At 43.9% G+C, this 72,089-nt stretch overlaps 2 protein-coding genes across 2 annotated transcripts; both read right to left on the reverse strand.

Moving 5' to 3' along the window:
• Positions 1-23,192: 23,192 nt before the first annotated feature.
• LOC131249452 (mechanosensitive ion channel protein 10-like) lies at positions 23,193-39,554 on the reverse strand. The gene is made up of 4 exons (XM_058250263.1): positions 39,481-39,554; positions 39,232-39,355; positions 36,084-36,377; positions 23,193-23,399 (listed from the first exon to the last, which is right to left on the reverse strand). The coding sequence occupies exons 1-4, from the start codon at positions 39,552-39,554 to the stop codon at positions 23,193-23,195; spliced, it is 699 nt and encodes a 232-aa protein (XP_058106246.1).
• Positions 39,555-54,971: 15,417 nt separating this feature from the next.
• On the reverse strand, positions 54,972-55,949 carry LOC131249453 (mechanosensitive ion channel protein 5-like). Its single transcript, XM_058250264.1, has one exon. It carries the CDS (start codon positions 55,947-55,949, stop codon positions 54,972-54,974), a length of 978 nt encoding a protein of 325 aa, XP_058106247.1.
• Between the last annotated feature and the right edge of the window lie 16,140 nt (positions 55,950-72,089).

The following is a 72,089-nucleotide window of genomic DNA, read 5'->3' on the forward strand; positions in this document are numbered from 1 at the left end:
CCATTGGATGGGTTGTACTTGAGAGGGATGGATGGGCCATTGGATGGTGTAGATGATGGAATGATGGTGATAAGTGGGCCAAATTTTGATGACATGTGTTTGGATGGTGGAGATGGTGAGTTGAACATTTTGGATGGTTTGGATGGGATAGATGGGACTAGGATGGATGGTGGCCCCCATCTTGATGGACTGGGCTTGATTTGTGGTTTGGATTCGATGGGTGATGGGCCCTTTATTGACGGTTTAGGTTGAAAATTTAGCACGAATTTTGAGGCGGTGATGGGACGCACAACTAATGTTGGGGATCGAGGTGCCAGTCTTGTCAGCTATTGGAGTGGCCTGAGTGTTGCGGCTCATGGGGCATGCACTTTCCAAACAGCCCCTGACATGGTGGTCATTGGCGGTTCTGGTCCACCTGTTGCCGCTTTCCAAGACATGCTTTGTGAGGCGATGGGTGAGTCAGGCTTCTTTTGACACCATGAGATTGATTCGCTGGATGAGGGTATGTCAATTTTTGATGAGTTGCCGGCTGATTCTATCCTCCAGATCATCGAGGGCGTGCCCGTTCGCACTTGTCGCCTATAGCTGCATAGTACGTGCTCTGAGAGATTGCGCGCTTGGATCGAGAGCTTGACGGCTTCCGAGGTCTTTAAGCTGGACTCCTTAGGCTTCAGAGACGTCCTCTATTTCCACTGAGTTCACCTGGATTGGTGACTGTTGAATGCGACATCCTATGACTAGGTTCCAGCGTTAAACTTATTTTCCTTCAATGATCTTGAGCTGGGTCCATCATTGGAGGAGCTTGCCAGCTTGTCTGGACTCTCTCATACTTAGGAGCTGTACATCCCTTCATTTCAGCCGGTTCGCTTTTCTAACTTAGGGCCATGGTTAGGGTTTTCGGCCGCTTTCCCCACTACGGACGACGGAGCTGATGAGTTTTCCCTTGAGCTATTATATGGCCGATGTTCTATTGCTCGAGGTGGCCAAGGATCCGATCATCAGCTTCAGTGCTCGAATGCACTGATCTTTTGTATTTTGGCAAAGCTTTTATTTTCTTGATAGCAATAGTCGTCTTTAATAGTTCTGTTTGACGCCGTTCGCTGCGTCCTGGCTCATCGGAGCATTGTCTCTGTAGTGCTGGCGGAGCTGTTCTTGGGTTTGTCCGAGCGTTCGCTTGGGCAAACTCGCATCCTCAGAAGCTGTTGCTCGTTCCTTTAGGTACCTTTTACTCTATCCCCCTTTTATCTTTTTCGCTCTTTTGTCTACTCGTGTCTCATATTTGGGTCATGCACCTCCTTAGGTATGGCGGTGGGAGCACTTGTACATGACCCTTCTCCTTTCGTGGCTGGATTCCTGTCACGGTGACGTGCTGTCCTTGCTGCTTGATGGCCTCCCTCTTAGCGCTGAGGCTATGGAGGCACTCTATCATCATATGTTTTCTCAGCTTCATGGATGGGAAGTCAGCTGGAAAGCTCATTGGCTTTGCCATATGCCGTTAATCTGCAATGCGGTTTGTACTCCTCTGTTGCTGTTGGGCTTTCGAGGGTACTGCTCTTATCATCCTGTGCGGTTTCTTCGACAGTTCGGCTTTTGGCAGGACATTCTCGACTTTGCCTTCTCAAGGTTTGGGTACGCTCCTCTTCCTTCATGCATGATGACTCTTCATTAGCGAGTTTGGGCTTCCTGGCAGAGCTGCTTAGATGCAGTAGCTTTGGAGTTCGAGTCCTGGGCTCCTCCTCTAGCGACGGTGCCATACCAGGGATGGGTGGTGGAGTAATTACTTTACCAATAGGTTCTCGGTTGGCATTTGGCTGATGACACGGATGATCGGGATGTTGTCAGAGATTTTGCTTCATCCTTGTCAGGGGTCAATGACTCTTTCGAGGCATTTGAGGAGAGACCCTTCATCGACCCGTCGTTTTTACTTGCTACTCATGGAAATCTCATCTTCGAGCTTGTCATACTCTGTCATGCTTGTAGGGATATGACCTTTTGTCTAGCGGTGGGGCTGCGGTATGATGAGAGCATGATTGCATTGTGCCGTCTGGAGAGGGATAAGGTCTTTTACCTACGGATGGAGGTGGATAGACTTAAGCAGAGGCTGTCGGAGTATGAGGGATAAGACGGAGGCTTACCTAGCGATCCCTGACTTGCTAGCTGCTTATCCTGTGCATGTATATTTTTTTGTTTTTGTTTTTGTAAAAAAAAAAAAGGAAAACAACGCACTTGTATAAAAATGTGTTTGAAAGGAATGAAAATTTTTATTTGTGCCAATCTTGTTAGTTTTTGCTCATGTTTGGATTTGTGCTTTAGATGATTGGGATCAGAATATTGGGCTCAGCCCATGTTGAGTTCAGTAGTCTGAGTTGTGTACTAGGGATCTTGGTTCCCTGAGAGTGCGCATTTGGGATCGTGCCCCTTGGACTTGGGCAGAGTTTTGATAGAATACTGATATGGAGTTTGTCTTTTCCTTGCATCTCTTCGTTTCGCTCATTGCCTCGGCTTCCTCTATCCCTACACTTTTATTTTTTTGTTTTATTTCTCCACGGTTTTGCCTGTAGTGCCTTTTCAGGTTTTCACTATGACTAACTTTCCCGTCATTTTTGCCAGTAGCATCCTTTTACATTTTCACTACGTCTCGGGTTTTTGTTCTTACCTATCCCTTGACGGCTTGTGCCTTTTTTTACCCTTAGCGCCTTTTCAGGTTTTCACCAAGTCTGCTACATGCCCGCTGTTTTTACTCGAGCCACCCTTTCGGCTTTTCAACTCGTCCTTCTTACTTAGGCATGTTTTTCTCCTTTTTTTTGAAGCGCTGGGAGAGACGGAGAGATTTTCTTCATAGTCGGCTGACTGTTTACCTTCCCATCCTTGTCTTTGTTCACAATCGTGAGCTGTTTTATTGTGGTCGGTTTATTTGGAAGAGTGGGATAACCTTATTTTTTTGTCTTCTTTTGGAGTTTCTGTCTTTTCTTCTCTTTTTTTTCTTTTTCTGGGATAAATGATGGATGTTCTTTTTTTTTTAATCTCAACTTTGCGATTGTAATTATTGACAAGGTTAGATGTGGTTACCAGTGATAGATTTTCACATTGTCGGCGTTGATAGGCTCGGGAAGATCCTCTCCTCTTAGATTGGTGAGCCGAAGGGTGCCTCCTGGGAGTACCTTTCGAATGATTAGCGGTTTGTCCCACGAGGGTTTGAACTTTACGCTGGGATCTGGTAAGTCCGACTGTAAGATACGCTTCCTGACCATGTCGCTGACTTTGAAGCTCCTCTTCCGAACCCTCTTATTGTAGGCCTGTGTGATCCTTCTTTAATAACATTGCGAGTGACTTACCGCACACATGCTTTTTTCATCTGTCAAATGCAGTTGATCATATCTTGCTTGTTATCACTCGCCTTCCTCAACTTCGCTTTCCAGTAATATTCGAAGTGATGTGATTTCGATCTGACTGGTAATACCACTTCCATTCCATACGCGAGTTCGTATGGAGTTGCGCTTGTAGCAGACCATATAGACATCCAATAAGCTCAAAGTGCGTATGGAAGCATTTCTGACCAGTCGCGATATGTCTTGACCATTTTCTCCAGTATGCGAATGATAGTCTTGTTTGTGGCTTCAACCCCACCATTCATTTGATGACGGTAGGGGCTTGACCGATGACGCTGGATCTTGAACTTGTCGAGGAAATCGCCCATCCTTTTATTGACGAACAAAGTCCCGTTGTCTATAATGATGGCTTGAGGAATCCCTTACCGGATGATGATATTGTTCTTCATGAACTTTATCACATGAGATGCTGCGATGGTAGTGTAAGATGCTGCCTCTATCCATTTAGTGAAGTAATCTACTGCCAATAGGATGTATTTATGCCCGTTTGAAGCTTTGGAGTTGACTTTTTCGATGATGTCAAGTCCCCATATAAAGAAGGGCCATAGTGTTGTCAAGTTGTATAGTTTGGAAGCAGGCACATGGATTTGGTTCGCATGCTCCTGACATTTGAAGCACTTCCTGACATGTTTACAACAATCTGTTTCCATCGTTAGTCAAATATAACCGAATCGTAGGATCTTCTTTGCCATCATATGTCTGTTCATGCATGGGCCGCATAATCCTTTATAGATTTTTGACATGATTTGATCTGCTTTTGTTTCATCCATGCAACGGAGTAGGATTTGATTGAAGGATCGTTTGTAAAGGATGCCCTCGGTGACTGTAAATTGGGCCGCTAGCCATTGGATAATGCGATGATTGGTTGATGCTGCTCCTTCCGGGTACTTTTAATGCTCAAGATATTCTTTGATGTCTGCATACCATGGCTAATTGTTCAGAGAGGTTTCGGTTTTGTTGATCTGGAGGTAGAATGCGAGTTCTTCCTGAAGCTCCACAGTGAGTTTCCATTCTGTGATTCCCCTAGGGATCTCCAGTATCGAGGCAAGGGTAGCCAGGGCGTCCGCAAATTGATTCTTGGCTCGGGGCATGTAAGAGAAAGTGATCTCTTCAAATTCCTTGGTCAGATTCTCCAGATAAACATGGTAAGGGATCAACTTTTCATCTTTAGTCTCCCAGTTGCTATTCATCTGATTGATGATGAGTTGTGAGTCTCCGAAGACTCGCAACTGTTTTACGTTAAACATGATGGCTTCTCTTAGACTAGCGATACAGGCTTCTTATTCAGCCACGTTATTGGCACAGTGGAATGCTAATCGCTGTTCACAACCCCAAGTGTAGGGTCGCGATGTAGTAATAATCTCAGTAAGACCAATGTCGAATCCACATGGACTAATCTCGTGTGCCTTCTGAAGATAACTAGGACTAAAACTAGAAAAAGATATAATCTAAATCTGGAATAATTGAGGAATTAATTGTGATTAAAGTGATTAAAACTAATGAAATTAAAGGTAGGAACTAGGGTGCTAAGGATTCACTTATAGCAATTGGGAAGCTACCTTGCATAATTCAAGGACACAAATGGTATCAGAGTCCTATCTTATCCAGTTGGTAAGAAGAGATTTGTCAGATCTTTGAACTTCTCATGGGTTTAATCATCAATAGATAAGAGTGGTGAAGATTTGGAAGTGATTCCGTCACCTAACCATGCCCAGGAGACGATGGCAAACAATAACAATTTACTAATCACAGCCAATCAGAAGAGAATTGTAAAAGTTAGGAAGGATTCCATCACCCTACCATGCCTATGGGACGATGGTGAATAAAGCGACTTACTAATTTCACAATCCCAATTCAGGAAAAAGAAGATATTCAAAGAAATCGCAGATCCATTGTAATTTGAGTCATAACAAACCATTAAATACTAAAAATATTCCTTAATAATCAAACTAAAATCCAAGAGAGTTCAATGAGACATGAATCAAAACAAAGCCAATATCCCAATCACGCTATAAGCTTCACCTCTTAGCCCTAGCTAAGAGGTTTAGCCGATCATAGGCATGATCAAACAAAAAAAAACTCTTAAAAATAATAAAGGAAAAGAAGGAAAGAGAAGGAAGAACTCTAGGGCCGGCCAACGCTCTCTCTCTCTCTCTCTCCTCTTTTTTTGCTCCAGACGTCCAAGGATGATTTCCATGTCCTTATCTCCCTCTCTTTTATAGAAACAAGGTAGGGTGGTGACTGTGGCGGTGGAGTTTACGTAGTAACTCCTTTCATAGTAGCGTGCGAAGGAAATGCGGAAGCAGCCGTGTTTGATGGCTGTGGGAGAACCTTGTGACTAAAAGAACTCGGATCTGCCTCCTAGGTGGTGGTCGCAACCACCCTCTGGAGCTTGTGGAAGGTTCAGATCAATAGTCCGACCATCTCCACGATCACACAGTGGTCCACAAAGGGCCAGACGTCCGAAAGCGCATTCTTGGGAAAGTTCTTGCACTAAGATGCTTAGTGGGCCCCACAGTGATGTTTTTGGAGAAATTCACCCCGTCCATTGGATTCTTGGCGAGATTTCGGTTGGAAAGGAGTGGTTTTGGTCGAGTTTAGTGTGACCCATTGTCTCAAATCACGCTGCCATTCATCTTGTGTTTGACAGTGATCTGTGTGTGTACATGTGTATGGGAGTAAAAGGTTACAATTTTTAGGGTCGTGGCCCCCCTAGATCGAATGAATGGTTTAGATCGTCCTAAGACGATGGTGGCAGCCCACTACACGTCATAGAGTTCGGACGTGCAGACGCTATTTGTGTAAGGGAAGATGGGGCTGGGTTAATTAACCTTTGACCGAGATTCCCGGTCCAGTGCACAGCTGGTGTGCATGTAGCGCACGCACTCAAGATGGGGTCCACTGTGATGATAATAAGAAATCTGCTCCGTTCATCCGTTTTGCCATCTAATTTAAGGGGTTGAGACCAAAATTGAAGCATATCCAGATATCAGGTGGGCCCCAAATCAGTGATTTAGTGGCTGATCTGTCTGTTGGGCCACTTCCATAAAGATCTAAAGGCTATATTTCGATGTGTACGGTTAATTTAAGGTCCTCAAGCCAGATATAAAGTTTCAAGCTAAATGGATGATGGAGACCCTATGATCTTGCATTCAGGACGATTTTTAGGCCTCTTTATCGTTAATCATTTGATTTTCTAAGATCTTTGGCGTGTGAATTCTTCCATCTCGGTCCCCTAAGATCCGTCCCTTGCCTTGGTATTTTTTAACGTAAATTCATGCCTTTAGTACTTTTTTCAATCCAAGCTCCTAAATTCACCATGCAACACAAACACGATTAAAATAGAGTGTTAAACATTATCGTATTCATAAAATCAGGTAATAACTGGGGTCTAATATGTAATATTTGACCCTCAACATAATCCCCAACCAACATTTTGCTAGTCCCGAGCAAAGTATGCAAAAAATATTTTGAGAATTGTAGGACAATTTCTATAAACTCGAGTAATTTTTGAAAACAATCCAGATACTAAAATTTTAAGATGCATTAATGTTGAGTATTACTTTCTCTTAAACTCCAGCACTTGGTAATTTTCATAATTAAGTTCAAGGTATTAATCCCCAATTAGAGAAATTCTAACATTGAGTTCCATGGGTGCATAAAGAAACCTAAACTTACCACAATCAAAGGTTCAATTCTTTACTTTTATGATAACATTGATAATCAAAAGAGCATTCAGGATAACCATAACCTAAACTAAAACTTGCCTTATAGTTCAACTTTTTCATTCTTCTAGCTTTTGATTTTTCCATCGATGGCTTTCACGCTATGTCAATTTTTTTAAAGATCTTTAATAGGTAGCCCTTTTCGACGACAACTGTTTTTTAGCTGGATATTCTTTTCTTCTTCTTCTTCTTCTTCTTCTTTTTTTAAAATTCTTCTTATTGAACATGATGGACAAATTCCCCAGGTTGTTTCATTCCATGCTTAATGATCACCAAGTTAACAATTCAATATCGAACCGATACTTTAATGTGTAAGCTGGATGTAATATGTGAAAACATGACTTAATTAATGTTTAAAACTTATAATCATGGATTAATAATTCGAACTTAACTGTGAAATCTAACAGGTAGCTGAATCCAAGAGTCGTAAATCACCAACATTAAGTATCTTATACTTCTTAAATCAAGACTATCCTTCAAAATCACTCGAATGCACAAGAATTTCCAAAAAAAATTTAAAAATTTTCACAATTTTTGCTCAAGACTTAGAAAACACTGATTAGGTCACCTAATCTCCCATCCCCAACCTAAAATCTACATTGTCCTCAATGTAAAAGATATAAGCATGCAATGCACATGAGACAACGAAAGGTAAAGGAGAAGTGACGGAAAGATAGTACCTGACGTGGAGACTGTACATTTTTTTCCAAGGAGATTGCAGCGTAAAAGTGGGTCAGCACAAGAGTTAAACCAACAAAAGTAAACTATCCTAGAACAAGTTGAAAGCAAACTATCCTAACACTCATGACACTCATGGCTTGTGGTGCGAGGAGTTGGCCGATCATGTTTTCCACCATCTCGGGAGGTACGTCGGGAGAGATATGTGCATCATTCAAGGTCTTCGCAAAGATTTCTCAGTAAGACCTCGATGTGTATAGGAGTTCTCAGATGAAAATTTATGCGGGAATAGTCTTGAGCTGAGCTGCTACATCATAGGTAGCATCGGCCTTGTGGGCTATTCCTGACAAAGTTCTCTGGGTTTCTTTTTAGTTTTGGTTCTATCCTGCAGCACCGGCCATTGTTGCCCACCTTGGCACATTCCAGGTAGTGCCACCTTTGTGTTGTAGGAGGGAACTGCCCTTCCTCCCAGGCATACTGGTTTTGGAGACTTTGTGGTTAGTACGGTTTGCGGTAGACATGGGGATCTTCCTTGAAGCACGTTCGAATCCTCGCAGAGCTTCGGTTGTCTTTCGATGGGACTCTCCTCCCTTTTTTGATATGCATTCTGTGAGGGAGGGATCCTTTGGGTGTGTGCCAATTGATGGGGTAAGAGGAGGAAGCTTGGATATTGTTTTTGGACTGGAGGTGCCCCTTGCAAGACTAACGGGGCCAGATCGGGGAGGCCCACTTGTAGGATGAGAGGTTCAACCTGTTTGGATATGCGGGAGATGATGCTGGAGATGCCCCTTGGAGAATAAGAGGCTGAGAATTTGATCCGATTGGTGCCGGTGATGCCCCTTACAGAATGAGAGGCTGAGAGTTTAACCTGTTTGATGCCAAATATGCTCCTTAGAGGATGAGAGGTTGTATTGTTGGTGCTGCTTCAAGGAATACCTGTTATTCAGGCGAAGGCGCCTGTCAGTATCCCCATATCCAATTTACTGTATCGGTTATGATTGCTTGTATGGAGTGATGTGAGAAGGAGTACGTGGGACGTCCTTCTTCAATGTTATTGACGGTAGACGTGCCGGATGTGTTGGGCCCTGCTTGGTGTGATGGGAGGGGATTATGGAGGATGTTGGCCTGAGTCGTAGTGTTAGCCTGTGGGGTGATCGTGATCTTCTGGCTTTCAATCAAGTCCTGAACCGCGTATTTAAAGGCAAAACAACGGTCGGTTGGATGGCCTCGAGATTAATGGTATACGCAATACTCATTTTTGTTGTAGCTCGTGGGCAAGGGATTTAGTGAAGGCCAGGGTTGGAGTGCTGTCAGAAGTTGTTTTTGCACTAACATTGTCATGATTTGATTGTATGTTTGTGTCAATGGGGTGAACTTCCTTCCCAACATCACTTGCTTGTATAGGTATTGTGCATTTCCCCTAGGCTGTTGCTATTGCTGTTGAGTCAGCTGTGCCTGGTATCCCTGTTGGGTTTGCTGAGGTTGGTACTATCTGTTTTGATGTGGCTCTTGTTGTGGAGCTTACTGGTTACCTTGAGCGGCGACGATGATGTTGTTTACTTTCGTGGCGTGTTGCACGAGAGCAGTGCCGTTTGCATTCCCATATCCGATGGGCTTCCCCTCGACTTTATTTCTTTTAATTGAGGAGCCTGATGTGACCATGGGGAGATGGTTCCGGCTCTTATCCCGGCTTCTACCTGTTCTTCAGCTCGGATGAGCTGGGAAAAGTTTACATATGGTACGAGATCAGGTATCTGGAAATATTTGAATTTGTCGAATGGATGATCATGGATATCTGTTCCTCATCATCAATGGGTTTTCTCATCCGGGCGGCCATGGCTTGCCATCATCCCACATATGCAAACAATGATTCATTAATTTTCTACCTCAAGGCAGCCAGATCTGCTCTTCTTGGAGCCATGTTCAGATTGTAGGAGAATCTGTCAATGAATGCCTATGAAAGTCTTTCCCAGGTCCTAATCTGATGGCTATCAAGTGATGTTTACCAGTCCAAAGTGTAAGACCTGTATCCTAGTCCGTACCGTTTCGTAGGCTTTCGTAGTCCTCCCGGTCGTATTCCGACAACCTTCGACCCGTATCCGACGTTTGCGTGCGATCTTAAATCGAGTCCTGCATATCAGAGTCGACATGACTCGAAACTTGTACCTTAGCGACCATGCCGTCGCCGCGGTTTCAACGCCGTGACTCGCGCACCAAACCAATACCCAGGTAAGGAGATGTGGGAGCGTGTTCATTTTGAAGAAACACTGCGCGTTGCAAATTTTGAGGGAATCTCTATAACATGTCCCATTAATCAATCAATCACTCAAGTCAAGTACACCCCATACCTCAAGTACAAGCTCCATCCCTCCTTTTTCATAAGTCAACTCTCTCTCTCTCTCCCTTAACCATTCATCTTTTACAAAAAAATCAAACTCACCCATACCTCCCATCCCCTTCCTTACAACACCCATCCTTATCACCCCATCACTTCCCTCTCTCTCTCTCTCATTCCCTCTCTTCAATCCCAAGTAACCAAAAAAAAATTCCAAACGTCCAAGCCTTTTCAAGCCCTCCCAAAACAACAAGTGTGGCCCACCCTCCATCTCTCATCCCCACCATCAAAACTCCATCATCCACCATTAAAAGTTGAGGCAAGGAGCATAGGAGTCCAAGGGATCAAGGGGAAGGCCTAGAGGTCGGTGATCCACCGTTGATTCTTATTTTAGGGCCTACTTGTTAGTGGGACCCATTTTGATGTATGTGATGTAACCATGAGGGGCCTATAGTGGTGGGGTCCCTCTCTCTCCCTCCCTCTCTCTCTCTCTCTCTCTCTCTCTCTTTCTTTGTATGATGATGATGAAGGGGTGTGTGACCCATCTGGTGTGTGTGTGTCCCACCATGAAGCATATATTTTATCCATGCCATTCACTTTCATGTGGGACCCGCCTGATGGATCTACACCATTCAACCCATTATTGGGCCTGGATGGAAGGAAAAACACAAATATCAGGTGATCCAAATAGGTGGCCCACGTCCATGTGGGACCCACTATGATGCTTATGTTGTACCCATGCCGTCCAGCGTCCCTGGACGCTGGATAAGTGCGGCAACATGGAGTGCGTGTACTGACATGGGTGTGTATTAACAAGCTAACAAAAATATTATATATATATATATATATATATATATATATATATATATATATATATATATATATATATATATATATGGGCTCTTGGGATGGGCTGCTCATGCAGGTCCCACCTTAATGCAAGGATCAAATCCACGCCGTCCATTCCTTTCCCCAGCTCATTTTAGGCGTTAAGCTAAAAAATGAAGTCAATCTGATCATCTGGCGGGCCATAACATAGAAGACAGTGGCTTTACTGTTGAAATCCATTCTGATATTTCTACACACTAAAACACATCGAATATTGGGCTTGATGGGTCTGCCTTGAGATGTAGAGTGTAATGGCTAGGTTGGATTTCCCTGATGAGGGCCCCACCTAGGAAATTCTTCTGAAAAATATAATTTAAAAAAAAAACAACACCAGCAGCAGCAGACGCTGCTGCCGCTGACAACCAAGGACGTCAGCAGCGTCCTGCTGCGTAGGCGCTGGAGGCAGGGGTCCCAACCATGGGCCCCACCGTGATATGTGTTGACATCAACACCTTGCATTTAGTGGGTCCTCCTTAGGGTAGCGGGCCACTAAAAAATCAGCCGTGTAAGTGACTCAGGTGGCCCACGCCACAGGGAAAGTGTGGATTGAACATCTGCCATTGAAACCCTTTTTAGGTTGAAGAAGTTTTGGATCAGATATGAAATTTGTTTTTACTCTTCACCCAGGTCCGTGTGACCTTATCCATAGGTTGGGTGGAAAATAAACATTACGGTGGGCCCCAGGTCTGTGTGACCTTATCTACAGGTTGGGTGGAAAATAAACATTATGGTGGGCCCCACATGGGACCCACTAATGTATGTTTTGTATCCATACCTCTCATCAATGTGGATCTCCACCATGAGCTATGTTATTCATTTATGCCGTCCATCCTTATGGGACCCACCATAATGCATGTGTTGCATCCAAACCGTCCAACCATTTTTGAAAGATGATTTTAAGGCTTGAGACAAAAATAAGACAGATCTATTTATCAAGTGGACCACACTGCACAGTGAGGATTAAACATCTACCATTGGAATCCCTTGGGAATGTAGAAGTTTTGGATTAGTAGGAAATTTATTTTTCCTCTTAATTTAGGACTGTGTGACCCTATGATCGGATTGGATGTGAAATAAATGTTATGGCGGGTCTTGGGAATTTTAATGGAGGAAATCATTATCACCACTTATATTTGGGTGTGACCCATTTGATATACATAGGGCCTATTGGCGTAGCCCATTTGATGTACATATGGCCCATGTGATGTGGCCCACATGCCATATGAGGGCCCATTTGATATATGCAAGGCCCATGGGTTATAGCCCATTGTAATGTACATAAGGGCCATTAGTGCGGCCCATTGATGCGACCCACTTGATGAATATAAGGCCCATGTGATGCGGGTCATTTGATGTATTTGAAGCCCTTGGGTCGAGGCCCAACGGGATGTACCTAAGGCTCATTATAATATGTGATTCCTCCATGGTCTATGTAATGATGTTCATGGCAGGTCATGCCTTGGGAGCAATGATGGTCTGACGTCCACATTGTAGGATGATGTTGGTTAAATGTCCACATTATCACTCTCCCTAGGGCCCATTGTTAGGCCTATACTTGTAGTATGTAGGTCGTCTAGGCCTATCTTCGTTATGAACAGAGCCCATCACCACATAACTTATTTAGTTTAGATCCATGATTCATGATCATACGCATCATATGTATGCCTAATATGAGGAGTGACTGATCATAGCATATGCCTTTGGGCAGATTGTTTATAGGCTCCCTGATAGGTGGAGTTGCCCCACTTAAGCACGCGGTATGCGCAGGATTGTTGCATGTCTGGTAGGGTGATTCATGCACTTACATTTGTGTGATTGTGATTATTGGATGCCCTAGCGACATTAGGGTCATAGTCTCCACAGACATATCGTGGGTGGCTGGATCGGATACTGAAAATACTGTTTCTAGTATCGGGGCGCCATAGATGTCCTGGTTGAAAATTTCTAAACCCGATGGTACCAGAGGATGACTCCAACGTCGAGACCGAGTGGATATATGAGCGCACGATGGCTGAATAACAAAAGGTCGCGTCTTCCACTGTGTCATGATCGGTTGAAAAGGGGTTGACCTTACTCGCTCAATGGTAGGGGGCAATACTAGGCTGAGTTTGACCAGCTTGTGAATGAGTCCGCTATCGACATGCCGAATAGGTATTGACAGACTATTGGCCAGGCGGATAGTGAGGTTTCTTACGCTCATTTGGACTATACGGCTGGGAGAGCGGCAGTGCCATTTGGAGTGTACTAAACCCCGGTGATTATCCAGAATGAGAACTGTACTGATATTTGATGAGCTGTATGTGGATTTGGATGAGGATTAGCATGCTTGAGTTGCATCTCGCATGCATGGTCTTGATATGGCCGATTGCATTCATATCTTTCACCGCATAGCCTTAGTACAGCTACTTGCATTCATGTACTCATTAGTATAATTCCGCATTACTCTGACCTTGTATTCTGAGCACGCTCATATTATGCACACACTTACATCACCCTCTAAGCTTTCTATAATCTTATGCACGATTGATTTGTGCAGGTGACGTTAGGACGCAGCCATAGCCTCGCCGCAGTTGGAGTGTGCAGCAGAGCTTCTGGAGTTTTTTTTTACTTTCATTATATTGTATTTTCCTTTCATAGGCATTGTACTCAAAGTTTTTGATCATAGTGAATTTTGTGATGGTGTTCTTGTGGTTATTGTTTGTGGGTTATGCTTGTTTAGAATCAAAATCATGTTTGAAATCCTCCTCGTATGATCCCAGGATCAGAACCTGGTGTATGGGTGCCGGGAGCCAAGAATGGGGTACTATAGAGGCTGTCAGCACCGGATTCGGTGATCGGGAATTTTGTGAGCCCGGTTTTCGAGTTTGGGGCGTGACACAAAGTGTCACCCTTGAGGGATTTCTAGAAAAGCTATCTCAAGGCTCCATCATTCCCAGCTATTGCATTGAGTTCCCCACAAAAAGCTTTCAGATGTGCTGTAGGGCAGCCTCTACCATCGTACCTTTTGAATTTTGGTACCTCGAAGTTTTAAGGTACCCTAGCATCCGAAAAGGGACATAAGTCCTTGAATTTAGTGGATGGATAATCCACTCCCTGCTGCCTTTGCAGTTGATTTTGCACCATTTGTAGTTGTTCCCGTAGCACTTCATTTTCTGACTTCTTGGGTTGCGGGTATCTTGCCCCTTGCTGCAAATCTTGGGCTACTTCCTCATCATAAGGGTCTATCTCATCGACCCTCTGATTTTCGATAATGGTGGGTTGTTGAAAAGAAGATGGACTCCCAGTGGCGGGAGGTAGCTGAAACTGAACTCCACTCTCTTTTGGGGGAGGGTATGATGTACAGAAATGGCTCCCGCCCGAGGTGTCTGCTAGATCCGGAATATGACTCCCGTTAGGGGGAGCCTGTGTTGTGATCTAATTGTTGTTCCCATTTCCAGGGAGATGTGTTGAGTAATGTATAGGAAGATGTGCGGGAGGGTTGGTCCAGTTTGTATGTTGATTTTGGTGATCTTGTGCTGATTCTGTAGGGAAAAGAGGAATGAGATTTGATGGGGAGAGAGAGAAATCAAAGAGAGGCTATGGGATTGAACTGTTTTGAACACTAGGCTGTGTTGCCTGCATGCTCGGTATGACGCCTGGTACTAGGCGAAGTAGTAGCTCCTGCATTGCCTTGAGATTTTGAGTCATCTCATTCATGACTACAGTAGCTGGTGAGTCTATGGGAGTTGCCAGAGGTGCCGGTGCCGGTGCTTCGAGAGCTGGCAGAGCTGCCGACTCTTCTTCATGGATAGCCATAGTTGCACGAGATTAAGTAGTTCTGGCTAGGATTGATGGTCAAACAAGTGTAAGCCAAAGATTTTTATTTATTTATTTATTTTTTGTATGCAATATATGAAGAATGTCCCTTGAGATTAGAGTACCACACACTTTCGAGTCGGGTCTCAGCTAGTGTGCTCTAACAAATCCCTAGTGGAGTCGCCATTCTATGAATGCTGGGGGACCGGCGTCCATGCTTTAGGCAATCAGTTTTGGTTTTGGGTGTGGGGAGGGTATGACTTTGATTGTAAGTTTGGAGTCGCCACTAGCCACTTAATCTCAAAATTTCACAGTCGGCTAGAACCTGTAGAATATGTAAGGCTAGATAAATCCGAAGATTCTCTTGCATTAAGTTGACTCCTGGTCTGCGATTTGGGATTCCGAGTAAGGGACCTCGGTTACAAAGAGGGAAGATGTTAGGCACCCCTTTTGCCCATACAAATGTACGGTTTCTGCTTTGTGTTGTAAGAAATCTCAAGGGATAAGTGGTGTGGTTAAACTAGGACTAGGGACACATAGATTTCTAATGTAGCAAGATCCGGGATTCCGACAAGCCACGGAGCATACGTCCGAAAATGTGTTTAGAAAGGTGGATGTGATGATGCTAATGTAATAATAAAGAAAAGTGGACTAGATCACTAGGAATTTCTGATGCGATAGGATCCGATACACGGCAAGTCACAGATCATATGTTCGCTAGTGATCTAGAGTAGCAAGGGGGTTGAGAAGGGAGAAGATGTTATGATGAATGCTTAAGTAAAAATAGATGATCTTTGGCTTGCTCTTGAGATGGCTAGAACATGGAATACACTATGACCAATTCGGGTTAGATTGTAGGGTTGAGATAGCTGGGAGGAGGATAAGGGGTAGCTGAAAAAATCAGATCTTGGAAGCTTGGAGCTCCTTCTCACCTTCACTTTGTTCCTCTCTCTCCCTTACTCTCACTTGAAAATTTTGAAATGGGATGTTGTTGTTTTCAAATGTGAAGAGGGGAAAGCTATTTATAACCTTTTGTGATGGCATTTTGGTAATTGTTGGGTTTGTGAATGGTAAAAGCTAACATGACAGCTTGGGATTAGTTTAGGAGAGAGGAATGCCCATTGACATGCTCTTATAGGCTCTTAAGGTTTAGTAAAAGGGTAAATAGGGTGAACTACAGGGGTAATTCTATATGAAAGTTGACTTTAGGACGGGGGACATCTGTGTGCTTGGAGGGGACACCTGTCGGATAATGAGCGGTAGTCGGATTACCGCCCGGGCTGGGTTTCCTCTGGGCTTTGGTTGGTGGGCTTGCTTTGGTACTCTAGCTTGGCCCAAAGTCTACTTTTGGGATTTTTGGGCTCAAATGGTTGAGTGTATCTTTAGGGTTTATACTGATTTGTACATACACTCTGGCTTGGGTGATAGTCAGGGTTTGGATTAGGGTTTAGTTTAGGATTAGGCTAGGGTTATGGTTCAAGCAGGGTTTTGGGCTAGGGTTAGGCTAGGTTTAGGCTAAGGTTATGGTTCGGGCTAAGATTAGGGTTTGGTTTAGGATATAATCAGGGTTTTAGGCTGGGATTAGGGTTTGGTTTAGGATATGATTAGGGTTTCTGGATTGTTCTAGTTCTCTCAAGATGCTAGCCTAGGTGGGGTGTTTACAATAAGATACTTACTATTTTTGGCCAAAAACCTTGCGCACTAGTGGAAATCACGACCATCTATAAATAGTAAGTTTACTATTTGTAGTAAGTTACGAATTCTAGGAGTTTTCGTTGTAGTTTGATTATGAAATCTCTCACATTGCTTACTATCCCTATTTTAAAGGGTTGTGAACTCGTTTATTTCATTCATCAATCAAATTACGAATTTTATAGAATTTATTTCTATTTTTCTTGTTTTTTCCTTGTTGATTTGAGAAGTTTCTGTGAGGAATCCAGAGAAGCTCCATGTATTCGGAGTAGTTATCCTTGAGGAAGACGGTGATCGACCTCATTACGTTCATCCCTACATCAAAACACCACTTACAAATTAGATCATCAATAGATCAGGATCGTCTAGATGTCTTCCACGGTGGGCATAGATGATACAAGGTCAGCTCACCTTTAGCATCATCCCTCCATCGAAGGGGCCATGGTGAATCTAGGGAGATGGATCTCTTGAGGGGGGAATTTGTAATTGATATTGAGGTTCTTGTAGATCTTCAGCTCGCAGATGAGATCCGACGGTCAACTGATTCAACTCTTGAAGTTCTAAAAGTTGATGATGTGAGTTGACTAGAAGCATAAAAAAATTAAAACTTTTTAGTTAGAAATGCAGCAAAATTTAAGGTTTTAAAAAATTCAGATTTTAATGTCATTAATCCAAAGAACCTTTTCATTGCACTAATATCATAATTCTACTTGTCTAAATCCATATCTAGAAACTAGAAAGTACTACTACACAATGTGATTTTTTTACTTCAAGTTGATGTTGATGCTGATTCTTTAAACTAAGAGGCATCTCCTTAATTTATCTCAAATATACAGTGCGAAAAAGTGGAGCATTATCGGTACATTGTTGCCGATGGCCAAAATGTACCGCTGGCATATATAAGAATTGTCAGAGGTTCGTTTGGCTACTGGCAACTGCATGAAACGGGTGTTGCGACATCATTTTCTGCTATTTGGGGTAACCTTTGTCGACGATAATTAAAAAGGGCCACTAGTAAAGAAGAAAAAACCTTAATGATCATTCTCATTCTCCACCCCTCCCCCTCAGATTCCCTCTGTGTGTGTGTGTGTGCGCGTGTGCGCAACAAATCTTGAAAGGTAAATTCTGCTCTCTTTTGTTATTTTATCTTGTATTTTATGTTTTCTAGCCTTAATTTCTTCGATCTCTGTTAGCGATTATTTGAGAAGAGGATGTTGTTCTGTTTTGAGAAATTTCACATGTGTTTTGTTTATTTTCTAATGATTTTGCTTATTGCTTGGGATCTTTGAGGGTTTTTAGAGATTGTTATTGCAGAGGATTAGGGTTTTCATGTTGGGACCTCGAGCACGACATTTAGGTCAATGAGTTTACCTCAGATCTGAGATCTTTTTCCTTTGATCTCTGCGTTTTGTGCTCTTCTATGTTTATTTTTCCTTGATTTCTCACCAAATCTAACATTCGTATGTGATATATGGTGTAAATCAATATCTTTCTATATATTGTTGATAAAATGCTCTATATCCTACAATCTTACTAATTGGCTTCTCATTTCAATATTTCATTGTCTTCTTACACGGATGTTAACACTATTAATGATGTTATGGAGTTTGTACTCTAAAATTTCACTAAGATGAATAAACTTTGGGTCCAAATGTAGCATCAGGTTAGTTGAAATTTTAGAGAACTATCAACTACTGTTGTATTTGGCCACAAACACTAAGTGTGTGTTATAAATGAATAGTTCTAATATTTGAAATTCTGTATCATTCAAGCATTTCATTGAGCATGTTATTAATCAACAACAAATAACACAAGTGTTATGATAATAAAGTAAATCTAGCATTTGTAACATATGAAACCTTAATAAAAATATTGATTCACTAACTGAGTCTATCAAGGGTCGATAAAATGAAACTTAGAAGAAATGTTACTTAACTTATATGAAGTTCACTCGATCAAATCACACCTAGGGTTATAGATTTTGGGGAAAAATTCATATTCCTAAACCAAATTGAACAGATAAGAGCTAGAGAATCGAATACTTGATTGATCAACTTAAAGTGTGGGGTGTATAACTTACCTCTAATTCCAAGTAGGGACGGATTCAATGGAGGAAATAGGTAACTTTTAGGGTTTAATTGAGAAATCTCCCTTACAAGAACAATGTAAACCAAAACCAATTCTCTCTCTCTCTCTCTCTCTCTCTCTCTCTCTCTCTCCAAACTTGGGACAAATTCGTATGGGGAGAGGCGATGCCCAAGACATGGGTATTTATAGTCTAAAAAAGGTGCCAAATGGCCATAGAGATGGGTATTTATAGTCTCAAAAAGGTGCCAAATGGCCATAGAGATGGTTTTATATGTTTACGAATCCTATGGGAGGTTTATTTCATCTTTTTGGCCACTATGGAGTGTATTGCTTAATCTATGCTATGCAATGGCTTCCCCATGTGGCGATCTATGCATGGCTAGGATTGCCATGCAATTTGGATGCACCGATCGATGGGTATGGTAAGAGATCACTTCAATGATTGTTGATCATCTATCAGGGTTACGTTTATACATGTTTGTATAAATGTTTGTATAATTGTGATCAAAGTTAGTACCCTTAATTTGATTACAAACCAATAGTCTGAACGCTTTAACTTCAGATAAGTTCGAATGATACAATTAACTTATTTCTTTACAATTTCTATGGAACTTAACACATCATATGTACTCACCTTTCGGGTACAAGTTGAATGATCTGGCGTGCGATTTTAATTATTAATTTTGCAATAGATGTCAAGCTCGCTAAGACAGACATCTTTCTATAATTTCAAGTTTAGTGGTCTACTAACGAGCAGTTTAGAGTTTGGTTGTTTAATTCAATCATTTCTTTAATGAATATTTGAATAACATGATTTCTTGTGTGCAATAAGTAGGGTTTAGATTAACTAAGTTTATTGTGTGGCCTCTACATGATTAGGGGAAATAGTGATTTGACTTTAATTTCCCTAAAACCATTGATTTCTATGCTAACAAGGTAACTAATTGAGTTCGTACAAATCTCTGACAATAATACCCGCATATATACTAAAATTGAGTATTGTAAATTTGATGGAGTGTTATAGAAATCCACTCCATTCATGGTGATATTTATGGTGTCCACCATGGTCTGTATAATTCATCCTACCCATTCAACAGGCTTGCCTCATGAGGAAGAACATACTCCTAACTTAGGCAGGCCTCTGGGTAAATTTAGAGGTTCCATGAATTATTTTACATCATTCCATGTGGTATGGCCCACCTGAGTTTTGGAACATGTTGGTTTTTTAGATGTATTGTGAATAGAAGAAGGCGCGCCTGAGGGACGAAGTGGATGCCATATGCACGACATAGTAGTCACCACACAGCTCGGGCGTTTTACCCACTATGTTCAACTGGTGCTGCAGAGGAATTGGGTCCAGGAGGGAAGAGGGAGCATGGCACTAATATGAGTGGTGTAAAACTCATCCGAGTCTTAAAACCATGAGAGAGAGAGATGAACCCTGTTAAGGTTTTATTATTGCCAGTGTTCTTAAGAAACACTCATCAACAAACTTTCCTTGCTTCATGTGAAGAATCTTGAATTCTTTGGCAAGGGTTTGAAGCTACTGCCATTTTACTTTTGTTGTGCCTTGATACTTTTTCTTCAGGGAATTCCAGATCTGTTTGCAAGTATCCTTTTGAAGAATCATCTTTAAAATGGCACGATCAATTGTTTGAAACAGATAATTCTTTGCCTTGAGATCCTTCGGCCTCTGTTCGTCCAGTTTCTTCTTTTGAGCTTTAGTCAACACTACTCCATGGTCTGGTTCAATCACTCCCGTTTCCATGATAGTCCAATATTCTTTGGATCACAGAAAATTCTCCATCAACATGCTCCAATGATAATAGTGACCATCAAAGCTAGGGATTGTTGGTTGCACATGATCGTTGTCTAATGCCATTAATGCCTACTAACTGCTACAAAACAAAAAATTGCTTTTTTTCTTTTTTTTATTTATTTATAATTTTAATAACCCCTCCGTGGCTCTAATACCAGATGAAAGAATTTGAGTTGAATAGAAGAATATAAGAAGAGAGGAAATTATTTGAATTCAAGTTTTTAATAACCCCTTTGTGGCTCTAATACCAGATGAAAGAAACTGAGTTAAATAGAAGAATATAAGAAGAGAGGAAATTATCTGAATTCAAGTCAAGTATTATTGATGAAATCAATTAACTTAAATAGAAAATAATTGAAACAGACTTTGCAGAAAATAAGCAACAGCTAACCGACAACTTCTAAACTTATGGTTCTTCCTAAAAAATTGGTAAAACACATCCAACTTCCTATAGAACAGGACTCCAATGGTTATTCTACTAATAAAAAATAACAAAATAAAACCTTAACACACCCAACATACAATTTATGAAAAGAGATCACCAATAGATGGAAGAATAAACACCACCCACACATTACATCATCAACAGATCAAGACTGTCCAAGCGTCTTCCATGGTGGGGAAAGAAGGTTTAATGGCCCGGATCGGCATCAGCATCATCCCCGCGTCATGGAATCACCATTGGGGGCTGTTGTGGATTGAGGGAGAATGGTCCTTTGACAAGAAAGGTTGTACTTGATGATGCCAAGTTCATCGAAGATCTTCTTCAGCCCGATGAAAAGATCTAACCGTCGGTTGTTTCTGATCTCCGAGTAGTTTAGAAAGTTCCTTGTGTGGAAAACGTGGAAAACGTAGAGAGCTATCTTCATCTTGGTTGAATCTTCGACCGATTTCACCACCACCGAGTGCCTTGGTTGCCAATGCATTGGGTTGCTATGTATATAACTGTACCATCACCACATTTCTACCCATGTAATTCACGGTCCAGATCAATATATATAAATACTAAAAGTAATATGATTGACAGATGGTTAGTGGGACCAGTACTAGTTCCCGGACCCTCCACCGTGATTGAGTCCATGCTACATGATCAGAAACGTTTGCCTCGTTGGTGCCAACGGGGCCAGTGCAAGGTTGTGAATGTCCTTTCATCTCGATTAGCAAGACTGTCTAAGTTGATTTTAGGGGCGCACGGCTTGGAAACAGATTGGCTACTCCCCCTGCCACCAGCCAATGGCCGATGGTCGGTCCTCTGTGGGCCCCACCATGATGTATGTGTTTCATCCATGCTGTCCATCTATTTTTATAGATCATTTTAGCATATGGGACAAAAAATTAGGTATATCTCAATCTCAAGTGGACCACATTACAGGAAACAGTGTTGAATGAACGTTGACCACTAAAAACTTTTTGGGGGGCCATAAAAGTTTTGGATCAATTTGATCTTTGTTTTTCCCTTCTCCCTTCATCTAGGTCTGTATGACCTAATCAACAGATTGGATGTCAAATAAACAGTACAATAGGCCTTAGGAGGATTTTAATGGTGGATATCCAATCATTATTGTTTTCCTGTGGTGTGGTTTATATCCCTTTCATTCTTTGGAATCAAGCACTAAAATGATCTGTAAAAATGGATGAAATACATACATCATGGTGGGGCCCACAGAGCACTGACCACCGGCCACCGGGCTGATGGCAGGGGGGGTAGGCAATAAGTTTCCGTGAGGCTTCGATGGATCTCCGGATCCACCGAGGTGGGTGGGATCCTTGGCCGTGGGGTCCACTGTGATGTATTTGTCTTATATCCACCCCGTTCATCTGTTCTGAAAACTCATTTTAGGGCATGATCCAAAAAATGAAACATATCCAAATCTCAAGAGGACCATAATATAGGAAACAGTGGTAATAAAACATTAAAAACTTCTCTCGAGCCACAAAAGTTTTGGATCAAGATGATATTTGTGTAGTCTCTTCGTTCAGGTCTTTTTGACCTTATCAACAAGTTGGATGGAAAATAAACATTCCAGTGAGCCCCACGATGTTTTCAATGGTGGGGATTTAAACACTACTGTTTCACAAAGTTTTTAATGATGGGGATTCAATCACTACGATTTCCTGTGGTATGGTCCACCTAAAATTTGGATCTGCCTCATTTTTTGAATCATGCACTAAAATTAGCTTTCAAAATAGATGGACAATGTGGATGTAAGGCACATACATTACAACTGGCAGACTGAGTGGAGATACCTCGTTTCAACACTTGAGGTCTTGGTATGGATACCTAATGGGGGTGGCTAACATGGAGTCTATGTACTGACATGGGTGTGTACTAACGAGCTAACCCACAAACGGTTGGTGGGACATCAGTACACGCACTGTTGAAACCTTTCTAAACCCGGCCATAATATTTATTTGAACCTTTTGACAAGGTCACTCAGACCTGGATGGAGGGAAAACGCAAATATAAGCCTAATCCAAAACTTTTGTGGCCCCAAAGAAGTTTTTAATGGTGGGCGTTCAATCACTATGGTGTGGTCCACTTGAGCTTTGGATCTGTTTTGTTTTATTTTGTTTTTTTCTTTTTCTTTTTTTTTTTTTGGGGGGGGGGGGGGGCGGGGAAATGGATGGACAGTGTGGAGATAAAACACGTACATCACATTGGGCCCCACAGCGCCCAACACAACAATATATACACTACCGCTGGGAGAGATGTTGGCAGCACCAGCTGATCCGCATCCTTATTAAACCGCTCCCCAGACTCCCCACCAAGAGGATAGTTGTTCTTACTGTTTAATCTTTTCCTTCATTTCAGAGATGATCTCCAATGAAGTAGAAACATCGACTGAAAATTCAATGATGTCACCCATGTCGGAACTTCTGCTGAAATTGCTGATGGGCTTTGTGAGTAACACCACATTGGGGTAGTAAATCCTCTCGTTGTCAAAACGGATGAATGTTGTCGTCAAAACTTCCATCTCTTCCACCACCATCTGCGCACAAAATCAGTTCAATGCTGCAAGAAAGAATCGAAGCACATAGATTGTGTTTTCATACAACAAAACTCTAAATTTGATGCTTTCATACATTGATCAATGAACACTGTGAAGCTGGTAAAGCCAGCAGATCCGGAAGATGGTAAGGCCATCTCTCTACAGTGGAAATGGCACGGTGACTTATCATTTGGAACCGGCCATCTTTCTGCCCCTATTGGGGATTGCACGTGGACTAGATGATGTTCACCTTTGATTAGTGGCCATTACAGTGAGGAAGAAGAAATAGTTCACTGTCAAAACATTTTGTATGGGAAAGTGAAGAAAGGTGATGTAATGGATTGTCTAATAAGTGTTATTTATTAAACACATGGCAGTCATTATCATCGTGAGTGGATGGAAAGCCCCGAATGCCCTTGATTCTTCATCCTTCCGCGTCTAATGTGGAGATGGCTCTACCAAAATTGAGTTCTTCTGGATAATGATAACACAGAAAACCATTTGCAACTAGTGCAGTACAGCTAGGTTTCAATTCAAAAATATTTTGGTAGTGGGAAATGCTAGAAGTAACCAAATATGGAATTCTGTTGATAATACATGTAAACAGCCGTAAGACTAGCTTTGGCCCAAAAGGGACTAGGTATGGAGGTTGGATAACAACAATGAGTGAGCAAGCTATTTCAATAGTATGCATATGTTTTCTTTTGATAACACCATGTTGTTCAGTTATTTCTATACAAGACACTTAAAGAATAGTTCCATGAGAAGTAAGCATGCCAACAAAAGGGAAAAAAAAAACAACAACAACAAGGCAGATGGTATTTTCCAGCAAAATTCATTTGAAATTTTTAGATTTCAGTATTGTGTCTCAACTATAACAACAAACTTGGCAAAAAGTACAGAAAGCATGTATTTTTATAAACTCCCGTTGGATCTGTGAAAATTACAAGTAATTACCTGTAAATAAATAATCATTATTTGCTTAGAAAATTTGTACTCGTAATGAAGTTGACAGGTAGTGTCTCAACATGGCGCAACTCTATAAGCCCCACAATGATGCAGGCATTATTTCCGTGTCGTCCATTCATTTTGCCGAATCATTTTAGGGCACGAGTCTAAAAATAAGACATATCCAAAGCTCAAGTGAACCACACCACAGGAAGGTTGGAATAATGACATGGCTTGTTGACCCCACTATTTTTTGTGGTGTGGTCAACTTAAGCTTTGGATCTACCCTGGTTTTTGGGCTCAATATTCCCTAAAATGATCTGAAAAATAAAATAAAATGAATGGATGTCATGAATATTGTTGAGGTCAAAATCTGGACCACCCTTTGCTCAATGCTGCAAACTCAAAACGAACCCTGGTCCTACACAGAAAGGTGAGCAAAGGAGTCCCTAGCTTAAATAGGGGACCCTCTGATGCCTAAGTTAAGCTAGGGAACTGGGTCTAGTTTGCGTAATGTAAAGAGAGGGTACGAGATATTGCGTACCTACTGCAATGGGGTCCCTTTGTATTTATACCTGTGGGTCGGGCAGATCGTGTCCGTCAATCTCGGCATGATTTACTCAATCAAGCGGATATTGTAATCGTGGAGATATCCTCCATAATCTTTGGATCGTGTATCGCATCGTGTCTTAATGGGGCGTATCACTGGGCATAATCTTCGGCCTACATCCATACTTGGGCTGATTTCCCAGCTCGGTACTCTGAGCTCATGGTCAAACGGTCCTCATTTGGACTCGGACTCATCCTGTCCAAGTTTGCGGCTGAGTACTAGTAGTCAGGGTTCATAGTCGAGGTATTGGGGTCGGAGTCTGTCGAATGTGCCCGTCCCGGGCCTTAGTCCTCGGCCTCTGAGTCGGAGGTAAGTTCTGTTCAGTTGATTCACAGCCGTGGGCCTTCAAATGAGGATTCCCACCCAGAGTCATGACTCATCAAGGGAGAGTTCGGTCCAGCCAAACCACTGTAACTTAAGGGTCTACCCTGACCCAGAGTGATGTTTTCCTTCCGAGGCCTTCCTTCCAACTTTCGAGCCTTCACTAATCGGCCTGACTTGTCTAGGTCAGATTTTCCCATAATAGAAGTCCCCTACTTTCTTGGTCTGACTTTGGACCTGGAGAGTAAATGCTTAGGGAAATGAGGAGACGCCTCTACGCCTCCACTCATGATGATGGTCTGGATAATTAAAGTGCAATCACTATGACGATTACGCTTCAGAGGATGTGTGTAGTACGGTAGCTGCAACCCTTCGACTCTTGACCTCTGGACGAGAGACGCGTGGCGGCGGTTACGATTCATAATCAACGAGGCAAAGGAAATGATGTCACGTGTTCATAAAAGGATGAGAAGCTGCCTGCACCATAAGTGGCATTTAATGCTGATGGGGATCGGACATGGGACCGCGGACTCGAGCATATCGCCTCCTTCCACGTGTCCCCTGGGTTCAGTGCCGAGCTGCCTTCGCTTCGGAGACAGCTATCCGCAATGATGACATTGAGCGATGGGGGGGGGGTTATAAAAACCCTTCATCGCTCTCATTCACATTCTCCTTCTTTTTTGTTCTTGCTTCTTTTCTTTTCATTCCCTTTGCTCCATTTCGAATTGCTTTCTACTGGAAAGGGGTTTTTCTCGTTGAATAAAGGGTTTCCGTTAGTCGGAAAAGGGATTTTGCTTGGAAGAAGCCACCGGAGTAGAGAAAGTTCCTACAGGAGTTTATTGTCTTCAGCGTAGTGAGTCTTCCACCGTTTTAACTTAATTTTTTCTATGTCAAGCAATTCTAACAAAGTTGAAGAGATTCAAGGAGCGGGGGTCGACTCCGAGCCAGATACCACCGACTCAGGGCCCGGGACTATGAAGGCCCCTTCGAGGCTATACCATTAAACTCCTCAGTCGGGAGGACTGTGGGTCCGAGGACCGAGAGCCGAGGCAAGAGACCGAAGAGGGCACTTAGAGGCCCCGTGAGATGGTCTAAGGCCGACCCATCAGGGGGTAGATCAAAGGCAGTGGTTCCTGTGGGCTCGGTTCTAGTCGAGTCCCAGATGGCCCAGATTCGCACCGACTACCAAATCCCGAACTCAGTGCACATCCGAGCTCCTTCTCCTATGGATTAAGTGGGAGCTCCCGCTAAGGGGTAATCAACGTATTCACTAGTGCCCTTCAGTGCGGGCTTCAACTCCCCATCCATCCATTTGTGCATGAAATTACCGCACACCTGAGAGTGGCCCCGAGCCTGTTGGTCCCGAATGCCTGGCGCATCCTAGTCTCCACTTTCATCATCTGATCCTGGGTGAAGAATCAAAGGCTGACACCAGACGAGTTCTTACATCTGTACATGGCTAAGTAAGACAAGTCCGATGCATCCTGGTATTACTTCTCAGTCAGACCCCATGTATCCCGAGCTCGATAACCCAGCTTCCCACTTCCATCAAAGATTGGAAAGTGAAATGGTTTTGGGCCTTGGGGGAATGGGAGGCACCTGCATCTGAGATCAGCAAATTGCAGGTTCGGGTCCCCACCAAGTTCACCAACCCAGGTTGAGCACTTTTCATATAGTGTTGCATTCTGTATGTCTGACTCACCTTTTTGTGTTCTAACTTGTACTCTGCCTCTGCTTATAGTCCAACTGAAGGGGTCCCCTAATATCTCTCCTCTCTAGAAGGCCCAAGTAGCTAGAGCCAGAGTGCTTGCCGAAAACCAGTGCATTTGGTTTGAACTTATCAGCAGGGAGAATCTTTTTTTTTTTTCAGCAGGGAGAACCTAGTGTCGTCTGGTTTCTGTAGACTTCCGCCTACTCCGTTTGCTTTGGGTAAGCAGGGTAAGGGTCATAATTGTCTGATTATTCTTCTACAGGTTTTGCTTAAGACTGATTTTTTTTTTTGGGCAGGAATTGAGGCAGGTGGCTCAAAGAAGAGGCGGCTGGTTATACTGCGCCCTCCAATGAGCGTGGTCCTCGCTGTCGAGTCGAAGACTAAGGTAATGACAAAGAAGAGGAAGACCTCTGCTGCCGAGCCTACCCTGGATGAAGCCGTGCTTGTCCCAGCTCTAACCTCTATTACCGAAGTGCCAGCCCCCGAGGCCCCCGTTAGAGCCGAGCCCATCACCATCTCGACTCCGACTCTTGAGGGGCATCCCTCCGGGTCTCCACCCCAAATCCCTTCTTGCCCCCATGGGATAGGGGAGAAGTCATTGGGGAGACTCCTGATGCCGATTACCCCCGTCATGGGGAGACTTTTGAGGCTCATGCTCACTTTGCTGCCCACCTCACTGCTGTCGAGGTTGACTTCCTGGCCGACAGAACTAACGCCTTAGTTAGGTATACTGCCACGCCTAAGGCTACAGGTCAAGCCTCCGAGGCCAGTGGGGTTAGGTGAGTAGCTGACCCCACCCCTCCAAAAAAATTTCCCCTGGCTACTAGATGGTGTTGTTGACTGAGTGGGCAACCAAGCATGTGCCGAAGTCGATCATCTCTAACACTCTTTCCCACAACTAACCTCATTTGTGAATGATTACGCCGCGGTCTACTACAGTCGATGCCTATGCTCGTCACGGTTAAGGAAAGGCTGAAGGAAATGGATCAGCTCGAGGCAGAGAAGGTCAAGCTCGAAGCAGAGAAAGCCGAGCTTGAGAAGCTTTTGGAAGCTTCAACTACCAAGCAGGAGGAATTAAAGAGGATAGCGGACGAGGGTCGGGCGAGGGAGTTGACACTGCAGGGCGAAGTCAACCAACTCCAAGCTCGCTTGAATGTAGCTGATCTTGAAATCATGCGTCTGCAGGGTGTCATTCAGTGCATGGAGGCCTCGATCGATCGCCTAGAGGTGGACAATGCGGAACTCGTGTAGGACCCGGGAGGGCGAAGCGAGAAGTTGTTTAGGGGTTGACTCAGCAGAGGGCTGTTCTCGAGGCCTGGGCTACTGTTGAGCTGGAAAAGCAGCGAGGGGAGCTCGAGGCTTCGGTGTCTTCGCGGGTTGTTGCAGCTGTGGTGGAGTACAAGGAATCTACAGAGAGGTCCGAAGAGTTGGATAAGCTATATCTTTATGGCTACAACACTTGGTTCTACGCCTGCCTTGCCGAGGTCCGAGAGCTCCACCCCGTCATCAACCTTGATGCTATTGGTGTGGATGAGGCCGAGGAGGCTGGCCTAGCTTTGACTAATGTGCAGGAGCCCAAGAACACCCGAGCTATTGCCAAGAAGGCCCTCAACACTCAGCCCCTTAGCTCGGTAGCTGGTCCCTCTTCTCGGAGGGAATGAGATACTTATCTTTTTTTATAGGATATTTATGGATGATAATTTTTAGATGGATTATTATTTTTTAACTATTTGACCCTTGGTCGAGGGCATGATTTTATATGTTGATTGCTGATTGATGATTTGTAGATGCTAAGCTTTTAAGTGAACCGACCCCTTGAGAGGTCAGCCCTTATTCTCTGTGAATGGCAGGCCACCCTTAGTCGTTTTGTGGACTTTTATTATAAGATGAGCTGACTCCTTCTTTAAGGGACTGGTTCACCTAAGGGCTTCATCTCCGCACATGGGAGATAACCCATAACTGTTTTATAGATTTTCACAGGTTAATGAGCCAACCCCTTCTTTAAGGGATTAATTCGTAGAATTCACCTCTGCTTATGAGAGGTGACTCTTTGTAGTAGATAAGCTAAATAGGCATACCATGTAGAAAAAGTGATTTATTAAGAGCCTTAAAAGGCTAGTAGATCTGAACTGTATATTTATTGAGGGCCTTAAATGGCCAGTAGCTTTTCTTTATGGATAGTAGATTTTCAAGTGCTCAGCATTCAAGGGGTGAGGGAGTGTGTGCCCTTCGAGATCTTCCAGGTGATAAGAGCCCGACCTTGTTGATCTGACTACCCAATAAGGCCCTTCCCAGTTTGGTCCAAGCATCCCCGCTCCAAGCTTCGTGGTGCTTTGGAAGATGCGGCGAAGGACCAACTCACCTGGCCGAAACCGCCTCGTCTTGACCCTGGAATTGTAGAATCGTGTTACTTTGCTGATGTCTAGGTGTGATTCAGAGTTTGGCGACTGCTCTGGTTTCTTCGAGCAGGTCAAGGCTTGCCGTAATCTGCTCAGCATTCTAATTCTCCTGGTATATTCTGACCTAAGTTGTGGGGAGGCCGATCTCGACTAGGACGATTACTTTCAAACCGTAAGATAGTGAAAATGGGGTTTCCCTAGTAGATGACTGGGCTTTAATCCTATAGGCCCATAGGACAAACGGGAGCTCCTCTGCCCAGTTCCCTTTGGCTCCTTCTAACTTTGTTTTAAGGTGGTGCTTGATGACCTTATTTACAGCTTTCACCTGCCCATTAGACTATGGATGACAAGGTGAAGAATATGCATTCGAAATGCCGAGCCCCCTACACATGCCTCTCAATTTGTCGTTGTCAAATTGCTTCCCATTGTAAAAAATAATGGTATGTGGGATTTCGAACCGATAGATAATATTTTTCTAAACGAAGTCGGTCACCTTTTGCTCTGTAATCTTTGCCACTGGTTCTGCTTCAGCCCACTTAGTGAAGTAGTCAACTGCTACGATAGTGAATTTAACCTATCCCTTCCCTGGAGGTAAAGGTCCAATGATGTTGATCCCCCACTGAGCGAACGACCGCGATCCACTCATAGGGGTTATTTCTTTCGCAAATTGCTTAGGCACGACAATGAACCTCTGTCATTTGTCGCACCTCTGGACATAACTCTTGCAATCTTCTTGAATGGTCGGCCAAAAGAACCCCTAATGGAGTATCTTTAAAGCTAAGGCTCGACCACCGGAGTGATTTCTGCAGATTTTCTCGTGGACCTCTCGGATTACGTAATCTGCTTCATCGAGTCGGAGACATCTAAGATAGGGTTGTGAGTGCCCTTTTTTATATAAAGTTCCGTCCATGACTATGTATCATGCAACCTTGATTTTCAGGCGTCAGGCCTCCAACCTGTCTTAGGGGATTTCGCCAGATGTGAGGTACTGGTAAATCGCGTCCATCCAACTCAGAGTGGTCTTTACTGGATTGACCATTTCCTGATCGGCTCGATCGATACTTGCGCTATCCAGAAATTCCACAGGGACGATCCTTGGAATCTTCCCCTCCGTGGCCGAGGCTGGCTTTGCGAGGGCGTCGGCCTAAGAGTTCTCGATCCCTGGAATTTGATTGATGATACAGCTTCCAAACTTCTCTATCAGCTTCCTGGCCTCACCCAGATAAGCTACCATCCTTGTTTCCTTGGTCTCATATTCGGTGGAGATGTGGTTCACAACGAGCTAAGAATCGCATCGCACCTCAAGAAGCTAAACTCCCAGACTCGCCGCCAGTCTGAGTCCCACTAGCAGGGCCTCATACTCCACCTCATTGTTGGAGACCTTGAAGCTGAGTCTAATAGTGTATTGGATGGTGGTTGAGTCAGGCGCAACCAGGACAATCCCTGCCTTCGCCCACTTAGAATTGGACGACCCGTCCACATAAAGAGTTCATCTATTGTCTTTATCCGACTCTGCGTCTTGGAGAAGTGGAAGAGCCGGTGGGGCAGCGGGGATTGCCTCCATGCCCGTGTCTACCACTTCTGCATTCGGACAAGTGAACTCTGCTATGAAATCGGCCACTGCCTAGCCTTTAATTGCAGCTCTGGGGCGATATTGGATGTCGAACTCCCTAAGCTCTAATGCCCACTTAGTTAATTGACCCGACACCTCGTGGGGTTCTGAAGAACTTGCTTGAGGGGGGAGTCAGTTAGGACAAGAATAGAATGTGCCTGAAACTGGCGCAACCTCCATGCTGAGAAGACTAGGCTGAGTGCTAAATTTTCTATACTTGGGTACCTAGTCTCTGCGGGTACCATTGCTTTGCTCACATAGTAGACGGGATGTTGCCTTCCCCCCACCTCTCTGATAAGCAAAGAGTTGATGGTCGAGGCTGAGACCGCCAGATATAGGAACAGGGGCTCAACCTCTTCAGGTTTGGATAGCAGGGGTGGCGAACCTAGATACTGTTTTATCTGCTGGAACGCTTGTTCACACTCTGGGGTCCACTCAACCTTCTTATGACCCTTCAACTATTGGAAGAAAGGGAGGCATTTGTTAGTGGCTCGGGATATGAATCGTCCGAGCGCAGCTACTCGCCCTGTGAGGCATTGAATTTCTTTCGTCATCCAAGGTAAGCTCATGTCGAGCAGTACCTTGATCTTGTCTGGATTCGCTTCGATGCCTCTCTGGTTGACTTAAAACCCAAGGAATTTGCTCGAGTCGACTCCAAAGACACACTTAGCAGAATTCAACTTCATGTGGTATTTCCAGAGAACCGACAAGGTCTCTCCGAGGTTCGCAATGTGGTCAGTTGCTTTGACGCTCTTCACGAGCATGTAATCAATATAGACCTCCATGGTCTGACTGATCTGCTTGGCGAACATCTGGTTCACTAATCTCTGATATATCATCCCGACATTCTTCAGGCCAAAAGGCATGACCCGGTAACAGTAGAGACCTTTGTCCGCGACGAAGATTGTCTTCTGCCTGTCTAGGGGTGCATAGCAATCTGATTATATCCGAAGTAGGCATCCAGGAAAGAGAGCCGCTCATGTTCGACCGTGCTGTCCACCAGCAGGTCGATCCAAGGCAAGAGGAAGCTGTCCTTGGGGTAGGCCTTGTTTAGGTCTAATAGTCTACACAGACCCGCTACTTCCTGTTTGCTTTCTTTACGAGGACCACGTTTGCGTTCCATTCTGGGTAATGCACCTCTTTAATAAACCTGACACTAAGGAGCTTTGTCACCTCATCTGGTATGGTTGAATACCTCTCAGGGTCGGATGCTCTCCTCTTCTGCTTTATCGGCTTATGATCTGGGTCCACATTCAGCCCTTGAACTGTAACATCGGGACAGATGACGTCATGTCTTCGTGCAACCATGCGAAGATGTCCTTGTGCTGTTGCAAGAAGGTGAGAATCTGAGACCGTTGCTTGGAATTCAGTGATGATCCGAGCTGAACAGGTCTACTCGGGTCAACTTCCTCGAGTGGGACGGTCATTAAGTCCTCAGTGGAGGAGTCTTCTACCGCAGCTCTGGGATCGAGGACATTCACGGTGAGGGCTTGCTTCACTAAACCCTTTCTGACTGCCATAGAATAACACCTTTGGGCTTCCTGCTGGTCTCCTCGGAGATATCCGACTCTTCCTCTGCAGGAAACTTCATCATGAGATGATAAGTGGACACGACCACCCTCATTGTGTTGAGGGATGGTCGGCCCAGTATGACATTATGCACTGATGGTACGTTCACGACGAGGAAGTCTACCAAAAGTGTAACCTGATGCTACCCCTCCCCTGCTGTTACAGGGAGGGAGATGACTCCTTTAGAGATCACTTTATTTCCGGCAAAGCCGTATAAGAGGGTCTTCACAGGTCGGAGACGAGACCTGTCGATCCCCATTCTTTTGAATGCCTCAGAGTAGATGATATCGGCCAAACTTCCATTGTCGACCAAGATGCGGTAAACTTTGTGGTTAGCTATAGTCATAGTTACCACCAGGGCATTGTCATGCGGATGTTGGATTCCACGCGCATCGTCTTCTGTAAAGGTCAAGCTGCAGGGACTCACTCGGAGTTCTTTCCTTGTCCTTTCAGCTAGGTGGACGTAATGCTCGAGTCCGATCTCCGAGAATAGGCTTTGCGAGCCCTATTCGAGTCGCTGCCTTTAGAGGAACCGTCATAGATCGTGTGGAACTCTGCAGGTTCTTCTGTGGTCTAGTTCGGTTGGTCTTTCCTCCGAGCTGACTTCTCTTCTCAGTGTATCACCATAAATGACCCTTGCAGATGAGGGTCTCGATTTCATCTTTGAGATCCACATAGTCACTGGTATTGTGTCTATGGGCCCAATGGAAGCAGCAGTATTTGCGCTTATCTCGATAATCTGTGTCGGCCTTCATGCAAACCGGCTAGTGTAGGAGTTTCTGGTCCCCGATATCTACAAAGATTTGTTCTAGAGAAATGGTGAGGGGAGTATACGAGCTGAACTTGCTCTCAGGTCTCCTACTTAGTCGGCGATCACGGGAATACCTATCATCTGGCCTCTTACTCAACGACTGCGGTTCTTCTTTCCTCAACTTCTTCCCCTTGGAAGACTACTTCGTGGCTTGGACATTTTTGCTAGAGTTGAAGAACTCCTCGTCATTGGTGTATTTCTGAGCTCGGCTAAAGTAGTCGATGGATTCTTCCTAATTGAGAAGACGAACTTCCCTTCCCCAAGTCCGTGAAACATGGCTGAGAGTGCCATCTTGTCATCGTAGTCATCCACCAGTAGCGCCTCTTCATTGAAGCGGGTGATGAAGTCCTTAAGTGGCTCCTTATTTCCCTGCTTAAGGGTGAATAGATGGGTCGTCGGCTTCCGATTCTTCTTACTACAGATGAATTGGGTCAGGAATGATCTACTAAGCTTTGCGAACGAGCCGATCGACTTTGGCTTGAGTTTCCGATACCAATTCCAAGTAGACCCTGAGAGAGTTATCGACAAAGCCCTGCACATCATCGCATCCGTGGCTGACTAGATTTACATCCAAGAATGGTAGGATTCCACCTGTTCTGATGGGTTCCCGGACCCTGAGTACTGGATAACTAGAGGCATCCTGAACCTTAGTAGCATCACTTCATTCATGATTTTAAGGTGAAGGGAGGCTCGATCTCTTCCATCATTGCCTGTACCGCAGTTGGGATGGACACAGGTTGCTAATTTTGTTGTAACGTCTTGATCTGGTCGTGGAGTTCCTTAAGTTGAACTTCCCGAGGGTTTTGATTCTTTGCCACTGCTTCCTGGGGAGCCTCTGCCGCCTCAAGCGTTCTGCCCCATCTTCTTCTCTCCAGTTGATGGTGGAGGTTAGTTGGGGTTAGAGCCGAGGTTATAGAGACGTAAGATGGTCCTGCGCCCCGAGTGGTATCAAGGACTCGAACAGAGCGATTTTGGGATGCAGCATTCTGTGTAGGATTGGGAGCTCATGTTGACTAATCTTGGGACACCCTGACCCAAGAACTAACTTGCTGTGGTGGTTCCTTGGGTGCCGGGGTCACCTCCACCACATTGAGAGGTGGTGGCTGCAGACTTTGTTGCACCTTTATCCGAGTAATCTCGTCCTTCAGCATTTGGATTTCATTCTTTAATGCTTTGTATTTCCCTCCTCGGCCCCGTGTCTGCTGAGACGGCCCTGTGGAGCTGATTCAGTATGCAATAGTGAAGATGATTGATGTTGTCTGCTTGGTTCGGGCTCCACTGATGTCACCTTCTTCTTTCTTCTCTCCATTTCTGGTAAATTTTTCTAGCTTTTTATTTAAATTTCCCACAGACGACGCCAAAAAATGTTAACGTTAAAATATGGACCACCCTCCGCTCAATGTTGCGAACTCGAAACGGACCCTGGTCCTACACAGAAAGTTGAGCAAATGAGACCCTAGCTTAAATAGGGGACCCTTCGATGCCTTAGTCAGGCTAGGGAATCTGGGTCTAGGTTGCGTAATGTAGAGAGAGAGTGCGAGATATTGCGTACCTGCTGCAATGGAGTCCCTTAGTATTTATACCTGTGGGTCGGGCGGATCGTGTCCGTTAATCTCGGCATGATTTACTTAATCAAGTGGATATTGCAATCGTGGAGATATCCTCCACAATCTTTGGATCGCGTATCACATCGTGTCTTAATGGGGCGTATCACTGGGCGTGATCTTTGGCCCACGTCCATACTTGGGCTGATTTCCCAGCTTGGTACTCTGAGCTCATGGTCAAACGGTCCTCATCCGGACTCAGACTCATCCTATCCAACCTTGCGGCTGAGTACTAGTAGTTGGGGTTCATAGTCGAGGTATTGGGATCGGAGTCTGTCGAATGTGCCCGTTCCGGGCCTTAGTCCTCGGCCTCTGAGTCGGAGGTAAGTTCTGTTTAGTTGATTCACAGGCGTGGGTCTTCAGATGAGGATTCCCGTCCGGAGTCATGATTCATCAAAGGAGAGCTCGGTTAAGCCAAACCACTGTAACTTAAGGGTCTACCCCGACCCAGAGTGATGTTTTCCTTCCGAGGCCTCCCTTCCAACCTCCGAGCCTTCACTAATCGACCTGACTTGTCCAGGTCGGATTTCCCCATAACACAATCAATGAGTTATGTACCATCCAATACGCATATTATTACACTCAAATATGATTATAGAAATATGGAATATGCTCTATTGAAATATTTGGAAAACCGATTCTGCACCAATGGGCTTTGAATTTCATATTTACCAGATCGAAATTTCAGATGAGTCAACTCAGCTCTCCCCAAACTCAAAAGGCGACTAGGTAAGGACTTGTTTTAGTTAACTCAGTCCTAGTTCAAGCTAAATATGCACTCAATCTATTTGCTTTTACACCAAACCTTCTGGTCTTATAGTGACTTACTTAACTGAGTTAACAAGTTAATCATTATTTTAAATTGCATTACCATGTTCATTACAAAGCCAAGCCAACGAAAGACAATTGAATTTGATTATGCAAGATTGAAGTTCAAGTTAAAAACTTTTGGACTTTGCCTAGAATGCATTTGGTAATGCAAATAAATAAAATTCGAATACCCACTCACACGTCTACCATCTCCTACGAAAGTATTATGTCCACAGATTTTATCAAAATTTCAATTGCACTATCATACAAGATATACAAGAAAACTCACCTCAATGCCGTCAATGACACAATGATCACCGACGTCGAAAGGGTTCTGCGTGAATAAAAAGACCATAGATTCAAACATGGTCTTGCTAGTGTTCCCGAATATGAATCCCAACAGTAGTAATTGGGACGTGATGACAACTATGACATTCGTAGTCGTGACTCCTGTCACTAGCAGAGACGTTATGATTATAATCACGATGAAGACTGCATTTACTAGCTTGTGTAGCTGCTCCATCAGTGCCTCTCTCTCATTCAAGGAATGAGTAAGATCTCTTTGCTCGTGAAAAACATCTACCTACGAGAAAGCAAAAGGTTCAAGTTACTTGCAGATTATGAATGTTACTTTGAGTTGAAATCTTAAAAATCTCAGATGAGAAAAGTCGAAGTTAAGTCCTCATTCGGGACCTAATGTTAGACTTCTTGTTTGGATGCAAGTAAAACCCAGTTATATTGTTTCGACTGTAACAGGTTCAGATCAACTTAGGCCTCAGCAAGTCCATTAGGCAGGTCAAGAAATAATTTAGCAATATATTTCTTATAAAAATACAAATAAAATATAAAAATCCAATATGGTCGGATCTGATTTTCAGGGCATCCTATCATCACGGTGGGGTTCACCTAATTCACCACTAGATGGCATACACACAATGAGGTGGGCCACAAAGGCAATGGTGTATAAGCCAGTGAATAAGTGGATAATAACTATTACACAAGATGTAAATAGCATTTTACAAGCACGTGAATAACTGCAGAATGAGCTTATTATATAAACGAACCACCCTTGTCATGTATATATATTAAGAGGAAAAAAAAAAAACTTTGATTCTCTGCTAAAGTATGATGCATGATACACATGCACTTAGAAATTACATGGAATTTGCATGCATGGAATGCAAGTAATTCAACTTAAAATGTTTATATTGTGGGCCCTGCCTTATATGTAACAAGAAGCATATGGCATGATTATTTGATTACTTGGCTATTAGATTGTGTTGGATCAATGGCCATGAGGCCCTCTTGATCCAGACCGTTCGTGGTGGAGACTAGAGTACTCCTCACAATGGTTGGTTAATTGAGCCATTAATTGCATTTTATTGTATGATATAAATAATATTTATTTTGCTATCCTTTTTTAATAATTTTTTACCATTGGATTTCAATATTAATGGTGATTAATGTTACAACCACTGGAATGAGGGATCTTTCTCTTAAGGCATTGAATATCCTACCGTTTTGATTGTTGATTGGAGGCTATATAAAGGGATATCTACCCTATTCGTAAAAATATATAAGAAAAATAAGAAAAATACATATTTCTGAGAAAATCTCAAAAAAAAAAAAAAAAGAAAAGAAAAGAAAAAAAGAAGAAGTTTGGATAAGCAGCTTCTAAGCGATCGCAACATTCCCCTCCTCCTTGACAACGTTAATCAACGGTATGGATTGTCTAAAAGTGCAACATATTTTCAGTGGTACCAGAGACAGGTTGATTGACGAAGGTCGGCAACTGCAAATAGTGGCTGGTATACTCATCAGATCTGGGCCGTAGAACCGGACCGCTTCTTGATACATTACCTATCACAAATCTAAATGATGATATCTCAACTATCTAGACTTGGAATTGCAATCCATCATAAGCATAGCAATCGGGTGATCAAGGAGACAAGGAGACAGCGTGGATTGAGCAAACAAACTATGTCATCAAGTTGATCATCAAGCCACATGGAACCCGCTTTCGGTAAAAGGAAAACATTTAGGCAATTATAGTCAATTCCTTGATGGTGTTAATCAACGGTCCAGATTGTCTAAAAGTGCAACATATTTTCATTGTGAACATTGATTGAATGGCTAGAAATTAAAATATCCTATGATCATAATTCAATTAACAATTGTCTACGAATTAAAGGTTAGGATTTCTTTACCAATATGATTTATTTTAGAACTGCAACTCAGTGACAACCAAATTTAACACATCCAATTTGAGTTGATGTATGCCACATATACAATTTTTAAGTGCTTGCATATCAGGTGTCATATGCCGGCCACCAGAGTATCTAGTCTCCACTTTCTAACTTATTGTAATCTTAATTTTGAAAGTTCATTTTCCACCGTCATTACACATATTCCAGTGTATCCCTTCTCATTAATTGAGGCCCACAAACTGAGTAATCTGATGATCTGTTCTGTGAGAGGCAAGCAATTCGGATCATCAGGAGGAAATGAAGCTCAATCAATGACCGATCCTCTGATCCTCTCAATATCAGTTGGTAAGATCTAGGAAATTTTCAATGGCTTTCAATCTATTTTAGAAATCAAGTATTAGGATCATTAATGAAATGTGACAACATAAAAACACAATATTCATGGTAGCAAGGAGAATATGGACGATTTAGATCATCAGGCTCTGGGCTCAGAGGGTGCCACTTCATGATTTATCCCGAGTTAGGATGAGGGAAAATGAACCCTTAGTCCCACAACACCATTTCCAAACTATTTGATACTCCGGCAGAATATGATATTTGATAAACAGGGGACCAGATGTCAGCGGTCAGAATGGTTTGACTGATCATATTATTTCATTATTCTCTACTCTTTTGAGTGTTATAGTGTAACAGGTGCAGGCTTCTGAGTTAGTGTGTATTAACCCATAGCTCAGTGTAGTAGACAGAGTACATTTCAAATTGTAGCCATTAGCTTGAGTGCCCATATGGTGTGTGTTATAAAAAATAAAGAAATAAAAAAATAAAAAAATAAAAAATAAAAAGAAGAAGAAGAAGAAGAAGAAGAAACCTTCATTACTGTACATAAAAACCATTATCTAGAGATGAGCATTCCCCAAGTTTGCCCTACTAAGTTCAGTGGGGCCAACTGCATCATTTTCAAGATAGAAATACCTGATAGCATCAACCATACTGGAAGTAGGGGTGTCAATTGGCAGGGTCTGGGGCTTAAAAAAAAAATAATCAGAATTTTGAATAAGGCCGCCTGACAGCCCAGTCGAAGCAATTCAAAATCTGACCGAGATCTACCCCAGGCCCAGCCCATTGACAGCCTAATTGGAAGGCAGTTTTGTCCCAAGATGATTTCACATCCATCCAATTTGGTTTTTTTTGCTTTAAGGATGGGACATAAAGAAGACAACTTAAACTTACCACCATCTCAGTAAAAGCTGACTCCTCGATCTTTCCCGTCTCTCGGTCTCCTTCAAAGAGATGGAATATGTGGTCGACCTCATCCTTCTTGAAGAACTTCCGCAGATCGTCATTTTCTATGTAACTGCATATCAAAAGCTTCATAAAAATGTGGACCAATCAAACGGTTGATTTATGGGCCATTTCAGCCTTTGACATGTTGATGAAGAATATTAATATAGGTCGACCTATTGATGGTGTGGCCCATACTATGAACGGTTTGGATCACGGAACCATGATGCCACTTTCTTCAACCGAAAACTCTGGCTGGAGAGTATCCTCATGTTTCCGATTCATACTAGTATAGTCGTGGGCTAGTGCTGATATGCTGCGTCCCATGGGGATGAGGTTTGGGTACCATCTAATGTGGAGCGGATTGCGGACAGTTTCATGGCAAAGATGGGTCAGAAAAGGCCTGATCGACGACAGAAGTGATCTTGACCGTCGGACCTTAGATCGGGCATCTCTCACAATCCGGAATGAGTTATTGGGCATAAAATATATGATTTGGGGGTAGAACAAGCTACTTTAGCAACCCAACCCCGCTATGCCGGGTTGCACAAGCAGGATTTGCGAAATACCCCTAGATCAACGGTCGTTTTCCTATTTTAATTCCATTTTTACTATAAATAGTAAGTTTTAGTTTGGTTATAACTCTTCATCCGTTGAGCTTTAGGAGTCGCGCTCAATGCGAAAAGAGCTTAGAATAATTAGTAGAATAACTTGGTGAAGCCAAATAGGACACTTACTATTTTTGACTGAAAACTTTGTGCACTAGTAGACTTCACGACTTGTCTATAAATAGTCAGTTCACTATTTATAGTAAGTTGTGAATTGTAGGAGTTTTAGTTGTAGTTTGCTTCTGATTTCTCTCTCATTGCTTGGTATCCCTATTTCAAGGGTCGTGAGCTCGTTTATTTAATTCATTAATCAATTTCAAATTTTATAGAATTTATTTTCTATTTTGCTTGCTTTCTTTCTCGTGGATTCGAGGAGCCTTTGTGAGGAGTCCATAGAAGTTCCGTGGATTCGGGACAGTAATCCTCTTGAGAAAGACAATGCTCGACCTCATCACATTCATCCCTACGTCACCACCCCATTTATCCCGAGTTCGGGATATGTTGTGCCTTCGATGGGCCACCATAATGTATGGGTTTTATCCACACCGTCCATCCATTTTTTCATGGGATTTTGACTAAAATGGCCTCATGGTATGGCCAAACTCAACAAATAGCTTCTTTTTCATATATATTCCTTCATTGGCCCTTTGATCACTTTTTTGTAGATGAGAATGCCCCGACTTTAGAACTTAGTAACATACAAACCTTTGAATGTCGGAGAAGCTTTGTAGCTTCAATCCCGAGGTATATTATGATCAATACTTGGTGAGTGGGTTCATTGGAAGCTAGATTCAATCCACTCATCCTCTTTGTAGCCCACTATTTTTTTGGGAAGGCAGTAACCTTATGTTGATATGAGCTCTCTGTGACCCATAAGACCCAATAGATGATAACGGTGGTCATTCATGGCTAACTGTTTCCATGTGGTGTGCTCCACATGATCAATGGATGTGGATTATTCTTCGAAGCATGGCCTTTCATCAAATTCCGACTTCAACAGATAGAATGGATTTGAGATGTATCTCACGGTGGGCCCTAGAGACACGGTCGGAAGACCCTTTAAGTAGGGTTGCAGGCCATTTGAGGACCCATGGTTACTTTTCTTATACTTTTCTTCTTCCTTTTTGAACATGTCTTCTGAGGACCCACCACCATCCCCTCCGACTACATTTTCCAACGTACAGTCACTACCGTTAACTTCTCTGACACATGGGTACCACCAACCACTTCTACAACCATAAAAATGAGTATTATTCTTGTTCTAATGACCACATTTCTTAGAGATAGAAGTCATTGATATATGAGAGATATTTTAAATGAATTTTTTATTTTATTTTGTTGTAGAATAACATTTTCTTAAAGATAAAAGCCGCTTTTGGTTGTAATAGACAGTAATGATCATAGTTATTGTTGAGAGAAAAAGTGATTGTCAGAAGGGGTTTGAGGTATAGAGGGATGGTTGTACTTGTCATGTGAAAGACAATGAATGAGATATAATTTGAATTTTGTAACATATTGCCTTGGTTGAAGTGGATATTACATGTTAAGGGTTTGGGTTGTCATATGTTAAGGGTCTAGGTTATCATGAGTTAAGAATCTGGGTCGTGATCATCATATGTTAAGGGTTTGCATTGTCATTTGCTAACGGTCAAGGTTATTATGTGTTAAGGGTAGTTTGGGTTGTGATTGTCATGTATTAAGGGTTGAGGTTGTCATGTGTTAAGAGTCTAGGTAATGGTTGTCATGTGTTAACGGTCTAGGTTGTTATGTGTTAAGGGTCAATGTTGACACATGACAACCTCGACCCTTAACACATGACAACTATGACACGAACCCTTAATAATGACAATGTAAACCATTTATATTATGAAAACCTAGATCCTTAACATATGACACTCACGACACTATTCCTTAACACATGACAACCTAGACCCTTAACATATAACAATCAAGACTCTTAACATATGACAACGATGACCCATATCCTTAACACTTGATAACCTAGATCCTTTACACATGATAACCTAGATCCTTAACATATGACAACCACTTTAACCAATGCGATAAATTAGAAAAATCAGATTATATTTCATTTATTGTCTTCCATGTGACAACCACAATCATCTTTCTACACCTCAAATCTCTTCTGATAATTACTTCTCCCCACAATAACAACCATAGCCATTCCTCTCTATCCACAACCAAAAGTGACTTTTATCTTTAAAAAAAATGTTATTTTACAATAAAATAAAATAAAAAAATCAATTCAAAATGTCTTCCATATAAGAGTGGCTTCCATCTCAAAGAAATGTGATCGTCGGAACAAAAAAAAAAAAAAAACACTCTTTTTTAAAGTCATAAAAGTTATTAGAAGTGCCCATATATCAGAGAAATTAATGGCAGTGAACATATGCTGAAAAATGTAGTAGGAGTAAATTGTGGTGAATCTAAGGAAAATATGTTTGAGAAGTAAGGAGAATTCCTAAAACAAACAAGGAAAAAAAGAGATATAGATCCAACTAAGGAAAGAAGAAGTACTGGGGGTATTTTGGTCTATTAATTCTCCAAAAGTAGATAAATAGCCAATGAAAAAATATATTTAAAAGGGAAACCATTTGGTATGTTTGGAAATTAATTAGGTTGAAATCCCTTTTCTATATCATTTTGAATCCGACTCCTTTTCTTATCACAAATGGAAAATCTTGATTTCATGCATTGCTGTATTACATGTAGTGATTAAATACAATGGTTGATGATGTGACCCAGTTAGATTGCAACAAGATTTTACTGACAGTGGATTCTATCATTTTAAGTTCTGCTGGCGGCTGACAGTCCACGGGGTTTTACCCAATCCGCCTTCGTCCCATTGTGTACTCATCATTAAAAGTGATGTATAGAAAAAGGAAAGAAGATGGCCGCAGCTAGACTGAAGATGGTAAATCTTAGTTGTTAGATTAGATTCACTATACCTCTTTTGTTCAGTTTAACCCATCACTCTGCTATGATTGTAAGCCCTCATGCCTTAAGTTGTGTAGCGATTATAGCCAAAACGGATCCAACGGCTTAGAAAATGCAGTTCAAGCAGAAGCAAATGGAAGACACTAATGGTTTTATATATATATATATATATATTGTTGAGGTCAAAATCTAGACCACCCTCCACTTAATGCTGCGAACTAGAAATGGACCCTGTTCCTGCACAAAAAGGTGAGTAAAGGACACCCTGACTTAATCAGGGGACCCTCTGATGCCTAAGTCAGGCTAGGGAATTTGGGTTTAAGTTGCGTAATGTAGAGAGATGGTGCGAGATATTGTGTACCTGTTTCAATGGGGTCCCCTGATATTTAAACCTGTGGGTTGGGTGGATTGTGTCCGTCAATCTCAGCATGATTTACTCAATCAAGCGGATATTACAATCGTGGAGATACTCCATAATCTTTGGATCATGTAGCGCATCGTGTCTTAATGGAGTGTATCTCCAGGCATGATCTTCGGCCACGCCCACATTTGGACCGGTTTCCCAGCTCGGTACTCGGAGTATCTTCATCCGGGTTCGGACCTCATCCTATTCGAGTTTGTGACTGAGTACCCGTGGTCGGAATTCATAGTTGAGTCATTGGGGTCGGAGTCTATTAGGCGTACTTATTCAGGGCTTAGCTCTCGGCCTCTAGGTCGAGGATGAGTCGGTCAATTCGGAACTGTAGCTTTTTGAATGAAGATGAGGACATGGATGAGAGCTCGGCTTGGCCAACCTTCTTTGGATGAAGATGAGGACGAGGATGAGAGCTCGTCTTGCCCGACCTAAGGTCGTAGTCCAGAGGTCCGTTCACACTTGACATGTTCTCCTTCCGAGGCCCTATTAATTGGTTCAGATGGCTCAGGCCGACCCTGTTTAACCCTGTCCATATTTCTCCATAACAGAAGCTCTCTTAGTCTAAGCGCAGACTTAGAGAGTAAATGCTTGGGGAAACGAGGCGACACCTCCATGTCTCTGCTCATGATGACGGTTGGGATGATTGGAGCGTAATCATTGCGACGATTGCGCTGCGGGTTACGTGTGCAGTACGGTGGCTATGACTTTTCAAATTTGGACCTTTGAACGAAGGACACATGGCGACAGTTATAATTCGTAATCGTTGGAGCAGAGGAAACGATGCCACGAGCTTATAAAGAGGCGAGAGGCTGCCTGCGCCATAAATAGCTTTTAATATTGATGAGACTCGAACCTGGGAATGCAGACTTAAGCTTATCAACTCCCACCACGTGTCCCCTGACGGCAATGCCTAGCCGCCTCGGCTCCGGGGACAGCTGTTCGGAATGATGACACTGAGTGATGGGAGGGTTATATAAACCCCTCTCGCCCTCATTCACATTTTCCTTCTCCTGTATTCTAGCTCTCTTGCTTCCTATTCCCTTGCTCTTTTCAAATCACCTCTGCCGGAAAGTAGTTTTTCCTCGCTGGATAAAGGGTTTCCGATAGCCGGAGAAATGATTTTGGTCGGAGGAAGTTGCCGGAGTAGAGAGATTTTCTGCCGGAGCGAATCGCTTTCAGTGTAGTGAGTCTTTCACCATTTAGACTTTTTCTTTTACAATGTCGAGCAACTCTGATGAAGTTGAGGAGGTCCAAGGAGCGGAGGCTGACTCCGAACCTACGACCACCTACTCAGGGCTCGAGGACTCTGAAGGTCCCTCGACCCAAAGAATTGCGGGTCCATGGACTGAAAGCTGAGGCAAGAGGCCGAAGAGGACACTTAGAGATCCCGCGGGACGGTTGAAGGCAGGCCCATCGGGAGGCAGACCAGAGCCATTAGTCCTCGGGGGCTCAGTTCTGGTCAAGTTCAAGATGGCCCAGATTCGCGAAGACTACCAGATTTCGGACTCGGTGCACACCGATCTCCTTCTCTCATTGATCAAGCTCGTCTTCCTATTGAGGGGGAGATTGCTATATTCACTAGCGCCCTTCAGTGCGGGCTCCAACTTCTCATCCATCTGTTTGTGCGCGAGTTTACTGCACAACTGAAAGTGGCCCTGGGCCAGCTGGTCTCGAAAGCCTGGCGAATCCTAATCTCCACATTCATCATCTGGCACCGGGTGAAGAATCAGAAGCTGACGCCGGACGAGTTCTTATATTTGTACATGGTTAAGTACGACAGGAACGATCCGTCCTTGTATTACTTCTCTGCCAAACCCCCATGTATCCTGGGTTTGGTAACCCAATTCCCTACTTTCAACAAAGATTGGAAGGGGAAGTGGTTTTGGGCCTCGGGAGAGTGGGAGGCCCCAGCCTCTGAGTTGGGCAGGCTGCAGGCCCGGGTCCCTACTAAGTTTGCCAACCCAGGTCGGGCATTTTTCATTTTGTCACACTCTGTATGTCTGACTTGTCTTTTTATGTTCTAACTGGTGCTTTACTTCTGCCTGTAGTCCAACCGAAAGGGGCTCTTGATCTCAATCCTCTCCAGCAGAACCAAGTAGCCAGAGCAAGAGTGCTCGCCGAGGAACAACACTCTTGGTTTAAACTCATCAACGGGGAGAACCTAGTGTCATCTGGTTTCTCCAGACTCCATACTACTCCCTTTTCTCTGGCTAAGTGGGGTAAGGGTCCTCAGAGACTGTCCGTTGTTCTTCTGTACATTTCGCTTAGGCTGATTTTGTTTCTTTTCATGTAGGAATGGAAGCAGGTGGCTCAAAAAGGAGGAGGTCAGTGGTACCACGCCCTCTAATGAGCGTGGTCCTCGTTAATGAGTCGAGGACTAAGATGACGCCGAAGAAGAGGAATATTTTCGAAGCCGAGCCTACACCGATTGAAACTCTGCCCACCCCAGCCGAAGCCATGCCTGTCCCAGCCTCAACCCCTTCCCCTGAAGCGCAAGCCCCAGAGGCCCTTGCCGGAGCTGAGCTTATCACCATCTCAACTCCTACTCCAGAGGGGCAAGCCTCCTAGGTTCCACCCCTAATCCCTACTGGTCCCCCTGGGATAGGGGAGAAGTTGTTGGGGAGACTCCCGATGCTGATGCCCTCGCCCGTTCCGCAACCCGCCTCGCTGCTGCTGAGGTCGACTTCCTGGCCGGTAGAACCGACGCCCTGGTCGGATACACTACCACGCCTGAGGCTAAAGCTCAAGTCTCCGAGGCCAGCGGAGTCAGACGAGCTGTCGACCCCACTCCTCTAGAGATCTTCCCTCCTGGTTACCATATGGCTTTGCTGAATGATTGGGCGGCCAAGCATGTACCAGAGTCGAGCATAGCCAGCACCCTTTCCCACAACTACACCAAGTTCATGAACGACTATGCAGCGGTCTGCTACCAGTCGCTGCCAATGATGGTGGAGGTTATGGAAAGGTTGAAGGAGATGGACCGACTCGAGGCATAGAAGGCCAAGCTCGAGGCAAAAAAAGCTGAGCTTGGAAGGCTTTTGGAGGCTTCAGCTACCGAATTAGATGAGCTGAAGAGGGTTGCGGATGAGGGCCGAGCGAGGGAGCTGGTCTCCAGGGTTAGGCTAATCAACTCCAAGCTCGCTTGGATGTGGCCGACCCCGAAGTGGTGCGCCTGCAGGAGGTTGTTGGGCGCCTGGAGGCCTACGTTGAACGCATGGAGGGGGAGAGCGCACAACTCTTGGATAACATCAGGAGGGCGAAGCACGAGGCTGCCGAGGGGTTGACCAAGCAGAGGGCTATTCTCAAGGCCTGTGCCACTGCAGAACTAAAGAAGCAGCGAAAGGAGCTCGAGACTCTAGTAACGTCATAGGCTATTGCGACCGTGGCAGAGTATAAGGAGTCGTCGGAGAGAACTAGAGAGTTGGACAAGCTGTACCTCTACAGCTACTACACTGGCTTCGACGCTTGCCTCGCCAAGGTCCAAGAGCTCCATCCCGGCATCGACCTTGGCACTCTTTGTGCGGACGAGGCAGAGGATGCTGAACCAGCTGCGACCAAGGAGCCTGAGAATGCCCCTGTTGTTACTGAGGCCAACCTTAACGCTCAGCCCCCTAACTCGGCGGTTGGTCCCTCTACTTGGAGGGAATGAGATGCTTTTCTTTTCTTTCTTTTTACATGGGATGTTTGTGGATGGATGAAGATTTTTAACAATTTAATCCTCGGTCGAGGGCTTAATTTTATGTGTTGATTGCTGCATGATGATTTGATGATGTTGAGAGCTGACCCCTTAAGGGGTCAACTCTCCACGAATGGCGTGCGACACTTAGTCGTTTTGTAGATTTTTAATATATGATGAGCCGACCCCCCCTTTAAGGGATCGGTTTACCTAAGGGTTTCATCTCTGCATATGAGAGGTGACTTTTTGTAGTTTTTCTTGGATTAACGAGCCGACCCCTTCTTTAAGGGGTCGGTCCGTTGAGTTCACCTTTGCTTATGAGAGGTGACTCTTTTGTTGTAGGTAAACTGAACGGGCAGACCATGTAGAAGGAAAGATGCATTTATTCAGAGCCTTAATAGGCTAGTAGCTTCGAACCGTATATTCATTGAGGGCCTTGAATGGCCAGTAGTTTTTCATGAATAGTAGATCTTCAAGTGCTCGACATTCTAGGGGTGAGGGAGCTGACGCCCTTTGAGATCTTTCAGGTATGAGGAGCTTGACTTTATTGATTTGACCACGTGATAAGGCCCTTCCTAGTTCGATCCGAGCGTCTTAGCCCTCAATTCTGCTGTATTCTAGAAGACGCGGCGGAGAACCAGGTCCCCTAGCCGAAATCACCTCATCTTGACCCTAGAATTGTAGAATCATACTACTTGTTATGTCGAGCTGCAACTCAGGGTCTGGTGACGTCTCTAGCCTCTTTGAGCAAGTCAAGCCTTGCTGCAATTTGCTCGACATTCTGGCCCTCCTGGTAGTTTCTCGATTGGGAGGCCGATCTCGATTGGGATGATTACCTCCGAGCCGTAAGATAGTGAAAATAAGGTCTCCCCGGTAGACAACTGAGTTGTAGTCCTCTAAGCCTAAAGGACAAACGGGAGCTCCTCGGTCCAGTGGCTTTTTCTAACTTCGTCTTGAGGTGGTGCTTGATAACCTTATTCACTGCTTTTACCTGTCTATTGGATTGCGGGTGACAAGGTGAGGAGTATACATTTGAAATGCTGAGCCCCCTACACATGCCTCTGAATTTGTCATTATCGAACTGCTTCCCATTGTCAAAGACAATGGTGTGCGAGATTCCGAACTGACATGTAATATTTTTCCAGATGAAGTTGATCACCTTCTGCTTTGTAATCTTCGCCACAGGCTCAGCCTCAGCCCACTTGGTAAAGTAGTCGACCGCCATGATAACAAATTTGACTTGTTCCTTTCTAGTGGGTAGAGGCCCAATGATGTCGATCCCCCATTGAGCAAACGGCCACGGCCCGCTCTAAAGGTCATCCCCTCTGCAGGATACCTTGACATGGCAGCGAACCTCTGACATTTGTCGCACCTCCTGACATAGTTCTTAGAGTCTTCTCGAAGGGTCGACCAAAAGTACCCCTGACGGAGTATCTTCAGAGCTAAGGCATGGCCACCGCAGTGATTTCCGCAGATTCCCTCATGAGTCTATCGGATCACGTAGTTTTCTTTGTCGGGTCGGAAGCATATGAGGTAGGGCTGTGAATTTCCCTTCATGTATAGGATCCTATCTAAGACTATGCATCGTGCAGCTTTGACCTTTAGACATCGGGCCTCTAGTCTGTCATGGGGGACCTCACCAGATGTGAGGTAGTTGTAGATCGGGTCCATCCAACTCGGAGTGGTCTCCACTAGATTGACCGTTTCTTGATCAGCCTGGTCGATGCTCGGACTATCCAAGAATTCCACAGGAGTGATCTTGGGAATTTTTCCTTCCGCGGCCGAGGCTAGCTTTATGAGGGTGTCGGCCCAAGAGTTCTTCGTCCTAAGAATTTGATTGATGATGCAGCTCCAAAACTTTTCTATCAACTTTCGGGCCTCGGCAAGATAAGCCACTATTCTAGTCTCCTTGGCCTCGTACTCGGTGGAGATGTGGTTCACAACGAGTTGAGAATCGCATCGTACCTCGAGAGATTGAACTCCCAGATTAGCTGCCAATCTAAGTCCGACCAGCAAGGCCTCTTACTTTGCTTCGTTGTTAGAGGCTTTAAAGCCGAGCCTGATAGCGTATTGGATGGAGGTTGAATTGGGCGCGAGTAGGACAATCCCTGCCCCGACGCGCTTGGAATTGGATGACCCATCCACATAAAGAATCCATTTATGCTCTCCGTCTGCTTCTGCATCTTAGATAAGCGAAAGAGCTAGCGGGGCTGCGGAAGTGCCTCCACACCTGCGTTTGTCGCCTCTACATTTGGAGTAGTGAACTCTATTATGAAATCGGCCACAGTCTGGCCCTTGATTATAGTTCTCGGACGATATTGGATGTCAAACTCTCCAAGCTCTATCGCCCACTTGGTCATTCGTCCTGACACCTCGGGCTTTTGAAGGACTTGTCTAATGGGGGGAGTCAGTCAGGATAACAATAGTATGCGCCTGGAAGTACGGACGCAGCCTCCACGCCGAGAAGACTAAGCTGAGTACCAGCTTCCATACTCGGGTACCTGGTCTCGATGGGTACCATTGCTTCGCTCACATAGTAAATGGGGTGTTGCCTACCCCCCATCGCTCTGATGAGTGCAAAACTGATGGCAGAAGCTAAGACCGCCAGGTATAGGAATAAGGGCTCACCTTCTTCCGACTTGGTTAGCAGGGGTGGTGAGCTCAGGTACTATTTCAATTGTTGGAACCCCTGTTCGCACTCCAAGGTCCACTCAGTCTTCTTATGACCCTTCAACTGTTGGAAGAAGGGAGGCACTTATCCGTGGCTCGGGATATGAATCGACCGAGTGTCGCCACTCGACCGATAAGGCATTAGATTTCCTTTGTGGTCTGATGTGAGCTCATGTCAAGCAGTGCCTTGATCTTCTTGAGATTTCCCTCAATGCCCCTCTGGCTGACTTGAAACCCGAGATATTTGCTGAAGCTGACTCCAAAGGCGCACTTGGCAGGCTTCAACTTCATACGGTACTCCCGAATAATTGAGAAAGTTTCGCCGAGATCCACAATGTGGTCGGATGCCTTGATGCTCTTCACCAGCATGTCGTCAACATAAACCTCCATGGTCTGATTAATTTTCCTAGCAAACATCTAGTTCACAAGCCTCTGATATGTTGTCCTGGTGTTCTTCAAGCTAAAGGGCATGACTCGGTAACAGTAGAGACCTTTATCTGTGACGAAGGTCGTCTTCTGCCTGTCTGGAAGATGCATTGCAATCTGATTGTACCCAGAGTAAGCGTCCAGGAAGGATAGCAGTTCGTGTCCGGCTATGCTATCTACCAGCTGATCGATCCGAGGCAGGGGGAAGCTATCCTTGGGGCAAGCCTTGTTCAGGTCTGAGTAGTCTACCCGTTGGCTTTATTCACAAGGACCACATTTGTGATCCAGTTTGGATGATACACTTCCTCAATGAATCCGACGCTGAGGAGCTTCAACACTTCATCTGCTATGGCCAAGTACCTTTCGGGGTCGAACGCCCTCCTCTTTTGCTCCACCGGTCTGTGATATATGTCGACGTTTAGCATGTGGACTACAACATCGGGAGAGATGCCCGACATGTCTTCGTGTGACCATGCGAAGACGTCCTTGTGCTGTTGCAAAAAAAACTATCATTTGAGAACGCTGCTTGGGATTCAATGATGATCTGAGCTGAATACTTTCGAGTGGGACGGTCACTAAGTCCTCTGTGGAGGAATCTTCTGTAGGATATCTAGAGTCGAGGACATTAACGATGAGGGTCTGCTTTACCGAGCCCTTTTCTCACCGCCACAAAGTAACATTTTCGAGCTTCGCGCTGATCTCCTTGGAGGTATCCGACTCCTCTCTCGGTGAGAAACTTCATTACGAGGTGATAAGTGGGCACGACCACCCTCATTGCATTAAGGGAAGGTCAGCCCAATATAACATTATGCACTGACGGCACGTTCACAACGAGGAAGTCGACTAGAAGTGTGACCTGATGCAGCCCTCCCCCTACTGTCATGGGTAGGGAGATGGTTCCCTTAGAGATCACCTTATCTCTGGCGAAGTTATGTAGGGGGTCTTCACAGGTCGGAGGCGTGACCTGTCGATCCCCATTCTTTTGAATGCTTTGGAGTAGATGATATCGGCCGAGCTGTTAGTGTCGACCAATATGCGGTAGACCTTGTGGTTAGCTATAGTCATCGCCACCACCAAGGCATCATCGTGTGGATGCTGAATTCCGCACGCGTCATTCTCTGTAAAGGTCAGGCTACAGGGGCTCACTCGGAGTTCTTTCCTCGGCCTTTTGGTCAGGTGGACATAATGCTCGGTGTCTGAGCTCAAAGAGTAGGCTTTACGAGCACTATTCGAGTCACCTCCACCAGATGAACCGCCATAAATGGTGCGGATCCCAGCAGGCTCTTCTGTAGTCTTTCTTGGCTGCTCTTCTCTCCGAGCCGACTTCTCTTCCTTGGCATATCATCGCAAATGACCCTTATGGATGAGAGTCTCAATATCGTCCTTGAGATCCACACAGTCGCTCGTATTATAACCATGGTCACGATGGAAATGGCAGTACTTGCGCTTGTATCGCTGTCCTGCATCGACCTTCATGCAAACTGGCCACTACAGGAGTTTCTAATCCCTGATGTCTAACAGGATCTGTTCCAGAGATGTGTTGAGGGGAGTGTAGGAGCGAAATTTGCTCTTAGGCCTCTTGCTCGGTCGGCGATCGCGAGAGGCTCAATCGTCTGGCTTCTTGCTGGATGACTGAGGCTATTCGTTCCTCGGTCTCTTCTCCTTGGACGACTGCTCGGCAACTTGGATATTCTTGCTATAGTTGGAGAACTCCTCGGCATTGGTATATTTCTGAGCATAGTTGATGAGCTCGGCTAAAGTAGTCGGCAGATTCTTTCCAATTGAGAAAACGAACTTCCTCTCTGAGTTCGCTGAATATGGCAAAAAGTGTCATCTTGTTGTCGTAGTCGTCCACTAACAACGCCTCTTCATTGAAGCAGGCGATGAAGTCTTTCAGTGACTCATTGTTCTCCTGATTGAGGGTGAACAGATGAGTAGTCGACTTCTGACTCTTCTTACTAAAGATGAACTAGGTAAGGAATAATCTGCTGAGCTCTGCAAAGGAGTTGATTGACTTTGAATTAAACTACCGATACCAACTCCAAGCAGACCTGGAGAGGGTTATTGAGAAAGCCCTGCACATCATTGCGTCTGTGACTGACTGGATCTGCATCCACGAACGGTAGGACTCCACACGTTCTGACGGGTCTCCAGACCCAAAGTATTAGATGACTGGAGGCATCTTGAACCTATGTGACATCACCTCATCCATGATTTCTGAAGTGAAGGGAGGCTCTTCCATCATCGTCTGGACTGCAGTCGTGATGGACGCGGACTGCTGATTCTTCTGCAATGTCTTGATCTGGTCGTGGAGTTCCTTAAGCTAAGCCTCCCAAGGATTCTGATTCTCAGCTACTGTCTCTTGGGGGGCCTCCGCCACCTCGAGCTCTCTGCCCTGTCTTCTCCTTTCCAGCCGATGGCGGAGGTCAGTGAGGGCCAGAACTGAAGTTGCGAATACATAAGATGGCTCCACATCACGAGCAGGTTCTGGGACTCGAGCGGACCGATTCCGGGACACTGCATTCTGTGTAGGATTGGGAGCTCGTGCGGACTGTGCCTGGGACCCCCTGACCTGAGAACTGACTTACTACAGTTGTTCCTTGGGCGCCGGGGTGGCTTCCACCATGTTAAGAGGTGGTTGCTGGTTTTGTTGTGCTTCTATTCGCTGATTTCATCCCTCAGCATCTGGACTTCGTTTTGTAACGCCTCGTACTTTCCTCCTCGGCTCCGAGTCCGCTGTGATGGCCCTATCTGAGCCGTTTCGGTATGTAACAGCGAAGAAGACTAATGTTGTCCGCTAGGTTCAGGCTCCACTGTTGTAACCTTCTTCTTTCCTCTTGCTATTTCTGATAAAACCTCCTAGCTTTTTGTTTAAATTCCCACAGACGGTGCCAAAAAATGTTGATGTCAAAATCTGGACCACCCTCCACTCAATGCTGCGAACTCGAAATGGACTCTGGTCCTACATAGAAATGTGAGTAAAGGAGACCTTGGCTTAATTAGGAGACCCTCCGATGCCTAAGTCAGGCTAGTGAATCTGGGTTTAAGTTGCGTAATGTAGAGAGAGGATGCGAGATATTGCATACCTATTGCAATGGGGTCCCTTGGTATTTATACCTGTGGGTCGAGCGGATCGTGTCCATCAATTTCGGCATGATCTACTTAATCAAGTGGATATTGCAATTGTGGAGATACTCCACAATCTTTGAATCGTGTAGCACATCGTGTATTAATGGAATGTATCTCCAGGCGTGATCTTCGGCTACGCCCACATTCGGACCGGTTTCCTAGCTCGGTACTCGAAGTATCTTCATTCGAGCTCGGATCTCATCCTATCCGAGTCTGAGACTAAGTACCCGTGGTTGGAATTCATAGTTGAGTCATTGGGGTCGGAGTGTGTTAGGAGTACTTATTTAGGGCTTAGCTCTCGGCTTCTACGTCGAGGATGAGTCGGTCAATTCGGGATTGTATCTTTTTGGATGAAGATGAGGATGAGGACGAGAGCTCGGCTCGGCCAACCTTCTTCGGACGAGGATGAGGATGATGATGAGAATGAGAATAAGAGCTCGTCTTGCCCGGCCTAAGGTCGTAGTCCAGAAGTTTGTTTGCGCCCGAGATGATATTGTTTGCGCCCAACATGATGTTCTCCTTCCGAAGCCTTATTAATTAGTTCAAATAGCTAAGGCCGACCCTATTAAACCCTATCCAGATTTCCATATATATATATATATATATATATATATATATATATATATATATATATAAAAGGGAATATGTTTCCAGGAGTTTGTTAAACCCGTCCGCGTGTGGAAATCCTTCACATCCATATTCAGGTAAATGTGTGACATTGTGAAACGTGCCTGAAATGTGGGCTTTCCATCAGGTGAGCTATACTATTTTAAATCTTCTGGTAAAAGTCAGGGCATTTCACTCTCTAGGTGGGCCACAGCATATGAAAGCTAATGAATGGTTAAAAAAATATAGTTAATTTAGTGGAATTGTCTGATTTTTCAAAAAGAAGATCTAAGCATCATTTCCAACGTCAACGAAAACTCAGATCTCACAAACGTGTTCCATAGTTACACGTATCCGTTATAAACTTATGTGGTGCTCAGGGAAGCGGATTGGCCGGTGTACCACACACCAGCTATATAGCTGCTGTATATACGATGTCGCGCGAAGACGAGCACCGACACTCCTCGAGCTCCGAGTTGTATGAACGGTTCAAAGAAGATCAAAGTTTTATGGGCCCCACATTTATGTATTTATTATATCTACACCGTTCATCTATTTTTAGAAATCATTTTAGAGCAATAACCAAAAAAAGAATCATATCCAAACATCATTTGGACCACATCATAAATAGCAGTAGAGATAATGATTTTCACTGTTAAAAAATTTATAGGGCCCACCATAACGTTTAATTTCCATCCAATCTGTTCATAACGTCACAAAGACCTGAATGAAGAGGAAAAACAAATTTCATATTGATCCAAAACTTCTGTGACCCCAAAAAGGGTTTCAATGGAAGACGTTCACTCCCCCCACTGCTTTTTACAGTAGTCCACTTGATACTTAGATCTGTCTTATTTTTCGTCTCAAGCCTTAATAAGAGATCTCCAAATGGATGGACGGTTTGGATATAACACATACCTCCCGATCAGACTCACGGAACTTGCTGACGTCAATACTGCAGCAGCAGCCAATTCGCTTCCGGTGCTCAGTAAGTTTTCAGCTGCAGGCATTCAATCCCCACCGTTTCCTTTGGTGTGGATTGTTTGAGCTTCGGACCTGCTCATTTTTGGGCTCATGATCGAAAGTGATCTGGCAAATGGATGGACAGCATTGACAAAACACATACAACATGGTGGGCCCACAGAGCTTTTCCACCACCGATCGAGGTAACTACCCAATCTGAGTGCTCTCAGAGTATCATTTACCTCGCGCCCGCTTTGGCAACGTTCTTGAAGATTTTCCTGGCTGCTGCCTTCGCCTGCCGGTCGTCTGTGTCCTCGCTCCACGTCTCGTCGTCGGTCTTCGAGATCCTGGACAGCCACGCCCATTTGATGTACAAAACCAGCCGATTCGCATTCCACCACGACAGGTTTTTCCGGCTCAGCTTCGTCAGATCTTTCGGATCGATCCCTATCCGCTTCCTCCACCAGGATCGGTTTATTTTCCTCCGGCTCGAACCTAACAGTGTATATATAATGTACAGGTGTACGATGTGCTCCCGAATCCGGTCGAAGAATCTGGAAAAGTGGAATAACGTAGTGGCCATCTTCATCACCACGATCTTCACCACCCATATGATGGACCCCACCAGCACCACTATCAGAGCGCGGGTGACCTTGCTCAAGAGCCTATGAGAGCGGCTTGGTACCTCGACATCTGGAGTAACCATCAATTTCCAGATTAGAAAGACTAGACCGAGCCAAACGCAGTTCTGCACGCCCATGAGCAGGTCGGAGTCCACGTACGCAAACTTATGGTGGAGCATGAAGCTGAGCCTGAAGATGAAGACGGAGAAGCTGACAAGCCAGCCGGAGAAGATGCGGCCAGAGAAGACGACGAGGATCGTGAGGCACCATTTCCAGAGCTCGAGTCCCCAGAGGGTCTTGTGGATGAGAGAAGGGATGGTGAAGGTGGAAATGAGGCAGGCCGTTATGACGATGAAGGCGGCCCATTTGGTGATGACCCTCAGTTTGATTTTGCACTTGTGGTGATCCTCCTCCTCATCTTCGGCTTCAGAATCTTCTTTGATGTGTTCATCTTCGGGTTCAAATACAGATAGGTGGTTATGGTCTTCTGAAATTAGTTGGGGGATTATCTCCGAAGACTGTTTGGGTGTGGAGCTTTGAGGATCTACGCGGAGGACGACTTGGATTGGGACGGAATTTTCTGCTTCATCCATCGAGCTTTGCTAATCCTACACACAGAGGCCGTGGAGCCTAACCTTGCCTGCCAACATCAGGCCTAGTACAAAAGAATGAATGAATTGAGCGTTCGAGTTCACCTTTTATAGATTCACATGCTTCTTCGGAATTTGTCCCATAAGACGCCTCTGTTTTGGTTTGTTAACTAAAAATCTGTTACTTTAAACCCACTTACTTAAAACAACCTTCTGTTTTCACCATAAGCCACAAAGCCGCTAGCCGTAAGTCTGATGTACACTATGAGCAGAGTATTTTCATTCTGACGAAATTAATCTTATCCTTTTTTAAAGCGGAAACTTTTCTTTGATGTACTTGAAATGAGGTTGGGCTGACTTTTGTAATACCGTACTTTTGCAAATATGAGCCATCCACTATCTTCACCATCTCATTTTAGAGTGTGGGCCCAAAATTCAGCAGATATAGTGCACATGTTGGTCCCACAGTAGGAAAAAGTTGGTTGTTATTTACTACAATTGAAACCATCGGTGGTCCATTTCTAATGCTTTTAGGTCATACATAATGTTAGATGAAAATATAGTTAAGTCGGATAGGTCGACTTATGGAATGGACCAACTCTATTAAACAACATGGGCCCTTTTTGATATCTGAGCCCTAAGGGGGCATCTACGTCCAGAAACAGGACGAGGCAACCATAACTCTACTCAAATGGCCAATTACCGACCTAATCCATAATTCGGTTATAGGTCAGCTATGGGTCGAGAATTGGTTCGGTTGAAGCTCGACTAGAGATCGATCATAGCTCGACCATAGCTCAGCTGTAGGTCGGGATATCCTCTAAGAGAAGGAAATTGCATGTTTCATGGGGAAGGTCGTCAAACGACCAATCCTCAAAATCAACAGTCCGAAGATCTCTCTAGCGGCCCGAAGATCTCTCCCAAGATCTTCGGAGGATCAGATCGAATCCCGAAAACTTCGGGATCTGATATGGATCCTGAACGGATTTCTAAATAGGACTCGTCTCCAGCGAAGACTCCCTATCACGTACGTCTTCCCTTCCCTATAAATAGAGGTATCCCCAACCGAAGTAAGGTACGCTCATTCATACTCTAATACTCGACTGGTGACTCTTTTCCAAGAGAGACCCTACCCTATTAAAGACCCAAAGTCTTGACTAAAACATCGGAGGGTCCCCTATACAAGCCAGGGTCTCCTCTGTCTTTCATTATTTTCTGTGCAAGTTTGAACGGGCTAGCCAGGGAGGATCTGCCAGAAAACTGCATCAACAATTTGGTGTTGCCTATGGGAAACAACATTTTAAGCCATTCCCACTCTACTAGAGATACTCCAGATAATTTGCAATGGTTAGAGGGAAAAAGATGGCCCAATCCTCTCCAGTGGCAATTCCAATCACGACTCTACTTGCGTCCTGCAACCCTTTGAGCAGCTAGAACAACCTAAGCAGCAGGAGAGCCACTAAGATTCCCCCTCACAGCTTCAAGTCAATTTTGGTTCCGGCAGACGCGGGCAGTGAACTCGCGTAAAGAATGGCTGACCGAACAAGCTCGAAAAGGAAGTCGGGGACATAAGGACCGATATGGGCTATGTGTAACAGCTGCTAGAGCAATTGCAGCCCCAACATGTACAGGGGACTGATGGAAGGGACGGACAATCGAGCAATAATCCTTCTCGGCCCTCCTGCGTACACACTGCCCCCCAACAGAGCCAACAACATAGCTCGGTCGGACCTGTCCCATCTCATGTCTCTAGGACAGCTCTTTTACCCGCCTTCGACCAGCGCCACGAGTTAAATCGGAAGAGGCACGGCAAAGCTCCGATCGAAACTACTACTAAAAGTGGGGAACCGTGGAAGGCCGAGCTAAAAAGTCTACTAGATCAGATGGAGAACATACAACAAACCGTCCAAGCTAACACACCGACGCAGACCATGGTGGAAGAGGCTGAATCTCCATTTACCACCGACATCATGCGGACGCAATTGCCAGATAGGTTTCGACTACCCCAGATCACTCCATTCTTAGGCAACACCAACTCATCGGAACATATGGAGTCTTTCAGAATCTACATGGAACTCTACAATGCCTCTAATGTAGTCATGTGCCGAGCTTTCTCCTTGACTTTGACCGATGCTGCATGACTGTGGTTCAATCAATTGAAGCCGAACTCTATTAGTTCGTTCTCTTAACTTAGTCAGGCCTTCGTCACGAACTTCATCGGAGGAAAGAAAAGGCTTAAGGCGTCGGCCCACCTCTTTCACATTATTCAAAAGCCTGGTGACCTCCTGAAGGATTACATCAAGCGCTTCAACCTGGAAGCCTTATAGGTCCGTAAGCACTCAAAAGAGGTCGCCATCAACGCTATCATGAGTGGGTTGAGGGACAAACCATTCATCTTCTCGCTGGACAAAAACCCCCTGCCATAATGACCAAATTCTTAAATAGGTCACAAAAGTATGCTAATGTTGAAGAGTCTCAGATCCTGTGAGACGCCGTCCAAAATAAGGTTCCTCTGACCAAAGAACAAGATGTAAAAGTGGAGCTAAGCTCGGCCAATGCAGGTAAAAAAAGGAAGGACAACCAATTGCGGGATGACCGCGAGTCAAACAAACAGCTTGACAGTAAGTTCAAAACTTACACGCCTCTCAATAAAATGCCAGAACAAGTTCTAATAGAGATCAAAGACAAGCGTCTCCTCTATTGGCCGAACAAGTTGAAATCTAATCCTGATAAGAGAAGTAAGAACAAGTATTGCTTCTTTCATTGAGATTACGGACATAATACGAGCGATTGCTTCGACCTTAAGCAGGAGATCGAAGCACTCATTCGCGACGACTACCTTGGGGAATACATGAACCACAGAGGAGACTGGGTTGCAACAACAGATAAATAGCCAATCGAAAAAATTCGCACTATCTTCGAGGGCCATGGAAGTATGATGACTGAAAACTAAAACTGCCCGATACACCATTGTAACACCCAGTTCCCGAAACCCGAGTACACTACTCGTTTTTCAAAAACCCAAGTGTTATCCTTTCACAGTGGCTTAAATATCACATACATTTTTTTTCTTTTTATTAGAGTTAGTAATCTAGTGGAATATGAGCAATCAAGTATAAGAGGGAGTCCAAATATACAAAATCAAATATTTGAGTGGTTGTCTGTAAACTAATACAAACCAATGTCTTAACGTTTTACAAAACATGACAGTACAATTTAATACAGATAAAGTCAAGAATAGAGAGTCGCAAGATCATCTGGCTCCTCTTATTCGATATGAACGCCAGTATGCGCGTCAGCTGCGTCTCCTGCACACTGAGTATGGTTTAATAGCGTTAATGGATATCCAGTGAGGTATAACCCCCAAGATTTATCGTATCATTAAGATAATTAAACATAATTATCAGAGACAATGTATAACAAATTTATACAATGATTATCATGAAAATCAGATAAGGTTCATTAGATACACATTCATTAAATAAATTACACAAAATAATCTTGTTTAAATGCATGGATGCATGCACATGCTCACAGACCCAGGGATGCATATCCAGCTGGTAAAAAGTCACCCAAGGAGAACTAGTCACCCGAAAAAGTACTCAAAGGTACGCCTAAGGAGAACTAACCACCCGAAAAAGACTATACAATGAGGACGCCCAAGGTGGACTAGTCTCTCGAAAAAGTACTCGAAGATATGCCCAAGGAGGACTAGGCACCTCGAAAAGTTCATGCAACAAGGACACCCATAGCAGTACGAATGCACGAAATAATGATTGAGGATCACCTAGTAAAATACTCTATGGTACAACCCATAGTGATCCAAGAAAACCCCCGTGTCATACATCGACTGCCCGGTAAAGTCCACATGCCATGAAAATGCATGATTAGTCCAACTATTATTATTCTAATTTCAAACAATCATTTTAAGAAAGATCAAAGGTTAATATGGGAGGTTTGTCACCCAGCATAGGCCGATAGCTCAAGCATAGTGTCTCATTCTGCCATCCTTGGCTCATAAGACTAACAAATAGGATGTTTAAAGGTAACCTACTCAACTAGTGGCCAATTATAATTCTACAAGTTGAACTAACCATCGCAAGGTCATAAGCAAGTGGTCCGTCAAAACCACATGGGCAAATAATCTATCAAAACCGTCAGGGCAAATAGTCCATTCCAAGGATGCAATAAAAATGAGATTATCCCCAAAAAGCCACAAAGGCACCAAGGATCTACAAGATAGTAATTCCACAATGAACATTCTATTTAATCTTATTAGGATAAATGACTACTAGCTCGAGGACCACCAAAAATACCATAAAGTAATCGCAAGTTGTAACAACCCCAGTCCTAGTATATAGTCCTGAACACTTATGCATACAAACATACTTCACAGGGAAGGTAGTGAATGATAAGAGACATGGTAAAATAGATTGTCCTCGTCCCATATAAGGTAGAAGTACTGAATTTTGGGGACGAAATTCTCTTTAAGGGGGGTAGATTGTAACTCCCTGTACTTTTTTGTACTCAGGTGTTACCGTGTAACCTAACTTAGCATGAATGGGTAGTTGGGGACAATTTTCACCTATATATCAAGCTATCCATCTATTATTCTTCAAAATGGACCATCACGTTATCAGAAAAACCTATCCTTAGGATTCTAATTTCATTGATAGACAAATCTAACCGACCATTGTAGATTTAAAACTATGGATCACAAGATCTACTATTCGTCAAACCCGCAACTTCCTGTGGGATGATTGGACACTTATTTACACGGTATAGCCACCCAATTTTAAGAGAAATAGTTGGGCCTGTCCATGTTAGCTTGTGGACACTTAGAAGCATCGATGATATTATCGGGGAACATTAGGTGTGCTTAGGATCAATTTTGAAATTTTTCGATCATCAGATTGGTCATCCTATTTAGAGTATGTAATATGTAATGATCATCAAATATATATAACTTAGTGTGTGTGTGTGTGTGTGTGTGTGTGTGTGTGTGTGTGTGTATTATAATCTAATTATTTAATAATTATTTATGATAAATACTATAGTACAACATAAATATATACACTATGAAATGCTATTTATATACTTTATAAATATTTAAAAATTTCACATTAAAATGATACATAATTATAATCTATATTATAATTATACAATTGTAAAATCGTTTATATAAATTACAAATCATAAAATTTATATTATGAAGATTAATGAAATTTATAATAAGTAACATATTTCAAACAATTTAACATTTAAACATAAGACATACATAACTGTACAAATAATACACAAATAATATATATTAATCTTTGTTTCTTTTCACTAATGTCCATATAATTTATGTATATTAACAACATCTAATAATGTAAATCATATATAACAAATTACGTCATTTCTCGTTATTAATGTAGTTTTATTAATATAAAGCATGAGATGGATGTTCCTAATAACCTAACCCACAACAACACACACGTGTAATTATAATAAAAATTAAAATTAATATATTATTTGAATCGTAACACATGATGTTGTGCTTAGATATACAAATGATCCCTTAGGACATTTTGACCGTTGATGGTCGAATTGGAACTAATCCGACCGTTGGATTAACCCAATCGACAATAAAAGACGTTAATTCAATTAGTATGGCCCACCTAAGAGTTAGATCTGCCTCAAACTCTGGATTAGACCTATTTTGGGCTGAAAAAACAGGTGAACGGAGAGGATTGAATCACGAACCATTGTGGGCCGCACTTTTGTGTGGCGTATGTACACCATGCACCAGGCCGTCCGACGAGCGCTGACCCGCACTCATCCAAAAAAGGACTTCTCCTTCCTTTTCACCTGGCAGAAACCGAGAAGGCCGTCCGTTCTCACCGTTAGTGCCCCACCATCATAGAACACCTCATCCATCTGATCCGTCCTTCTTGAAGGGGATTTAAGGCCTACCAGATCCATGCTCAATCCACCCGTTGGATCGTACCCGTGTGACCAGAAACGCCGTTGCAAGAAGGCTGTGTATAACCATACTTTCAAAAACGGAAACCGCCTTCTGCTGCTGCCACGAGGGAGATCCGCATGAGCTCTTTTCCTTGCATCTTAGCCCTCCATTTGGAAGCATCCAACCCCTTCGTACTAGGGCTTTCTTCAAAACCAAAACCGAGTTGCACCCGTCGCTGCTGTTGAAACCAAATATTTAAGAGATGTTAATGGCCGTCCATTTTGTGGCCCCAAAGTCCCTAGGGACCAATATAGTCCGTACAAAAGGAATGGATCAAAAGATGAACCTTCCGATCACATTCTGCCATGAACGCTCGGGTCACCTTCTCCGTTCGTGTGGAAAACCCACCCACTTGTAATGTGGCCCACTTGCTGATCTAAGATGACCATTTAGTGGATTTTAATGTTAGGATTGCATCTGTAACTAAGGATTGTGCCCATGCAACCAGGTTCATGGATAAATCAGCGATAGACTGAACTCTTGTTCTGGTTAGAGTCGCAAAACCGCGGCTAATCCGGGGATTAGTAGATGATGCTTCCGGGTTTTATTAGGGCTTATAAAGATGCCTTTTAGGGCAACCATAGTCCAAAAGAAAAAACAAAAGAAAACTAGCAAAGAGAGAGGGAGAGAGCGTCCTTTTCCTTCCTTTCTTGATGTATGCCCACTGCCGCACCAACCATCCGTCCAGAGAGAGAGAATAGAAAGCGAGAAGAAGGAAAGGAAAGGGCAGGGAGAGGAAGAAGTTAGAGGCAGAGGGAGAAACGAGAGATTAGGGGGAGTCGGGTCGGTGGCTATTACACCAACTCGACCCGGCCGAGTTGTGTACGACACGTCACTGGCCAGTTGAGCTCCGTCCGAGTTCAGGTGCTGCTGGTCATTGCAGCAGGAGAAAAAGAGAGAGAGAGAGAGAGAGAGAGAGAGAGAGAGAGAGAGAGAGAGAGAGAGAGAGAGAGAGGTGCTGGCTGGTCGAGCCGACTCGCTGACGTGACTCAGTCAGGTACTCAGCTAGGTCGGAGACCCTTTTTTAGGCTGGGGTTGTTGCTGGGTGTGCTAGCAGAAGAAGAGGAATGAGAAGAAGAAGAGGAAGAAAGGAAGAAGGAAAAGGGAAGAAAAGGAGAGAGAGAAGGTTGTTGTTCGGTCGAAACTGAGTCAACTCGGTTGGAACTGAGTCCAGCCCAGTCCAGTTGAGTTTGGGTCTGTCTAGGCAATTGCTGGACATTCCAGTGGGAAACAAAGAAAAAAGAACAGAAGGATAACAAGAGGGAAAGGAGAAAGGAAAAAAAGAAAGAAGAGGGAGAAAGGAAGAGAAGGAGAGTTGTTCCTAACACCCGAGTCTCGATCGAGTTGACTCGGTCAGTTTCGGCTGAGTTCGAGTCAGGTCGCCAAGATAGGATATCAAGTCGAGGTAAATCACAACTCACTCGATTCATTTTCACTAAGTACACTGACCATAGAAGCCATGTATTAACAACTTTCCTTGATGTTTCAATTGGGCTATGGTCATATGTTTATCAACTAGATTCTACTCAATTGGACTTTAGACGTGCTATCTAGCGGGCCACACAACTACATTACTTGATCGAGGTCAGGACTCACCCTTTAAGCTTCCCACTTAATTTTATTAATCTGGATATCGATAATGACATGATTCCTCTATTTAAGTTACTCACCTTACTATTAAATAGGCTAAATTGTTGTGTAATTAATTCATGTGTTAGATGATAAACATCTCTCTTTAAGTATAACATGTATAAATGATTTGATTATAACATGCTATCTTTTGTTGTACATGTATTAATTAACTATATGCTACCACTTCGTCTAAATGATGGAATGAATGAAACCTATCTTGGACTTATTATCCTGTGGTCCACATTTGACTTACACGACTTAGATTGTAAAGTTGCCTTACACGGCTTAGATCACACATTTGCCTTACACGGCTTAGATCACACATTTGACTTACGCGACTTGGATCGTACATCTATCTTACATGGCTTAGGTCGCACTTTTTCTTACATGGCTTAGATCTCATGTTTGCCCTATGTGGCTTAGATGGAATATTTGCCCTTCGTGGCTTTGATGGAACATTAATGTCATTCTGTGGCTTGTTGGTTATATTTGCATATCCTGTTATTTTTCTAGTTATTCATGAAGTTCGTTATGATTTCCAGGTAGAGCTGAAGTTCGCTTATCGATTTTCTGGCTATCTTGCAGAGTTGATACGATTTTCGAATGACGTCGAAGTTCTTATGTTGATTCTCTCTTCATCTTGCGGTATTCAATCGTATGATGATTTTTGGGTGCAGTTGAGGTTTGTTTATCACTTTTCTAGCCATCTTGTGGTGTTCACATACGATATGATTTTCAGGTGAAGTAGAGGTTCAAAGGTTGATTTTCTATTCACCTTATGGATCTCGCTTGTACCATGATTTCTGGGTGGAGCTGAAGTTCGTTTATCGATTTTCTAGTCATTTTGCGGAGTTCACGTACAATGTGATTTCGGGTGCAATAGAAAGTCATATGATTGATTATTTGACTATCTGGACATATTCTCTTATATTGTGATTGCCATTATATTTTGCTTATGATGAGATTCTATTAATTGGCTTAATTTTTTTAGTATATAAGTATGATTATGAAATGCCCCGTTTAATATTTCTAATTTCATGACTTGCGATCTATATTGGATTATGAATTATGAGTGTGCAATCTTAGAGGGTGCTCCTCATTGCGATAGCCATTGATGCTATCAAACCGTAACACTTGATGCGGATATAGGCCGAGATGATGACGTTCATTGGGTCGTTAGAGTAGATCGGGTAGCTAAGGAGCTAGACAAGGTCCCTGCGGCCCATGTTGAGCTTCATCATTAGATGTTAGATTTCTATCATTGTTTAATGAACTTTGTATTTGGGATTGTATAAGTCCTGTATGGGCGCTACATTTGAATTTTTATTATGGTTAAAATGCTTTTATTAAAGGCATGGTTTATTCTAGCTTCATTGCTGTTAACTTTGATTAATGATAAGCGGTTCAAATTATACTGAATTTTATAGGCTAACACTCGGATTTTTGGAGAACGAGTCATATACTCGGGTTCCAAAAACCATGGCGTTACACAAGTAGTAAAATAAGCCACGTATAATATGAATAGTACATATACATTTAAATGTTCATCTAATCTAAACAGATGTAATTGAGATCTACAACATGTTCATATAATTGAATTAAAGTCCAGTTAGCAATCATTTGTAAATAATTACACATGTAGAGACTAACATTCATCATCATTGCCTCCTAATGCTATATTAAGAAATCAATTAATATAAACGAACAATGCTAACTATCATGATGTGGTAAAGCTTGAAGGTAATCCTCACCTTTGGTGTGGGCACATTTCTCGCCAACACTCAATTTTGAATTCAAGAAACCTTGGATCTAATCCAACCCGAGTTGATTTTAATTGATTCCTCACAAAAGATCTATTCCTAGAAGATTTAAATTCCACACTTTAAATATGAATTTAAGGATTAACCAAAGTGAAATTAAAATAATAAACTCAAATTTTCGTGGAATTATCTTTGCTTAAATTTCTGTATTTGGGAAAATTTACAGACCTGCCTGACTTCAACTTAGCTTGCTGCAGACCAACTGGTTGACTCAGTGAGTCGACTCAGTAAGCTAGGAGTCTCCTTCTTCTTCTCTCTTCTCTTCTCTCCACTCTTTCCTTTCTTCTTCTACTCTCATTCTCTTTTCTTTCTTCTGAAGTCAAGTCCTACAGCCTAACTCAAGCAGACATTACAGCAAACCCAATGACTCATTGAGTCATTGAACTTACGGCTGGAACTCAACTCGGTGTAGTGCAAACTAGCGAACTCGTCCACTCTCTCTCTCTCTATTCCTTCTCTCCTTCTCTCTCTGCAAATCATCTCCGATACAACATCTCTTCAAGACAGATGAACCCAAACTCGACTCGGCAACCGACTGGTAATAAAGACTCGGTCCTAACTCGGACCGTGTCCCTGCCTCTCTCGTTTTCCTCTTCTCTTTCTCTGTTTTCTCTTCTTCTCTTTTCATTTCTCCCTCTTCTTCAAACCTTCCCAGTTACATCGCTGGACCAGACCAGACTCTAGTGAGGCCCAACTCGGTCCGGTTGAGTTGGTGCGGCACTTGCTGCCACATCTCTCTCTCTCTCTCTCTTATTCTACCTCTTCTTCTTCTTCTTTCTCTATTGGAACGAACAAGTGAAAACCCAGGACTTGGCCTGTAACACCCCATACCTCTGGCACTCGGGTGTTACCCTCGTAAACCCACATTAACTTAAGTCAGGTTAGATTAATCAACTGACTTGAACTCGGCACATGTAGGAAGGAGGTTCCGATCGAAATTAAAGTCATCCGTCCAGGTCCTCCAGGAGCCGGAATGTGCCCTATAACATGCAGAGGGTGAGATTACCTAAACACTTTAAATTAGAGCACTTATGTTAAGCGAAGACTGCTACAACCTACTTATCACCAATGTCTGAGGATTTGTTAGTGGCAAATCAAACCTTCATCATGACCAGTATGTAATATTAACCATTGAAAATAAATATCAGACCCACTGGATCAACGGGTCGCGTATTTGGGCCAATAATAGCCTAAAGAGGAGTGTAGCGGCCCACCTGGGCCTCACCATCAGCCCAAAGTAGGTTGGGACCCCTGTTAAGGGTCCCCCAGTGCGAATGGTCGGTGTGGATGGGAGCACTAACGTCCCATTGGGTCCCCACACGGTGCGTGTACATTGAGAGTGCATGTACATGACGTGCGCTGGATCCATGGGGTCGGTCAAACGGCCTTTGACCGACCCTCTCTCGAAAAATCGCAAAATGGCGTTTTTCCCGCCATTTTCATTTTTGAACGTTGAATCTTTGGGCCTCTAAGTGGCCCACCCTAGCCACTTTTCGAGCCATCTGGACCGTTCATTTTCTCCAAGGGGCCTGGCTTAACAAAATTGTATGGCCTTTTGAGCCGCTGTAAAAGGACGAGAAAGATGGGTCACCACCATCCATTGTACTACATGTGGCGAAAATCCGTTGTATGAAACCCATCTGGGATTACTTGGACAGTTCATGATCGGCCCAATGGCGCCATCTCAGCTATCCAACTTCCAAAGAGAGGCGTGCTCTCTCTATTCCAGAAATGGCCGGGCAAGGGCCGTGTAAGAAAAAGCAAGGAGCGGCATTCCACTCCGGGAAAGAGATACTGAATCTCTCCTAGCCGTTCCTGGGGACACGTGGCTCCATCCTTGTCGATGGTGCGAGGCAAGACAAAATGAAGACGACAACTCGAGCTCTCTCTCACGAGAATTGGAGATTCTCGTGAGATATGTGGAGATGGGCATTTAGGACACGAGAAGTGGGCCCCATGCTAATCCTGGGTCCCATCTGGACCGACCAGATGAATCAGATCGTGCCCATGCACGTTAAATGACGATCCGCCATTAAAGATCGGATCGTCTTCCCCGCTGAAAAACCCACACGAAATGACAAGATGGGCCCCACCAGATCTGAAAGAGTGCTTTTCTGGTGGGCCTCAAGGTCAACCTTTCATCCAAACGGATGGATGGGCCCCATGCAAGGGTGATACTAGATCTCGACCGTGCACAGGGAGGGCGATTCCTGGCCGTTGGTATCCTCCCTTTCCCTCTATAAATAGAGCCCTGTAGCCTCGGGTATCGGACCAACAAGAGAGAGAGAGAGAGAGAGAGGAAGAAAAGAGAGTGGGCCAACTGTGTGGTCTCGGTTTCCACTACTCCAACTCAGTCCGTGTGAGGTTTGGACCGAGTCGGATCAGTTGGGATTGTAGCTTCATAGGCTGGTGAGAAAGAGAGATAGGAGAGAAAAAGGGTGTGGCCGTGAGCAGAGGACCAACTAAGTGGACTCAGTGCACCCTGCACCGCCTCAGCCATAGGAAACTAGGCTGAGACGGGTCAGTGTGGACCCGTAGTAGCACCACAAGCAAGAGAGAGTGAGTGAGGAAAGAAAGGAAAGGAGAAACAAGGAGACCGACCCTCTGTTTCAACATAAGTAATGCAACTGCCCCTGTCAAAACACTCCTCCCTTGTCCCATTATCTTTCTCCTTTCTTGAAACGTGTCAATCCATGGCTATCTTCCCATATGAGAAACTGGCTAAGCAATGGCCAAAACAAGGTAGAAATGGAGCTCTGTTTTGAGTCTTCATCGAGCTCTGTTTAGAGCTGAACATGGGCCAGACAATGGCCATGATTCTAAGCTAGCGCCGGGCCTAAGAACAGCTTCTTTCAATGGCTGAGATTAGAGCTGAAAATCAGGTTTCCGACAGGCTCTGTCCTGGGTTAAAACAGTGGCCAAACGACGGCCCTACAAGAAGGTGACCTGGTTCGGGAGCAATGTCGGAAGTTTGGGTCAAAACCACGCCAATTCATGGCCGGGAAGATGACCCAGAACCTGGCCGTAGACGATTGGAAATGTGCTTCAGTTGGGCCGTTTCTTCCTTTACCCTACATATGCAACAGATGGACTACGCAGGTTATGGGCCTCACCAAAAACTCAGGTGGGCTATTTGGTTTGGCATTAGACCTTGCACAAAATGCAGGTAGGCTGCCTAACGTTGGACTCCACCCAGTTGCTGGTGGGCTGCACCTTGAATCAGCAAGCGGGCCGCACCTTGCCTTGGCAGCAGATCCTACATTAGGACCCACCTTGACGTTGGGAGCTCCCCTAACTGTCCATTAGGGACATTGCAACAGGCCCAGAACTGGACGTTCCCTCAGTAACGTCCAGTGCTGGACGTCTTCTTTCCCTTTTTATTTTTATTTTTATTAATATTTTATTTATTATTTATATATATGTGTATACATATATACATGTATACAGATGTATAAATAGATGTAATGTATACGCAAGATAGTGTACAGAGATACGTGGTGGGCCCCACGTGGGTACCCACTATGGTTTAAGCTTCTATCTCTAGGCCATCCATCAAAGGATGTCAAGCCCTGGACATCCATCCTATCTAAATAAAATAATGTTTTACCATACATAGGGTATATGCATACACCTGTGAAGGTATCCACCAGGCAAACTGCACTGTCGGTGGGGCCACACTAGGCTGTAGGGGACCATCCATCAAGGGACATTATGTCCAGATCGTCCAGTGTTGGACGTTCTCCTTTTCATTTTATTTTACTGTTAGCTATTTTGTTTATATAACAAATAAATATATATAGATATTATATACATGTAGGATAGAATACATATAGATATGTGGTGGGCCCCACCTATTGTAGTGGGGCTGGAAAACCCTTTTGTGCATGTAATATGTAATAAAGCAAGTAGGATCCATCAGATGCGTGTATGTGACACATACATATATTTTATGTAGGCCCATTGCAGTGGGCAACTTTGTGGACCCCACCTTGATATATGAAATTTATCCATGCCATCCGTCCACTGGACGAACTGGCTCTAAGGGTCTGAGAAGGGAATGGGCAGATCTAGTGATCAAGTGGGCCCTGACTGGACCCAGTTTGATCAAAGATAGGGACTCATGCTTGGTGAGCTTGTTTTCCCTCGAGTACAGCTGAGACAACCTTGGTTTAAGGCTTCTCGGCCCTCCACCTATCCTTATATATTGAACATTGGGACTCATGTTTAAAAATGAATGAAAATTGTGCAGGAAGTTGCATGAGTGGTAGAAATTCACCGTCTTCTCAAGGGAACTTGCCTCTAGGAGCATTCTACAACTTGGTTGATGATGATTTCCTCCCCTTAAGCTTTTCATCCCTAACTAGACTAGAAATAGTAGTTTTAATAGCGTAAATGGTTAACTAGACTAATGATGAATTGTGTATGGAACTTGATTTATCTGTTTAACATAATAATCCTCATGCTTACCATTATTTAGAATATTTATTTCTTTGAACTGCCTAAGTGAATAATCCAGTGATTTATGTCATGTATCTTATGCGATTTCAGTTGTTGTTCCTTATTTCCCTTCAAAATTGTGATACATGTTTCTATGACACACATATTGCTAAAATCTCTCCATGAGAATTTCTATCAAATGAGAGTTCATGCTTGGGGTGTAGCTAGACTAGTTGTGGCCTAAGTAGGCCCCTGACATAGAGGTTTTGGTTGTGGTGTTGACCATGGGGTTTACCATCCATGTGGGGTTTCACCTAATTGACTTGGGATGAACTTTACAATATTTCTAAATACCGTAGTTTACTCGTCTTTATATCATTCATGCCGTCATGTTTTAAACGCCACATTTGATAATTTCAACGTTTCATACCCAGTCGGTAATGGTGGTGGCCCTTTTATGTTGAATTGATTGACCACATGTTAGTGGGCACTACACACACCCTAAGACGGTAGTCTCATGGGCCGGGGATGGTGGTAATGAGACACTATGCCCGAGCCGTCGGCCTACGCTGGGCCTTGCACTCCCCGTAGTGACCATGAGCTTATTCAAACGGCTGATTGAAATTGGACTAATAATGGGCTGGCAAATCATGCATGCATAACATACTATGACGGCTTGGATCATTACGCCTATACGATTACGCTGCGTGTTGCGCTAATGACCAGCCGATCGATTTATGATAATGACTTGGATCCTCATGCCCATGCGATTACGCTGAGTGTTGCGCTGACGACCAGTCACATCCATGGGTGACGACCCCATTACCTGTCTGGATACTTTTCCTGGGGCACCGACCGTCCGGATGATTTACCCGGGTCGATGATTGCATTCATGCATTCATGCATTTAATAAGACTACATATATTGTGTTTTGGATTATTTGTGTGCTTTTTTTTATGCTATTCCTTGTTTAGGGCGGTGGTGTGTAATCTTGAGGGGAGATCACACTGAGCTAGCCACTCATTCATCAATATTCAACCGTACAGAGGACGCAGGTACAGAAGACGTCGAGGACGTGGCAGGTCTGGAGGCGGTGGCCGCCGAGGAGGAGCCATATAATGAGTTGTAGTAGGAGGCGGCAGCCTACTACAGGCTAAATCAGTAGTTTAGTCATCTATTCTATTTCAGTACATTCGGGTTTTAAGGAAACTTGAGGTTTTGTAAGTGGCCCCCAGCTGGGTGAGCCCGAATATTGTTCCTATTTTGAAGCCATATCTATGACATGATTTTCATTTCCGCTATATCGCACTTTGATTTATTGGTTGATCATCGTTATCAATAGCTAACTCCTGGGTTCTTGGAATCCGAGTCGTGTACTCGGGTTCTAAAAACAGGGTGTTACATGGCCCGAACTTGCAGTGGCTCGAACCGGGTCAACTCGTTGCGGCAACAGAACCAGCGTTCTTTCTCTATTTCTTTCTCTTTATTTTTCTCCATTCTCCCTTTTTTTTTGAATTTGTTACCCTAAAAGGAAACCCTTTTATAAGGTTCCACTAATTAGTTTCTAGGTCTTTTTGGCGTAACTAATCACCTGATTAGTTACAGTCTGGCTGTTTTAACAAAAGATTTTAAGTTATATAAACTCAGATTTTTCTCGCATGAAGTAGATCTAATGCCATGCTTGGACTTTTGACACTAAGGCCCATCGGATGGAGGGTCTTGATCGTGAAATGGGACCCACTGCAAGATGATGGTTACCTAAGCTTAACGAGGAAGATGATCTAGCCGTTAATGGCAGATCACTTCCAGATGGCCGTTAATGGCGGATCACTTCCAGATGGTTAATCTTACGATCAATGACACATGGATGGCATGGATTTAATACTAGATCATTGTGAGGTCCACATTTTGGGTGGTCATTGACTTCCCTAACGGTTTGAGTGCAGTATGCGGCGGTGAGTAACTATTCGAATGGTAACCGAGGAAAGCCCTAACTCTAAGGTGTAAACGGAGGCTGGGATTCCTTTGCATGGGTGGTTAGGATCTATGGATGAAGAGGCACATGCGCTGCCAGCTATCATAGACAATTTCCATTTTCGAAAATACCCCACACGCAACTCACCTTTCGCCTGAGATTGTGCATAAGCACATGCACAACTAGGAATAGAAAATCATGGGCTTTGGTTGAGGTTTTGTGGCCCACATGATGGATGGTTTAGATAATTCATTTGATCCCATTTGGTG

Source organism: Magnolia sinica, chromosome 6 (genome assembly GCF_029962835.1).
Source record: "Magnolia sinica isolate HGM2019 chromosome 6, MsV1, whole genome shotgun sequence".
Lineage (NCBI taxonomy): Eukaryota > Viridiplantae > Streptophyta > Magnoliopsida > Magnoliales > Magnoliaceae > Magnolia > Magnolia sinica.

Excerpts from the sequence above, each read along its gene's own strand:
- LOC131249452 (XM_058250263.1), bottom strand. The coding sequence starts at position 39,554 with ATGAGGATACTCTCCAGCCAGAGTTTTCGGTTGAAGAAAGTGGCATCA. Across the intron at positions 36,378-39,231 it reads CAGCTTTTACTGAGATGGTG|GTAGATGTTTTTCACGAGCA; the intron begins GTAAGTTTAAGT and ends GCTTTCTCGTAG. Across the intron at positions 23,400-36,083 it reads GTGTCATTGACGGCATTGAG|ATGGTGGTGGAAGAGATGGA; the intron begins GTGAGTTTTCTT and ends TTTTGTGCGCAG.
- LOC131249453 (XM_058250264.1), bottom strand. The coding sequence starts at position 55,949 with ATGGATGAAGCAGAAAATTCCGTCCCAATCCAAGTCGTCCTCCGCGTA.